The following is a 61,026-nucleotide window of genomic DNA, read 5'->3' on the forward strand; positions in this document are numbered from 1 at the left end:
TTAACTAAAGAGGTTAGGACTTTTCAGCTTGGAGAAGAGACGGCTGAGGGGGGATATGATAGAGATGTTTAAAATCATGAGAGGTCTAGAACGGGTAGATGTGAATCGGTTATTTACTCTTTCGAATAATAGAAAGACTAGGGGGCTCTCCATGAAGTTAGCATGGGGCACATTTAAAACTAATCGGAGAAAGTTCTTTTTTACTCAACGCACAATTAAACTCTGGAATGTGTTGCCAGAGGATGTGGTTAGTGCAGTTAGTGTAGCTGTGTTTAAAAAAGGATTGGATAAGTTCTTGGAGGAGAAGTCCATTACCTGCTATTAAGTTCACTTAGAGAATAGCCACTGCCATTAGCAATTGTAACATGGAATAGACTTAGTTTTTGGGTACTTGCCAGGTTCTTATGGCCTGGATTGGCCACTGTTGGAAACAGGATGCTGGGCTTGATGGACCCTTGGTCTGACCCAGTATGGCATTTTCTTATGTTCTTATGTTGGTTCACCAAAATCGCCGTTTACCTGGGTATTGCCATTGCCTGTGTTTTTTTTTTTTTGCTAGCCCTGTGTATTGCCATTAATAAGGCCATCTTTACTAGAATTTTGGCCATCTGGGTAGTGGTTAACATTCCCATTCTACTTCATTCCTGGCCCAACATGCCATAAAGTTATCTTGCTGCATATCATTCATTTCCAAGAGCTTAGGTAATAGTTGACATGAAGCCCCATTTATTAAAAATGAATGATTTGGCATTTGAATGTCAGAAAATGGCTGCAGGGGAGGAAGTAGCTCAAAAAGACTACTTTGCGTCCATTACCAGAGAACAATATGTGCACATAGTATTTAGGGCAGACAACCAGAGGTAGAGGTTTGCTCATTGTAAAATCTCCTCATTGATCCTTCCCCACCTTCTTATTTCTCAGAGGTCAATGATCAGCAATGCAGACTTCATTGTCTGAAGGCCCATTACAGAAACTGCCACTTAGATATGATCAGATCAGAGTTGCTTTTGGAGACACATTGTCGGAAAAGGTAATATTTTTCCATCAGAGCCTGAATGCCTCACTTCAGGGGGGAGTCTTTCAGTCTTTTGTTTTCTTGTTCTCTCTTCCCCTAGGATAAAGGTTTAAGGTTTATTGTCATTTATATACTGTTGTCTCTGCAAAGCCTTCACAGCAGTTAACATTTCAATAAAATAGATAAAAGCAATGAAATTACAATCTTATCATAAAAGGAGATTAATAGCTAAAATAATTAAAAGATCAGAAATTACGAAAAACACAATAGCTGTTAAAATAGAAATTGTTGAAACTAAAATATTTTAAAATGTGTTAAATAATTAAAAGTACTAAGAACAGATTTATCATTTCAAAAGAAATAACTACCTAAAAATAAAGTGCTGTAGATGTTAAATTAGCATGCATGCCTATTTCTCATTTTCAGTGTAAGCCGCATTGAACATCCATGTCTTAAGATCAGCTTTGAACTTCTTTTTATCCTGTTGCAACGTGATTGAGATGGTAACGTATTCCACAGTTTTGATCCTGCTATTGATAGGGCTCTGTCTCTTACTTGTAGGAATTGACAGGAGTCCTTTATTGGCCGATCTCAAATCTCTTTGCGGGATATGCAGCCGTAATGCTGCATTCAGCCATTCAGTTTTCTCTCCATAGATAATATTATGTACTATGCATGCTGCTTTATTATGAATTTGAGAGTTAATTGGAAGCCAGTGTAAAGAAATTAATGTAGGTGTAATGTGATCACATTTCTTTTTACCAGACAGGATCCAGGCCACAGCATTTTGGAATACTTGTAAAGGTCTAATGGTAGTCTGTAGTATGCCTAGTAACAGAGCATTACAATAGTCAATATTGGCGAAAAGTAAAGTTTGAAGCACAGATCTAAAGTCATGTGGTTCTAATAGTGGTTTCAATCTTCTCAGGGTTAATAACTAAAGTATCCGTCCTTTAACTTAGTAGTGATGTGCTTTTTCAGATTAAGCTCAGTGTCTACAATCAGCTTCCTACTACCAGGTCATGATCTTACCCTGAGGAAGGGAGATATGTGTTTGTGGGGTGGGGTGGGGGAACCGGTTTAAGATGCTTAAGCAGTTGGAAATTAAAGCTTAATTAAGGTTTTGGAAGTTGGTTTGTTGTATCAAACTAACAAATTAATGTATGCATAGGTATTTATTTATTTTAAAAAATTTTTATACCGGCATTAGTGGGTACATCATACCGGTTCACATACGAACCAAAGGTGGAAAATACATAAAACAGGGACAAGGGGTGGGACCGGAAAGAAAAGAGGAGGCCGAAAGAAAGCACACTTCAGATAAAAACATCTAAGTGGAAGTTTGTGGGAGTAGGAGGTGTCCAGAGACTAATGGCAGGTTAGGAGCTTAATGTTGCAATTGCTGAGTGCTGTGTTTTTTGTGCTGTTTCATCATTGATATTTCCCTTTTCTCTTGTCTGTTGTCAGTGATTGGAGCTTGGAAGTGCATTGCTTTGTTATTATATTGCTGTCTGTCTGTGTTTTCATCCTCTAGGCAAGAAAGAGTGGAGTGGGAGTTCGTGACTGCTCTGAGAATGCAATGGCTTACCAAAGGAGGGATGGGATGGGCAATGCCCACGGGTGCAGGGCCATAGTGGGTGCTGATGGCCAACATAGAGGCCTATGCAATTACGATCCTGCTCGCGGATCCCATCCCGTGAGCAGGTCTCTACTCACCACTAGCTGCTACCGCCCAGGATCGCTGCTTCGCGGCCTAGCTGCTATCGGGATCCCTCCTTCAAGCGGCAGGAAGCCACCACTGCCTCTATCTCTGCAGCCCTGGAGCTGCCGCAGGTACATCTTTTCGTGGCCTGTTGCCGCCCCAGGAAGCCTCCACCTTTGCAGCCCAGAGGCCGCCACCAGGGATCCTCTTCGCGGCCTGTGCCGCCATTGGACGCCTATCTGCTCTTGCCGTTGCTTCAGCGGCAGGGAGCCACTGCTGCTGATGCCATTCTGCAGCTCAGAGGCCACCCCTGACGCCTCTGCCTGCTCCTTCGTCTTCGTGGCAGGGATGCCACTGTCCTTGGACTTGCTCCCAGGCCCTCTAGGTGCGCGGCCGCACCTACTCTCCACATTTACAGGGCCAGCGGCGGGAAAAGCCTGTGGCCCCACCGGAAGCCAGCCTCAGTCAACTTCCTGCTTCAGCCCTATTTAAGCGCTCAATTCCTGTTCCTCGGGGCCTTCATATTGGAATCCATGGTTGTTCATGTTCTTCCTCACCAGTCAAGGTCCTCCGTGGTCTTTACTTGTCTAGATGGCTCTTCGTTCGGTGTTCTTGGTGTTCCTGGTCTCCTCGCCCTGATGTTCCTAGACTTGTCCTTTGCCAGAGCTCCTTCGTCACCTGTTCCATGTCCTGATGTTCCAGATGTCCTGATGCACCAGATGTCCTGATGTTTCATGTCCAGAGGTTCTGGTTCCTGATGTCCTGGTCCTGATGTCTGCATCTTCGCCTCTGCATCCAGTTCCCAGGTTCCTTGTGTCCACCTTTTCTTGCATGCCACCATCGTGGTCTGTGACCAGCCCATGGGGGTTGTGTAGGGTGCTAATGGCACAAGGCCCATCTTCTCGTTTGCAGCGGAAGCCTCCGAGAGACTCCTGTTTTTAATGCCTTGCTTCTGAGAATCCTGAGTCTTGAATCCTGAGTCTCGAATCCTGTCCAGGTCTTCGGAGTTCTTTGTGCCTGCTTCCGTCCATGCCCAAGACTCTGCCAGAACCTGCTCCACTTTAGCGTGGTCCGCGACCAGCCACAGGCGGCTGTGTAGGGCATGCCCCAGTGCAGGCCTCTACTGAATCTTCGACATGTTCCAGTCTCAAGTTCCACTTCCTCGCCTGGAGTCTGCTTCGCATTCAGCATGGTCCGCGACCAGCCATGGGCGGCTGTGTAGGGCACGCTGCGATGCAGTTCTTACCCTGTACTTTCGGCTGAGTCCTGAATCCTTGCCTGAGACCTTCAAGTTTCTTGAATCCTTGTCCGAGTCTTCTGAGTAACCCGAATCCTTGTCCGAGTTTTCTGAGTAACCTGAATCCTTGTCCGAGTCTTCTGAGTAACCTGAATCCTTGTCTGAGTCTTCTGAGTAACCTGAGTCTTCGTCTGAGTAATCTGAGTCTTCGTCTGAGTCTTTCGAATAACCTGAATCCTTGTCTGAGTCTTCCAAGTCTTCATCTGAGTCTTCCAAGTTCCTGTCTTGTTCCTGCCCTCAGCCTCCGCCTGGCCTCACACACTCGTTGTTCCCAAGCGGCGGGTCTGGAAGGGTTACTGAGTGGCCGGAGGGCTACTCTTGTGACCAACATTGTGCTGCTGGGTCACACTGGTGCGTGTAGGTCCAGCGGAGGGCTGACCCTGCCTTGTTCCTGCTCCTTAGTTGCCTTAGTTCCAGTCCTGCTTTGTTCCTGCTCCGCCCATGCTTGCATGCTCTCACCTCTCACGGTGTGCCTTGGGGCTCCTCCCTGCATCGTGCCATGGTTCAAAGGCTCATGCTCTCCCATGAGCTAGCGACTGCGCCTCCACACTCTCTACACCAGCTGAAGGACTCGCTCGTAACACATGAGCAGTGGCATACCAAGGGTCTCTGGTGCCTGGGAGCCAATGCATTTGTGTGTCTCTCCAGCGCCCCCCCCCCCCAATCCTTCTTGTACTAATGCTTAAGGCCACAGAAAATCAGAAGAGTTTGGGGGGAGAGGAGTCAAAATGACATTTCCTCATTACACCCACCTCCATAGCATGGCCCCCTGCTTTAAAACTGGCTATAAAATAATAAGAAAGTCCAAAGGGTATTCTGCATAATTTTAAAAAGCTGGCTAGTTTCACACTTCTAGTAAAACTACTATTAAAAGTATTTTATAGCTTCATTCAACTACTTCTATATGACTATTAGAGTGAAGTCTGGAATGTATACAAGAAGGAAAACAATGTCAATATAAATCCGTACCTCCAGTACTGTAACACACTGTGCATCCATAGAAATTCACCCAACAATGGAACTTGGATGTTTCCCTTACAGCTCATCATACAAAAAGATATTTTCAAATTCTGGTGTCACCTCACAGGAATATGAGTAAGGATAATTTTAGGCAAGCTAATTAGATATCCGCAAATAGACAGCTATTGATCAGACTCTGATGATTGATAAGTATAAATAAATATATTGCATATAATTTAAGTACAAAGATTGTACAAAGGTATGACACTATCACCATTTGTTCCCTCATTCCTGAGACTTCCTGGCAACAATGTGCTGATAAAGAGCAGGGATGGCCCCAAGGAACATCATTTTAAATAAATCTTTTAAAAAAGAACTAAAATCTTGGCTACTAAGCCAATCTCTTACTGACAGCTCGGACTTTTGATCTCATAACTATCAGTCTACCGATAGGACAATTTATCCCGCCCTCTAACTACAGATATATCCTATTATCTATGAACCCTGTTTTTTCAGTATACCTTACTTGTAATATATCCTGCTGTTTGTTAGACTAATTTTTATGTCTGTTTCTCAGTCTGATTAATGTAATCTGTCAAATTTAAATGTAACTGGTTTGTTATAATGTAAACCGGAGTGAAGGCAACTCTGCTATACCTCGGTATATAAAAAACGCAAAATAAAATAAATAAATAAATAAATAAACATCAAAGGTCCCTGGGAACATCAAAGGCTATGTATTAGTTATTTCTTTATCACCTGGCAAGATCAAATGCTAAAGACTAACACAAATACCAATGAGCTGATAATGACAATTGATGTCTTTTACCAAATGGGAGATCAAAGGAGTGGTACTGAAATGCCTTTGAAACATCTAACTTGCAGAGGGATTTATAAGACATAGCATTTGCTTATTTTAAGTTGGATGAGCTGAACAGACCAGAGGTGTCTTCTTCAGAATCCCGGGGCTCATAAAGTCCTCCAGATTTCCTATGAACACTGGCTTATATAGAGGAGGGCATATAATGGAGGTGTTCTTTTGTTCTTTATTATTCTTTGATTAATGTTCTATCTTTATTTTTGTCTGCCTCCTATTTATTTGTATTGATTTATGTACAGCTTACTGTGATATTGTATTCAATGTTAATATTACTTTGCTGATTTATTATCCATATATTTACAACATTTAGTAAATTAAGTTTTGTTTTTGCAATATTTGTTTCTGCGTGTTCTATAACATAATATACCTTTCTCGCCCACCGTGCACTGAATAGCAGCACAAACACCTTCCAGTGCCAAACACAAAAAAGGTACTCAAAATCTATACACATTACAGAGGCCTGAGAAGAGGAGGCCCAGCAGCAGAGCTGCCGTAGATCCCACGTCGTGGCGGCCTGAGAAGATCAGGGCTGCCGCAGAGCCCATCCCGCGGCAACTTATTTATTTATTTATTTTATTTAACAGTTTTTTATACCGACCTTCATAGTAAATAACCATATCGGATCGGTTTACATTTAACAAGGGTATAACTGAAGTAACAATTTAGGTAAACTATAAATAACAAAAGATAAGAATAAGTCAAAGTTACAATCAACAAGGAATAGAGAACTTGGAAGCTTAAAACAAAAGCTGGAAAGAAGGTAAAGGCGGTAATAATTATAAAGTGATACAATAGTGAATACTGGTTAAAAGCTTAAAGGTGCTTTAACCTGGAAATGCCCGAGTCCATTTTTCGTGAAGCTAATAGCCAAAGTCCGGGTAAGAGTGCAGGGCAACTAGTGATTGTCTGGTGTATCAGAAAAGGCTTGGTGAAAGAGCCACGTCTTGAGTTTTTTTCTGAAAGTTAAAAGGCAGGGTTCCAATCTGAGGTTTGATGGAATGTTATTCCAGATAGATGGGCCTGCTATCGAAAAAGCTCTGTCTTTGGTCGCAGAGAGGCGAGTGGCTTTAGTAGGGGGAAATTTCAGAGTGCCTTTGTGAATATCTCTAGTTGGTCTGTTGGAGGAGTGGAGTTTGAATGGGATTTCCATGTCTCTCACGTCTCTGAGCATCCAGAAGATGCTCAGAGACGTGAGAGAGGCTGAGGTCCTTTAGAGTGTGTGTGTGTGTATGAGAGTGAGTTGAGAGATTGTGTGTATGAGAATGAATTGAGAGATTGTGTGTGTATGTGTCTGTGTATGAGAGTGAGTTGAGAGATTGTGCGTATGTGAGAGTGAGTTAATAGACTGTGTATGGGAGTGAGAGCCTGAATGTTTGGAGAGCCAGCATGTGAAAGCTTCTGTATGTGTGAGAGAGACAGCATGTGACAGTGAGAGCCTGTGCTTGAGCAAGACAGCATGTGGGAGTGAGAGAGCCTGTGTATGCGAGAGTAAGACTGTGTACAAATGAATGTATGAGAGAGAGCATGTGAAAGTGAGCTGTGTATGCATGAGACAGCATATGAGTGTGAGAGCCTTTGTATGTGTGTGAATGTGTGAGAGAGACAGCATGTGAGAATGAGAGCCTGAGTGTGTGCTTGAGGGAAGAAGACAGATGGAGAGAAAAGACCTGTAAAAAGAATTGGCAAAAAAACATGAAAGGGAAGGTGGAAAAAAAATCCTGTGACCAACTGATTAGAAAACTAAAATCATACAGAAAAGGTAAAAAAATAATAATAATAATTTTTAGTGATTGGCATATGTTATTTTTGGGAATGTGTAAGAGTAGCACTTTCTCTATGCCGATCTTGCAATGTACGAGTTCAGCATGGGGAGGGAGCAGTGTGAGAATGAATGGGAGCCTGCCTGGGGGTCAGAGTGTGTGTGTGTGTGTGTGTGTGTGTGTGTGTGTGTGTGTGTGAATGTGTGAACCTGCCTGGGATCTGTGTTTGTAGCGGCGCAGGGAAAGAAGAGTCAAGCCAGACAGGAGTCTTAGGGAAGCAAGCATCCTCTGATGATTCTCTGATGATCCCAGACTGAGGATGTTGTTTTTATTATATCGAGTTACAGAATTCCACAGCAACTACTATACAGTATATGATTGGCTAATACATCCTACGTGCTAATACAACATGTTGCCTGCGTGCATGCCTACGTAGCTATGGCTACAATCTCTCATGCTGTGCCGGTTTCTATGTCAAGCGATCTGTGTAAAAGGTAAAAGGTTGTTTATGCTGAGCTTAAGAAATGCAGACTTTGTGTCTGTTCAGAACGAGATAGGCAAAATGCTGAGAATGTTTATGCAAACTCAGCGAACAGTGTTAAGGTAGGCCTTTCAGTGAGGAGTGCTGATGCAGGCCCTTCAGCCTCTGTGGTTTGCCAACAGAAGAGAAAATGTTTGCATAGCAACAGTGTTTGCTTGTGAGAATGACTGGGAGCTTGCCGGGGGGGGGGGGGGGGGGGGGTTTGTGTGTATGCGAGGGAACCAGTGAGAGTGAGAACATGTGTGTGTGTGTGTGTGTGTATATGAGAGAATCCAGTGGAGTAAGGGCTTGTGGGGGTGGGGGGGATGGAGGGGAGAGAGAGGTTCTTAGAGCCTGAGCGTGTGTCTGTGTCTGTGAGAGAGACAGAGGTTATGATGGGTATAAGAGCATGTATGTGTGTGTATGTGACAATGTATGTGTGAGAGAAAGAGGATAAAGTTTGTGTGCTCCTCTAACCTCCTATAGCCTTGGCAATCTCAGGGAGACTGGAAATCAAGAGTTCACAGGTATGGACAGCAGGAGCTTTTTAAAATCCTTATTAGTTTTAATTATTGGGTGTTATTTGATATATGTTCTGTTTTGAAATATTTTATTGGTGCTTGGGAAATTTTTTTTAAATGTATATGATTTTAATTAATATAAATTATTCTAATTATCAATAGTTTTAAAATATTCTTTTATTAGTATGGTTTTACTATTATAATTGATGCTTTATGTGTCTTGATTTTATTTGTTTTATGAGGAGCGGTGGTTCTATTTTTCCATTGTTACACACATAATCTAGCCTTTTGGGGTTTCCATTTCAGTTCTTGTCTAATTTGTGATCTTTTATTCTGTATTTGGTGAGGGTCTGTCTCTGCTCTGTGCATGTTACCATGATAAGAAATTCTGCTAGCATGTAGTTTCTATGTAGGGATTTAAAGCAATTGGGTTTGTTTTATTTCCTCAGTAGGTGGGTATTGGTATTTTAGGACCCAGTGTAATATTTACCTGTGCGTTTTCACAGGTCGGATTATTGTTGTTTGTGTCCTTGGTGTTACTACTGTTATGTTATGATAGTTTTGCTGTATAGATTTTGAGTGTCTTTTTTTGCGGGGTTTTGTGTTAATTTACAATGTGTCTGGCAGTGGAAGGTGTTTGTGCTACTATTCTGTGCATGGTGGGCATGAGAGGTATATTATGTCATAGAACATGCAGAAACAAATATTGCAAAAAACAAAACTTAATTTACTAAATATTGTAAATATATGTGTCAGAAAGAATGTACTAATGCAGTCAGGTATAGTTAAGGCATCATTGTACATGCTGTCAGCTACATGGGTGCGATCATATCTAATATGTTACACATGTCAGCATGTAGTGGTGAGCATCTAAGGCAGAATAGTAAGGGTTTAATCAGGTCATGGGTTGCCAGTGTGCACTATGATATGTTTCAGAAGTCAGCTCACAGAGATGGGTACAGATGGCAGGGAACTTTCAGGAAATTAAATCATATTTTGCTTTTGAAATTATCTAATTGTATTTTTTTTTTTTTGTTTTACAGGTGCCACTGGGTATGGATGCAGGTCATGGCTGCTGACACTATTGTAGTGTTTCGAACTGCAGCAGAAAGGAGGTATCAAGAGATACATGTTAAAACCAGGGTGGGGGTGATAAACTGCACACTGGAAGTGCTGAACAGTAGGTTCTGCTGCCTGGACCGCTCAGGAGGGACTGCAATATTCACCTGAAAAGATTGCCAATATCGTAGTAGCATGTTGTTTGCTCCACAATATAGCCCTCCAGCATGGAATCAAGCAGTCTTATCCCTTCTGTGGCTCCTAGAGTCATAAGGTTTTTGTGGCAATTGCTCGGCTTATTTTTTTTCTCTTTTATGCAGGTTTTAATAAACTTCTTTGTTCATCGCTGCTGTAAGTGGAGATGGTCAAAGCGTATCTGCCATGGTAGTTGAAATTCTAGCCTGAGATTCTGACCTTTGCCTTATGCTTATTGTGACCCTATGATCATCCATCACAAGTTTTAGACAGTCCAGCTGCTGTCCAGATGTCTCTTGGACTTTTTCCAAATCAGGCTCAATAGGGCATTTAGGGTTCATATGGTCAGAACTGCAAACAGGCCTAGGCAGCAGAGGATTCTGGGTCAATCACAGACTCCAGGCACACATATCATTAGCAACCAGCCTTCACCATATTTCCGTTCTGTGCCAATGCTGACAGCCAAGATGAACAAGTATGACTGCTTCCAGGGAATTTTGCCACAACATTGATTATCTTCATTTGTACATTGCACACCACTTGAATGTTGAGTGGTAATGTTTCAGATTCCAGTATGCCATCTCTCTGCCATGAGGAGGGGTGAGAGTCACATGGATGCAATCAATAGCGCTCATCATATTTGGCATACCAGCTATATCATAGAAAGCTCTCTTCATCTCTTGTCACTCCCGAAGCTGCTGTTGGTAAGCTGCCTGATCCTTTTCAGCATGGCCCTCAGTACCTGACTGAAGTGATGGGAGAACATTGATTGCTCCATGCCAGCCACCACAGCCATTGTGTTCTGGAATTAACTGGTGGCCAGAAAATGAAGGGTTCCGAGCAGCTTCACCAGGCGTGGGATGGCATGTGCACGATCGATGTCCTCTCTGATCTCGTTGTATAGACCCATGATAACCATGGAGCTCAGTCTTTAGGTCTGCAGTACATCTGACTGGCATCCCCAGCAGAGTGGTCCTGAGGTGAAATATCCACTGCTTCCGAGCCCTTGTGTGGCCTGTTTCAGCCGGGTCAACCTGCTCCTCTTAATCCCTCCTTTCTGCCTGTTCCATCCTGATCCTCTCTCTCCTGCCACAACCTCTGACACCTGCCACAATTTCTACTGTCGTAATCCTTTGGTGAACCCACAGGATATACCACAGCATCAGGAACAACTGGACGCAATTCAAGATCTCCTTAATCACACCAGAACTGCACAGACATACAATCACATTACACTGATGCAAGCAATGGAATAAAATGACCTTCCAAGTCAGTGCTGTCACTTAACTCATGCTCTGACTGTGGTGCTAAAATTCCTGCATTTAAAAAAACACACTAGCATTTCTCCCTGCTACTGCAGCTCCCTGCATTGCACGTGAATAGATAATCACCTCCTTTGCAAGCTATTAGCATGCATTTGCGCAGAAAAAGCCACGGGTCTGTAAGCAGGTTTATACGTACATATTTTCCGCACACAAAACCCTTATTACTTACCCATATAGGGCTTTGCGTGGAAAAACGTACGTACATGCATACACAAACCCGCAACAGTTTCAGCACAGCTTACTACACCAGCCCCAAGACGTTTTTAGATAGGAGGATGGCAATAAAATGAAATTGATCAAACACTTTGGAACTGACACAAAAAGACTTAACAGAGAAATGTATTGTTTAACTCACTATCAGAAATAATTCTACTGCCTCTCTTTTGCCATCTTATTACTCTAAATAATCCCAAGCCCTTGCTCCTTCCCCATCAAACTAATATTGTAAAGTATTTTATGATTCATTTGTATTTGCAGGCAATGTCATCACCTGCTCATTCTGTTTGGATTTGAGGAAGAGAGTGTTAATTCCAGAAAGCTAGTTCAAGGAATGTATTTAGTCCAATAGAATGGTTACCACCATATATTATAATTATTATATATTATAATTATTATTGTTTGTTAACCTTTATTTTCATGCATTTAAGTGCACTAAAACAGAAATCACACTGTTGTATCCAAGGAGGGAAGATGAGAAATCAGGATAGAAGAAAGCAAGGTTTCTTTGATCTTTCCTTACAGTTGTTACAGAAGCCTGGGACTGGAATAATGAAACACAGGATAATAACAATAAATCTTTATTGCTATATCTTACATACAGAATAATATGTGAAACCTAAGGCCCAGCCCTATTACCCACATACACACGTCTCTGTGTGCCTGACGTGCAAAAAAATAAGGAACCTTGTCTCACAAGCAGGCTGGTCCTTAAACTGCCCTGCCTGAAGCAGGAAGAAAAGAATGTCTGGTTCAGGAAACTCAAACTGATCTGCAGAGGAACTCTGCTTCTCCTTCTGATGAGTGCTGCTGCTTTTCTTTGTTATTGCTTGTTTTTGTTTTTTTTTTTTATTTCCAGCTTTGTTCGTTTCTTTATAATCCTTGCAACACAGACAGACAGAATTCTGTTTATGGTCTCTGAAGGCGCTGATCATGAGTTTTTCCTTTTGCAATTATTTTTGCAATTATTATCAGAAGAAATCCTTTGTTCTAGTAGCTGGCTGTCCTTCAGACTATGGGGGCTGCCCATCTTTGCCTGAGACATACTTTGGCCTTGGGCTAATCATGTTGGACGGTCAGCTTGTTATTTCCATGCTAATTAGGAGTTTCTGCCAATGGTGGATAGATCTCCATACGTTATAGTTTCTTGCTAGATGTCCTTGAAGTAAAAACACTGTTGCTGAGCATAATTTCTTCAAGAGGAAACTGGCTGTCTTCATGATGTAATCAGTTGACCAACTTTCAAGAACAGGGCTTTGTGGTGGTCTGTTTTATCCTAACCTGACTTAGGTCTAGTTATTCTTGCTGTGCTTACTCCTGGGGGAATTCTCTGCAAAAAAAATTACAAATGCTGTGCACAATGGGCCTGATTTTAATAGCTATGCGCGGGCATAGATTTGTGCACGCAACCTGGCGTGCACAAATTTATGCCCAATTTTATAACATGCGCGCTCCGCCCTGCCCCTGGACCGCCCATGCCCCGCCCCACCCCCTTTTCGAGCCCCGGGACATACGCACGTCCCGGGGCTTTACGCATGCCACGGGCCTTTTGAAAATAGGTCAGGCGCGCGTAACCCCCCCTACATGCGTAGGCTTTGAAAATCTACCATGATATTTTAAAATTCTGCAGACTTTTTTGTTCAAATAAAACAATATAATCACTGTCTTTGAATAATAATTTAGAATGTAATTCAGAAAAAAGTTATTACTTAAAGATGCAGAATTTGTTATCTGCATTGAACAATGATGTTGGAAATTGCAGAAAATAAGAACAAATAAATGAATACATTTTTTACTTTTTGTACAGAATTTTCCGATCATGAGGCCTGGCTCCTCCAGATTGCTCTCCTCCTCCCCAGCTCTCTCTCTCCCTTATGGCTTGAATCCCTTCCCTGTGCTTGGTTTCTCTTTTCTCTCAGATCAACCCTCAGGTCACTTACTACCTCCACCTCCCCCCAGGGTTGACTTCTCTCCCATCACTTTTATCTCTATGCCCCCTAGGCTCAAACCCTCCCATCCCATTCTCTCTCTCCCACCCTACCAGAAAGTTTCTCTGCTCACTTTGTGCCCACCTTCCAAGGCTCAGACCCCTTCCCCAAATCTCTCTCTTCCTAATGAAACCCCCAGCATTATCTTTGCTTCCTCTAGCAAGACCCTGAGATTTCTCTCTCTCTGGCCTGGATTTATCAAAATGTGGTAAATATCACATGTGATGGGAAAAGGGGTGTGTTTTATGGTAATAGAGAGTTTATTGCAATTTGTGCTAATACCTATGTGAAGAGCTAAGTTACCACAAATTGTGATCACTTTTTGATAAGTGCCAGAAAATGTATTTCCTACATACAACCAGTGGGGTGGGGGGACCATGTTTACTGAGTGAGAGAGAGAGAGAGAGAGAGAGAGAGAGAGAGAGAGAGAGAGAACACCTAGCTATAATGCCCTGACCCTAGATAGGTATTTATATCTCTATGGGAGGCCCACCTAGTATCTCGAGGTGAGGTTTAGGTATTAGTATAGGGGGTTAGGGGCCACTTTGAAATTTAATGTGAGAAGTACGAACAGAACAGTGCTCTCTTTTAAACATTTGATGACCCTCGGAGTGAGGAAACTCACCCAAAGATTTGTGCAATGTTCTCTCAACCTAGCTTGATGGTCTCTCCAGCTGGGTAACATAAAGCTAGGTTGAGAGAACATTGCACAAATCTCATCTTTGGGTGAGTTTCCTCACTCCGAGGGTCATCAAATGTTCAAAAGAGAGCACTGTTCTGTTCGTACGTCTCACATTGAATGTCAAAGTGGTCCATAACCCCTACACTAATAACTAAACCTCACCTCAAGTTACTAGGTGGGCTTCCCATAGAGATATAAATACCTATCTAGGGTCAGGCTATTATGGCTAGGTTCTCTCTCTCTTTCTCTCTCACATATAGCTAGGTGGGAGCTTCAAACTACCAAAACCAGCATCCACAAAAAACATCACAACTACCACACAGCTTAACACTCCTGACAAAGTTGTAGCTAAAATCAGTGTTAAAACCATGCAATAGGGTTTCACAAAACAGTAAACCCAGCCCACTCTTCTTTTTCAGATTTGCATCACACCAGGCAATATGGTGCTATTGCATGCGTTAATGGCGCTTTTCGCATGCAATAAGCCCTTAACACATGCAAAAATACCTTAGCGCATTTTGATAAATGAGGGGGTCTGCCCCTTACAAACCTTTAACCCCTCTCCAATTCTCTCTCTCTCTACTTCCCCCAGTTTTATCCCCTCACCCGATCAAGATCCTATAGCTTTCTGTCTGTCTGGCACCCCCTCTTAAGCAAGACCCCTAGCTTTCTCCTACCTACCCCAAGCTTGCTGTCTACCTCTCTTGTTCAGGATCCACCAAATTCTCTCTGCTTCCTTCTTTGTTCAGGTCACACAGGTCAAGGCTGACACTGCAGGCCCGTGTGAGCCAACACTGACTCTCCTAACACTTCTGGTCCATGTAGGCCAGCCCACCACTGCTCCTTTCTCGCTTCCAGCTGAAACCAATGCTATTGCTTTCATCCTTCTGGCCTGCGCAGGCCTCCACTGCCACTAGTGCTACTATCTGGATCAAGTAACACTGATGTCCTCCTAATTCTGTGGGGCAAATGCAGGATTCTGCACTGGAGGGGAATTCTGCACAAATTCTGCACAATACAGAATTCCTGCAGGAGTATATGCTTAAATACAGTATTCGCCTCAAGCACTAGCCAATATACTAGCACTTATACAGTATACAGGTTTATAAATCTAGCAGGGATGGCCGACTTACCTAGGGCTTAATCTACTATTTTGTATACTTTTTGAGGGCTGCATCTGATTTGTGGATCTATGGCAGTGACACGAAACAAATTTATCCAAATACATTAAATAAAGAGAAGGTACAACAACACAAAAGTATTAAAACTAAAATATACAAATAATATTTTATAGGCATTTATTTCTACTCATGGCTACTGTAGTTGCCATGTTATTCCACTTAAATATATAGAAATAAGTATCCACAAATAATTTGAAGGGGGCACCTTTTTACTGGACTAAATACATCTAATCCAGTAAAAGGGTATTGCTTACAACTTGTTTGTCAACCCTTACTTTTACATATTTTATTGCAGCATTTTCTTCCATTATTTCTGCATGTCTTATCTATATTTCCATCTTTGTCTTCTCCTTCTGCCTTTTCAGCTCACCTTTTAAATTGTTTTGTTATTCTTTTAAAGATACAAATTTGCACAGACAAATTTTGGTCACAGATACACACAGCTTCCTCACTGACTCAAGTTCATGAAAGCACAGCTTCACACATACACATGCACCAGGGTTGCCAGCTGCTTTTAAAAACAGCAGAAAAATTATTTACAGGCAGTTGGCAACCTTGGCTATTTATTTATTTAAAATCTTTTCTATACTGTCATTAAGTTATATACCATCACAACGGTTTACAATAAGGCACAAATATTAATGTTAAAAAAATTGAAAGTGCTTAATACTTTATACAAAAGTGCCAACAGGGTTCGGGTTACAGAAAATTCCAATATAAAGACTATTTGATGAATGACATATGTCTTGTCCTTTTAATACATGTATCATAATTTATTTACATGTAATTCACTCTTGTTTTTATCTAAGGTTAACAGTGTGTCTTAAAAAAAACCCGAAAACAAATTAGCACATAGGATCTAAGTGCTGAGTGCTGATGTTATGCTGCCAGCTTTATATACTTTCCTTTTCTCCGTTCTCTTTACGAAAAGCCTGTTTGAACAGCCAGGTTTTTAAACTTCCTTTGAATAGTTTGAAATTTCTCTGTAATCTTATCTCAAGAGGCATTGTGTTCCATAGAATGGGATCTGCTAGTGATAGTACTGGCTCTCTTACTTGGGTAAGTCTTGCTGTCTTAACAGAAGGAACAGTTAGAAGTGCTTTGTTAGCTAATCTCAGATTTCTATGTGGCACATGTACACACAGTGCTGTGTTAAGCCACTCCGCTTTTTCATCATGAATTAATTTATGTATTGTGCATAGTGCTTTATATTATACTCTTTGTTCTATGGTTAGCCAGTGTAATTCAGCTAGTGTTTCAGTAATGTGATCCCTTTTCCTTTTGCCTGAAAGTATTCTTGAGGCAGAATTTTGTAGGATTTGGAGTGGTCTCATGGTTGTGTATGGTAGTCCCAAAAACAGAGCGTTGCAGTAATAGGTGCTTGCAAATATTAGTGCTTGTAGAACGGTTCGAAAATTTAGTGTTAATAAAGGTTTTAACTTCCTTAGAACCATGTTTAGCGAATCCTTCTTTTACTTTCAGTGATACATAGAAACATAGAAACATAGAAACATAGAAATGACGGCAGAAGAAGACCGAATGGCCCATCCAGTCTGCCCAGCAAGCCTCACACATTTTTTCTCTCATTCTTATCTGTTACTCTTAGCTCCTTGTTCTATTCCCCTTCCACCCCCACCATTAATGTAGAGAGCAGTGATGGAGCTGCATGCAAGTGAAATATCTAGCTTGATTAGTTAGGGGTAGTAGGGGCAGTAACCGCCGCGATAAGCAAGCTACACCCATGCTTATTTGTTTTACCTAGACTATGTTGTACAGCTCTTGTTGGTTTTTTTTTTTTTTGTTTTTTTTTTTTTTTTCTTCTCCCCTGCTGTAGAAGCAGAGAGCCATGCTGGATATGCATTGAAAGTGAAGTATCAGGCACATTTGGTTGGGGTAGTAACCGCCGTAACAAGCCAGCTACTCCTCGCTTTGTGATTGCGAATCCTTTTTTTTTTTTTCTTCACCCCTGTCGTTGAAGCTATGCAGGATATGCGTGAAGCATCAGTTTTTTGTTTTTTTTTTTTTTTTTTTTTCCCCCTGCCCTTGAAGCAGAGAGCTATGCTGGAAATGCGTGATGTATCAGTCTTTCTCCCATGCCGATGCAGGAGAGAACCATGCTGGATATGCATGGAAAGTGAAGTATCAGGCACATTTGGTGCCTGATACTTCACTGATACTTCACTTTACGTGTTGTTTAAGGCTAAGTTCCTGTTATGTCCTGCTGTAGCGGCAAGCCGTGACCGGGGCCCGTCCCTTACCGGCGCGGCAGACCACCGCGTTTCTGAGGTTGGTTCCGGTCTCGGGGGTCTCGGGTCCGCAGGTGTGCGCCGCGCAACATGGCCGCGGCGTCATCTTCCTCCCGGGTCTTGGCTCCGCCCCTTCCCCGGGGTTTTCGCGGCTGCACAGGATTCGTGCAGGGGTTCCTCCTGCTCTGGGATTGGCTCTTCACTCTGAGTGTCAGAGGGCGGGAACTATTTAAAGGCAAGGCCTGCACCTCAAACCTTGCCTTGACTTCCTCTCGGCTCCTGGCTTGTTCCTGTATTTGGTTCCTGTTCCTGACCTTCGGTGTTTGACTCCTGACTGGCTGCGGTGTTTGCTTCTGGCTCCTGATTCCTGACTGGCTTCGGTGTATTCTCTGGCTTTCGACCCCTGGACCGGCTGCAGTGCTCTCCCTGGCTCTCGACCCCTGGACCGGCTGTGGTGTATTCTCCTCGGGGGACCTATGCTTCTTTCCAGATGCCTAACCAGTATCCAGGTACTAGCTCCTTGAGGGCCTGAGTTGTCTATCATTGTGCCTGCTACTATTACTTCTACCTGCTGGGAACTCCACCATTAAAGCTACAAGAATGTGAGTAATCTAACATCTACCAGTCTGCCTCACCTACAGCTCCTCATTGGAAACCTGCATCGGAGCTCCCTATACCACCATTGTGGGATGGGTCTCCTCAGCCGAGGACCCAAGACTGCTGCTGCAGGAATCTACTCACTATTGCCACCTCTTGTGAACTCTACAAGCTGTACAATAAAAACTCTCTCTGTATTTGTGCATCTGAGTCTAGCCCGGTACTGCAGTTCCCCGTGGGGCTCCTCCCCATGGGTGTGGCCATCACTGCAGCACCTAAGAATCCACCAAACACCTCAAAACCATAACAGATTGCTAACTCCATGGATTCGGCTCAGCTCACCCCATTGCAGACCATTCCAGGCGTGGCCCAGCAAATCTCTGAACAACAGAACTCGCTGAATAGCTTGACTGTGGCCTTTAATCTACTGCATTCACAAATGAATGCTTCTACTACCCCAGGTAAAGACGAAACACCACCAGAAGTGACGGTTAAGACTGTTGTACCCCTCTTCGCTCCTACACGCTTCTCAGGGGAAGCTTGGAGATGTAGAGGATTCATCAACCAATGCTGCATGCATTTTGCCCTGCAACCTAACCATTTTCCTACAGCGTATGCCAAGCCACATATATCCTGTCTTATCTGGATGGAAGAGCACTGGCTTGGGCTCCTCCACTGTGGGAGTGCGATGACCCCATTCTGAAGGATCTTACCGGGTTTTTGGAACTGTTCAAATTGATATTTGATGACCCTGCCCGGTACACTACAACATGATCTACATTGGTTCATCTGAAGCAAGGTAATAAACCTTTACCAGACTTCGCCATAGAATTCAAGACTTTGGCTTCAGAGTTAAATTGGGACTCGAGATGCTTGAAGACACTCTTCTTTGAAGGCCTGAACTCCCGGCTAAAAGATGAACTGGCAGCTCGAGAAATGCCTGAGACCTTGGAGGACTTGATGAAGTTGGCCACAAGGATTGATCACCAACTTCGGGATAAGGTTCAAGAGGTCAAGAGTTCCAGGAGACCTAGCCAGGGAGAAATCTGAGTCAAGACCATATCTAAGCCTACTCAGTCTAATCCTGTTGCTGGCGAGGAAGAACCAATGCAACTAGGCCACAGTCACTTGACTTCTAAAGAGAGAAGAAAACGAAAAAGATTGGGCCTCTGCATGTATTGTGGACAAGCTGGCCATGCTGTACAAACATGCCCAATCTGTCCGGGAAACTAGCAGACCTAAGTCCTGTGGGAGGACTCTTCTTAGGTCTAACTGCACCCTCTCCTCCACTCTCTCTTCCAGTCTCCTTGATATGCGGACCGCTTGAATATCAGACTTTTGCCCTAGTAGACTCCGGGGCAGGAGGAAACTTTATACTAAAACATCTAATGGAACATCTGCGGATCCCCACCACTACCATGATGTCTCTGCTACTATTATCCTCTATCCATGGAGAGCCTTTACCGGGTGAAGTAACCCTACTTACTGAACCAGTAAGTTTAAGGACAGGCGCTCTCCATACAGAGACTATTTCCTTCTTTGTGCTAGAGAAGGCTATGCACCCCCTAGTACTTGGGTTACCATGGCTGCAAAAGAACATGCCTCAATTCAACTGGGCTACTCTGGAGCTTTCACGTTGGGGTCCAGATTGTCATGGCAAGTGCCTGAAGGAAGTCTCTCCTATACCCTGCATGCCAACGACCCCGTTGTTGTCTGGGCTGCTGCCTCAATACGCATCTTTTCAAGATGTATTTTCTAAAGAAGATGCTGATGTACTACCTCTACACAGATCCTACAACTGTGCCTCAACTTGAAACCGAATACTGAACCACCCAAGGGAAGGGTCTACACTCTCTCTGTGGTAGAAAATAAAGCGATGTCTGAATACATCCAAGAAAATCTTCAAAAGGGTTTCATAAGGCCATCCAAGTCTCCTGCTGGGTCAGGTTTCTTCTTTGTGAGGAAGAAGGATGGAACCTTACGTCCATGCATTGATTATCGTGGTCTAAACGAGATCACAGTCAAAGACCGCTATCCCTTACCACTCATCTCAGAGCTATTTGACAGACTACAGGGAGCCTAGATCTTCTCCAAGCTTGATCCTAAAGGAGCATATAACCTTATTCGTATTCGTTCAGGCGACGAATGGAAGACAGAGTTTCATACCAGGGATGGACACTTTGAGTACTTAGTGATGCCCTTCGGCTTGTGCAATGTCCCAGCTGTCTTCCAAAACATGATGAGCAAAATCCTGCGTGACCTACTCTATCAATGTGTCGTTGTATACCTAGACAACATCCTGATATTCTCTCAAGACCTGAATACCCACAAGGAGGATGTCAAGAAGGTTTTACAGAGACTGAGGGAGAATTGTCTATACGCAAAACTGTCCAAATGCGAATTCCACAAGGAATCTGTACCTTTCTTAGGGTACATAATGTCTAACAAAGGGTTCCAGATGGATCCTCAAAAGCTTGAGAGCATTCAGACATGGACTCAACCCACTGGTCTAAAAGCTCTTAGACGATTTCTGGGATTCACTAATTATTACAGAACCTTCATAAAGAATTACTCCTCACTAACTGTGCCATTAACAGCTCTGACAAAGGAAGGTGCCAATGTTGCCAATTGGTCTATTGAGGCAGTCACTGCATTTCAAAAGCTGAAGGACGCTTTCTCTACTAAGCCATGTCTCCATCATCTGGATCCTGCACGCCCCTTCATCGTGGAGGTTGACGCCTCAGATGCTGGCGTTGGTGCTGTGCTAAGTCAGACCAGTGACTCCAAGATTCTACGTCCATGTTCCTTTTCTCCAGACGCTTCATGCCGGCTGAAATTTGGCATTGGAGATAAAGAGCTACTGGCAATAAAGATGGCATTCAAGGAGTGGCGTCCCTGGCTTGAATGCGCTCAACATCAAATCACGGTTTTTACAGACCATAAAAACCTAGAATACCTTCGCCATGCCCAGTGCCTCAACCATAGACAGGCGAGATGGTCCCTGTTCTTTAACAGGTTTGATTTCATCTTGAAATACCGACCTGCATAAGACTGGCCTGAGAGTGCGTGCCTGCGCTAAGGTGTCCTGAGGGTAAGATGGTGGTCGGCAGCATCCACACTGTCCAGGGGGGCCCGGGAATAGAGGGAGGTAGTCAGGCGATAGCTGGCGGAGGCTGCGAAACCACCCATGGAAGATGGAGCAGAGGTGAGCAACAGCGACTGACGGGCATAACAATGCCAGGACTGGTGCAAAGGCATAAGGCACTTTAGGCGAACCTTTTGCCTTGCACCCTCCCCCCCCCCCAAGTCCTGGCCCTGACCTCTTTTACTGAGACGCCATTCATGGCCCAAGTGTTTGCTTTGCTTGGCTGCGAGGTAGGATGGGTACTGTTCACAGCCAGCCAATTCTGTGCTTCTCTGGAACGGGAGCAGGATAGGCTCTGCATGCAGTCCCACATGACTGGTCTTCACTGCCCCCTAATAGTTGGCGCCCTAGACTGCCTAGTTCACCTAATGGGATGCACCAGCCATGCCTCTTGCACATGAAAGAGAGAAGGCTCTTGATTCTCAGGACTGCAAAAGGGCCTTAATTTATTATTTGAAGAGAACTCATTGGGCTTCTCAACTCTTCATCTCTTATGATCCTCACAGACTGGGAATAGTAGTTGCCAAGGGTATACTGTCCAATTGGCAACTGGACTGTACCACATATTGCTATGCTTTGGTTGGCCTCACGATCACAGAATTTGTAAAGGTTCATCAAATAAGAACCATGTCTCATCTGAGAGCTCTGCCTATTGAAGATATTTGCAAATCTGCAGTTTGATCATAAGTTTACACCTTCATGTTCTACTACTATCTGGACAATCTATCAAGAAGTAACTAACTTTGGACAAGTAGTTTTGCACAACCTGTTTACTGAGTAGTCCACTAGGGATGTGAATTCATTTGAAACAAATGGGTAAAATACAACAAATGAGTCAATTTTTGTTTCATTCATGGTGCCGCAAAACAAATGAAAGGGTTTCACAAATGTAAACAAAATTTTCATCTCATTTGTTTATGTTTCACATTCAAATCTAAGGCTGGGTTGTATGTAAACAAACAGGCACAGGTAACTTAGCAACCAACTCTTGCCTGTGAGACAACACAGTTTCCTGGGAGTTGAGGCAGGTCAAGTTGGCAAGGAGACCAGATGGAAGATAAATAAGGGTGAAACATTTTTTAACTAGCCTATACCTGCTATTTGGATCAAGTGATATTGATGTCTCTATTTCCTCTCTAGCAGTTGATAGAGAAGGCCTCTTGAGAGAAGCTTTCTCAAAGGTAAAAAAAAAAAAAAAAATGTTTTTAAGTTATCTTTGGCACTGGTTAAGGGGCTTTTTAAAATCTCTTCTGCAATGTATCTACAAGATAGCATTACATGGTATGTCACTAACTGGAATTTACACTCTAAGAATGATGCTTTATGCAAGTTCCTCCAAGGAAGGAGATATGAACAATGGTGTGCCAGAAAAGATATTTATTTATGTATTTATTTAAACCTTTTTTATACCGACATTCATGATGGGTATCATATCATATCGGTTTACATTGAACGAGGGTAAAAGAGAACTTTAACATTAATCGTAGCTAGTAGGCTACTGGAGCAGGTGGGAGAAGAGAAAAAGAGAAAAGTTACATTGAATGCGGGTTACTTGAACTTGGAGGTGGAAGAGAAGAGGGGGGGAGGGGGAGCAGTTGCATAATAATAATAAATATAAGAGAACACTTGCTAATATATATGAGATAATATGTATAGGATAACCATGGTAAGAGGAACAGTTGAATAAATATGAAAAATAATAATGTAATAATAGTACTATGACAAATAGCAAATGACAAAAGTATCATTACAGATTATACAATAATAGTACTATGACAAATAACAAATTATATAATAATAGTATTATGATAGATAACAAATGGCAAATTTAACATTACAAATTATATAGCACATCTACTATAGCGTAAGAGGAGACAGATAGTAAAATAATTTGTATATCGTATATACATGAGAGTTAGGGGCGGGGGGGGGGGGATGTTAAGGAAAGGCTTTTTTGAAAGCCAGGTCTTTAGTTTTTTTTTAAAGGTCAGGGGGCAGTGTTCCTGGAGTAAATCTGGGGGCAAGGTGTTCCAAAGAGATGGCCCCGCTGTGGAGAAGGCACGTTCCCTAGTAGATGTGTGGAGAGTGAGTTTGGGGGAGGGAGCGTGGAGAGTTCCTTTATAAGCAGCTCTGATTGATCTTTCTGAGGTGTGTAGGCATAGTGGGTTTATTAACTCGAGAGAGTGCTGATTGTGGATGGTTTTATGAATGATAGAGGGTCTTTTGAAGGATTCTGAAGCTGATCAGGAGCCAATGGAGATTCTTGAGGATGGGCGTGATGTGGTCTTTTCGGCTGGAGTTGGTAAGGATTCTGGCAGCCACATTTTGGAGCATCTGTAAGGGTTTGGTGGTAGTTGCGGGGAGGCCTAAAAGAAGGGAATTACAGTAGTCAGTTTTTGAGAAAAGGGTAGCTTGGAGGACAGTGTGAAAATCATGGAAGTGGAGGAGAGGTCTAAGTTTTTTTAGAATTTGGAGTTTGTAGAAGCAGTCTTTTGTTGTGTTGTTAACAAATTTTTTTAAGTTTAGTCGGTTGTCTAGAACAACGCCCAGATCTCTCTCTTGTGCGGCTGTGGTGGATGAGGGGTTGGGTAGGGAAAGGTTGTTGTGGTCCAGCGAGATGAGAAGAAGTTCGGTTTTGGCTGTGTTGAGGACGAGGTGAAGACTGGTGAGGAGGAGGTTGATGGAGTGGAGGCATTTGTCCCAGAATTCAAGGGATTTGGGGAGAGATTCTGTTATGGGGATAAGTATCTGAACATCGTTGGCGTATATAAAATGGGTTAGTTTTAGGTTTGCGAGGAGGTGGCAAAGGGGTAAGAGATAGATGTTGAAGAGGGAAGACCCCTGGGGGACTCCAAAGGTTGAGCTGATGGGGGATTCTTTATTGTTTACTCTGACCTTATAGTATCTGTTGCTCAGGAAGGACTCAAACCATCTGAGGACAGTTCCTGAGATGCCTATGTCTGAGAGGCGGTTTAGGAGGATGGAGTGTTTAACTCTGTCAAACGCAGATGAGATATTGAGGAGTGCCAGTAAGAATGATTGTCCTTTGTCTAATCCCAAGAGGAGGATGTCCGTGAGAGAAATTAGAAGGGATTCAGTGTTACGGGATTTACGGAAACCAAATTGAGCGGGGTAGAGGATTTTGTGTTTGTCAAGATAATCTGAGATTTGGGAGTTAACTAGTCTCTCCATAAATTTGGAAATAAATGGCAAGTTAGAAATGGGACGGAAGTTAGAGGGATTCCCTGGATCAAGGCTTGGTTTCTTCAGTAAGGGTTTAAGGGAGGCTAGTTTCAGTGTGTCAGGGACTATTCCAAGAGTGCTGTAATAGGGCCAGAGCTATGGAATATTTGCTGTAATAGGGCCAGAGCTATGGAATGCAGCTCCCCATGAAATGAGATTGGAATCAAATTATTTGCATTTTAGAAAAAGAGTAAAAGCTTGGCTGTTTGCATTATAGTTCGTGAGGCTGGGTACTTCTATATAGGAATGACTAGGAGTGTTGTTACTATTAGTCGTATTTGACTAAAGTTGATTGTTCTGCTGGGATTGTGTTCTATTTTATTGTATTCTAGTTTTAGTAATTGTTTTTTTATCATGTTTTTCATTATGTACACTGCTTACCTGCTTTAGCGGTTTATAAGAATCCATAAATAGATACATTAAAAAAAATGCATAAAGCACACTTAAAAACATGATTTGCGCACATAAACCATGTTTTCTGCTCAGAAATCATTATTTTTGAGCAGAAAACATGGTTTATGTGAAAAAATGCTTTGTGCACATAAAATCCTTTCTGTTTGCAAAGCATTTTTCAAGCACCTCAGTTGTATTTTATGCACAGAAAACATGAATTATGACCACAAAAAATGTTTTCAGCATAGAAAGCATTTGCTGTGTGCATAAAATTTGGTCCCACTATCAGAACTCTAGCTTCCACCCATAGATTAATATTAATTCTGGAAAATGTGATTTCACTCTGATTAGGAGTTAACTTTCCAGTGCTAAGAAAACAAGAGGTAAACCACATCTCTCAGCATTGGGATTGCATGATAGGATGCTAACCTGTATGCACATTGGGCCGGATTTTCAAAAGGTTACGCACGCCAGGCCTATTTTCAAAAGGCCCGGGGCCGCGTGTAAGTCCCGGGGCTTTACTAAAGGGACAGGGCGTGGATGGTCCGGGGGCGGGGTCAGAGGCTCCAGGCCCAGCGGCCATTTGCTGCTGTGCCCGGGATTGCGTGCCGGCAGTTGGCCGGTGCGCGCAACTTACTTCAGCCCCAGGGCTGAAGTAAGTTTTACAATAACAAAAAGAAGTCATCAAAGGAAGGGGGGAAAGGATGGGGGAGGTAGGGGAAGGGAAGGGAAGGTGGGGTGGGGGAGGGAATGTGGGAAGGCAGCGCGGCTCAGAGCGGGCTCGGCACATGCAAGGTGCACAAATGTGCACCCCCTTGCGCGCGCCAACCCCAGATTTTATAACATGCGCGCGCCTGTGTGTGCATGTTATAAAATCGGGCATACATTTGTGCGCGCCAGGTAGCACGTGCGCATGTATGCCCGCACGCTCCTTTTTAAAATATACTCCATTGTTGTGCACAAAACTCCTTACTGCAATGATAATAATGTTTGCATATAGAAAATGTGTACACAATTGTAGGTTAAACTATGCACTCTGCCGAGCACACATTACATTGGCACTATAAACGGTCAGTTACCAATGGAAATGGAAAGCTGGAGCTGCATGGGCACTCAGTATTGAGATAGTCGAATGGAGGTTTCAGGCAAGTTGACAAAGTCATTTCACAGTTCTGGGGCCCAGTTTTCTATCAGCACACATCTTGGCACTAACACCATGATATATTATACCCCATATTACCTCCAGTGTCAGAAACCAAAAAGCTTCCTGAATAGTTTGAAATGTGTTAACATGAATCAATGTATTGCTTTTTTTCCCACAGTCCAACAAAGCAAATTTTTAAGGGGCTGATAAGGATCTTATAATAATAAGACCATATCTAGCTCTTGCCTTGGTACTTGGTACCGCAGGCACAAATCTGCCACAGTTGACATTGATGTCCTCCAGCCACACTTACACCATCTGTTTGTAGAAAGCTGAGACGCCCACAATGCCTTGCCTGGGTTCTATTTCAGTTGATCTAGGTTTTGGGTTTTTTTTCCCCTAGGTTTTCCTTATCTCATGCACACAGACATACCCCGGAACTTCTGTGTTTTGCTCTCCCTGACATTAACAACTGTATAGGGTCTCTCTCCCTTCTTTTTGCTTAAGCTGGCTTGAGTGGCTAGCATTGCATACATATGACATATGTAAAACCAGATTAGTTCAGTGAGTTTTGTGTCTTATGACTCAAGAGGAGGGGGAAGAATAACATAGACTTCAGACAGTTTGGAGGGGCAGAGGTTATAGACAGTTAGGCAAGAGAACAGTGACAGGTTTAAGGGATACTGGAAAGAGTGCCTGTGACTGCAGGGAGTGTAAAGAAGAGCAGTAGTGCAGTTGAGTGTGGGGGACAGAATGGCAATAACTGCAGAGATTGGAGGAAGAACGTCAGGGGCTACAGGGGATGGGAAAAAGAGTGGGACCCTCATCTTAGAAGACCTTCTCTCCTCAAAAGCCCTCCCATCCCACCCCCAAGAATTGTCACCAACAAAATCCCATAGAACCTTTGTCTTCCACATTCTTCCCCTGCCCCTCGGACTTTTATCTTCTCTGCAGCCAGGGTTGCCATAAGGAAAAGGTCCAGTGTTGGTTTTAATCTATTGCATGCAGGGACTTCTGGTTCTGAGAGGCAGTGTGCATATCATGCTTCTGCTGCAGTTATTAAAAGCCTTTCATTTTCATATTTTTTTTTATTTACTTAGCTTTATAATTTTTATATATTTCAATTAAGTTTATCCTGAGGAACTAATCCTCAATTTTAGTTACAGTTTATTTAATTTATTTAGACCAGAGTTTCCCCAACTTGGGATCCATGAGACCGTCCCAGAGGGTCCTCCAGAAGGGATGCAAGAAAGTTTAGCTGAGGAGAAAATGAGAAAGCTCCTGCAGCCTGAGATTAGTAGAGCTGCTGCTGCCACAGGCCAGGAGAGTAAGATTGGGGCCTATTATAGCCCCCAAAACATCACCCCACATTGCTACAGACCAGGAGAAGGGGGGACATAGAGGGGCCATTTGCATCCATTAGGAGCCTCAAACTGCACTGCAGTGTTTATTAGAAGTGGGAAAAAGAGGGGACAATTGCAGCCCTTGAGAATCATAAACCCCACTGCTGCACTTTGGGGCCAATGCAATACAGTGCACTCAGCCGAGCACAGTCGGACATGGGTTGACTAGGTGCTAATGAATCCCCTAATGCAATAAGGGGATTAGCGCCTATTCAAAACCTTTCATATCCCTGTGGAGCCTCAGTTAACGACCACTTACCAGCCAAAGAATGCACAGTACAGGATGCCTCCTTCGACAGCCCCATAGATATATTGCATAGATGTGGGAGGGAAGCTCTCATGGCGAAAACCGACATTGAATCAGCTTTCTGGCTTCTCCCGGTGCACCCCAGCAGTTTCCCATTGCTTGGATTTTGTTTCAAAGGAGAATATTACTTTGACAAATGTATGCCTATGGGGTGCACAGTGTCATGCGTTTCTTTCGAGGCATTCAGTTCATTCCTCCATTGGGTTACAGTGCAATAAACAGGAACAAACAACATTGTGCATTATCTCGACCATTTTCTTTTCATCGGACCCAAAAACACTACTGCCTGCTCGAGACTGCTAAGAACATTCCATACAATTGCATCCGACTTTGGAGTCCCAATAGCACATGACAAGACTGAAGGGCTCACCACTTCAATCAAATTTCTCGGAATAGAACTAGACTCTAACAAGATGGAGTCCAGATTACCCCAAGAAAAACTCTGAGACATTCACAACAAGATGAAGCAAGCGATGACAGCCAAAAAGATGACATTGGTCGAAATGCAGTCTCTAATAGGCAGCTTAAATTTCGCATGCCGCGTTATACCAATGGCGAGAGTTTTCCTGAGGAGGTTAATCGTAAGCACGATCGGAGTTTCATGCTCAAACATCACATCAGAGTCACTCAGGCAAAAAAGGATGATTTGTACTTATGGTCATCCTTCCTCAACAAGTTCAACAGAACATCCATTTTTATAGGGCTAGGCAGGAAATTAGTCCATAGGTGGGGCCAGCACACTTCCTGTGTCTGGCCCTTTAAATTCAGGAGAGAGGCGCGGCCGCGCACCTAGAGAAAGGAAGCTGGCTGTGCAGGACCGTGGACAGCGGCCTGCACAGCGTCGACATCGCGAAGAAGCAGGGCTGGCCTGAGAAGCAGGCCCCGATGACGGCAGCGGCACCAGCCGCTGCAGGAGGCCCCGGGGGTGGCTCCAGCCACCAATCGACCCCGGGCATGCGGCCTCCTGGCCGCGAAGATAAAATTGATGCTGGTGGTGGCTCTAGCCGCGAAAATGGACATGAAGCGCGGCTTCCGGGCCGCGGTGAAGGGCAGGCACGAGGGGCGGCCTCCGGGTCACAGGAGCAGGCAAGTCCGCAGCTCCAGCCGCGAAGGAGGGCCCGACTCTGGCAGCGTCTGTGCCAGTCGGGCAAGCAGCGTGAGATGAGGTGAGCAGTGCCTGCTCGCAGGGGAGCCCGTGGGCAGGGTTCTTAACAACTGGAGCTCTGGGAAGGGGACTAACTCAGGCAGGTCACAAGCTCTGAAGCCCGGCTGAGGTAATCCAACACCAGCAGCCCTTCCTAGTGTAGCCATGGATGCCAAGCACATCTTTTTAAGGGATTTTCATTTTTTTAAATTTTTTACTACTCACTCTCCTAAACATCCCGTGTTTAAATTTTTACGGAACAGTTGTATTTTCACTTAGGTTTTTGTATATATTTAATTTATTGTGGCATATTTAATAGAAAAAAAAAATAAAAATAATATTCATACTTAAAGGGACCCCTCACTTCCTTTCTATAAGAGACTCTGTCAACTCCATTCCCCACTGCCTATCTCAAAAGAAAGAACAGCCTGGGCAACGGGGAAGAAGCAGCCTTAAGCAGGCTCTACCAATGACAGGGGAAACACAAGAAAGAAGTGTGGAATTAAAATGGAAAAGACCCTCTGGTCAGGGTGTCTTGGGGTTTCCATTTGTAGGCCAGTTCTGCAAAGTGTAATGCTATGGAACAGGAAAGCAGAGCTAAGCATTTTGTTTTTGCATGTGTCTAAAGTCTTATGATCTGATTAAGAAATGAATAATTAAGTCATAACTGTAAGAAATAAAAAAATATTTTAAGGCTGCACCTGGAGTATTAGATCATAAATGAAACAGTAATTGTTCCCCTTTTTGTAGGAGATAAACATATTTTCCAGTTGATGCTCCATCTAAGATAAAGGACTAAAGGACATCTTGTCCTTTGATCTAAAATGGTGGATAAAATTTAAGATGGAGGAAAAGGGGCATATTATAACTTATATTATACTAATTTCTAATCAGTGATTCTTTGGATGAAAGAATAAATCCTATCCATGATTGGCTCCATGAGGTGATGTTGTCATGAGAATATGATGCAAGGAAATGGGTAATCAAAGATTAATGTATTGATTGGCTATGTATGTGTGTATATAATGAGTGCCTGTGTATGATGTGCGCAGAGCAACTTGAGTTGTCAATTTTGCTATTAGATCTGTGCTATTTGCAATAACACATAAAAGAGGACGTATTGGTTTCATGTCAGATTTCCTTGGTCAAGTCACTCTATTACTTTAAAAGTTGCTCCTGGAGACAGACCAGGGACCTGCTTGGCAGCTCTTAAACTGACCAGCTTCTTTTTGGAATTCTGGAAAAATAACCACAGGAGCCAGCTGGAAGTCTATGAGAAAAATCGAACATCAGTCAATTTCTGGCTGGCACCCCTAAAGCTGAAGCAACAACACCAGCTGCCCCTTCCCCTGATACCAAGTAACTTCTGTATCCCTCAAGTGTGCAGCCTCAACTCCAGCAGCAGCACCTAATAAAATCATCCCTGACACTGCTGGGTACAATGCTGATGTAAGGGGGGATACCCAAAATAAATAAATATATAAATAAATATTACCTGAGACTGAGGTTTGAAAGGTAGAATCCGGAGGAGCTCGGAAGTGACGAGGCCTAAAGCAACTGAGCCTGAGGCAATGACAGCAGGAATACAGGGGCCAGTGACAGCTCCCTGCATGACTACAAAAGACTGCCAGAGGCTAGAGGCCCAATGGAGTGCATCAGCAGCAGCAGCAGTGAAGATAGTAGGGAGCCACAATGAGGGAAAATAAAAGGAAGAGCAGCTAGAAGAGGAGGGGGACCCATTGAGCTGTGCAATGTCAGATCACTGCCACTGTCAGACCCTCTTGCTACTCACTCTGCTGCTGCTGTTCTCTACTGTTCTTTCTCTGCAGATGTTATGAGCCTCCCTCCGAGAGAGGGTAGGCATGGTCTGGTATGCATCCAAAGCTAATTCCGTACCTCCCACCTCCAGACCCTGCAGAGGCTCCTTTATGCAGACCCACCTCTGTAGTGGTGCACACTAGCTTGTTACTATCTTCGCCAGCTTCACAACCTAAGATATATCCATCTGAGGAATTTTGGCAGAGACCTCTCAACACTGCTAGTCTATTACCAAGATCTGATTAGAGCCTGGAACTTCATTGCCATGTCAAGAGAAGCCCTGGCAACCATAAATGGAGAATACTATCCAAGCCTCTGCTCTACAACCCTTACTTGGCTGTGAGCATGCTTGGATGCCCTGTGGTTTACCATAGACTCATCTCGGCGAGGATCACAGTCATTGGGGATCTCCTGGACTATACTAGACATGTGTGGGTGACCCCAGAGACCCTAGCTCATCTCATGGGTCCTGCAACCCCTCATGTCACCTGTCGCTTGCTCCAGAAATCAGAAACATCATGCCACCCGAACAGCGATCCTTCCTTGAAGGAATTCTGCAGCGTGGACAGCCCCACCCAACTGAGAGCCCCATGCATCCAGAATTGCTAATCAGCTCCAAGCCCCATGAACCCAAGCCCCATGAACCCCCTCATGAACCCCCCATGAACCCCCTCATGAATTCAGGCATCAAGATTGCCTGAATTCCCTTTCATCACATTTCTGCACTGTATCAAGGCATAAGATCTACTCTCTTTTGCTGCACACCATGCACTTCCTTGCCCTCATCTCTCATCCATTCACCATCTGTCGGGAAGCTCTACTGCCATCTGAGGGCAAGGATCCCTGATGTGCATCCTTCTATTCCTAGCTTTACCCAAGGCCCACTGCGTACCTGAACTGGAGAATCCTGTATGGTGCTTTCAGCATGAGCAAGCTTTTAGTCCACTTCATGGACTCCTAACTTTCGTATCCCTTTTGCGGGAGAATGTAGTCCATATTTCATGCCTTTTTTTTTGTTCCAGGTTGTATCCCCTTTTTAATTTGCTTAAAAACCTGCTCCTGCAGTTCTGGTTGCATTTCTCCCCACACATTTACTTTTGGGCATGCCATGTCCAGGGCCTTGGAATACAAGGCTAGGGACCTCCTTGTCAGTCTCTTGCCAAAATGTTCATCTACAAAACTGGCAGGGAGACAACTTTGGATTGTGGGGTCCTGTTCTGGACGATTGTGCGCTCCTGCCTCCAAGCAGACCACCACGTTACAGTGTCTACTGGCTCAGTGGACACCTTCGCTAATGAATGGGCACTGAATAGTGTGCTCTGTTTATCATTTTTTATTCACAGGCATGTTATATCAGTTTTCTTTGAATCTTAGTTTAGATTGGTTCTTTTCTGTTGGTTCCCCTTAAAGAAAACCAAATTCTCTGTATTTAATGTTTGTAAATAAACAACTCTGACCAAGTCTTAAATCACACAATAATATATTTATTATACTGAGTATAAGCAAAGGTATACTTAGGAAGCAAAGGTATACTTACAACATGTACATAGCACATCGAGGTCTGGAACTTTTGCTTGCTTTTTTCTTTTTGCAAGCTCTTTTTATATACATTTTCTGTAAGCTAATTGATAACTACTATTTGTTCCAAACCACAAGATTTCAGTTAACCTTGCTGCTAAATGCAGCTACTCTTTGTTCCCGTTTGATCTTATCTTACTTCATATGCACAAACTTTCTTCACAGATACCCTTTCTCAGATCTGTTATCTTCACAGATACCCTTTCTCAGATCTGTTATCTTGTTATCTCATGCTCATCCTGTGACTCACTTGTTGACGTTTCACCTGGATTCTGCTAATGTGTGTGTTGCTTTGCAAAACTAGGCCATAGTTCATATGTTGCTTTGCAAAACTAGGCCATAGTTCACCATAGCTTCTTCTTCTTTCTTCAGAGCCTTAATTCATTTTGAGGCCTCTGGTATTTTTTCCATCAGCATGTTCTACAATCCTCCCTTGAGCCAGATTGACTCTGGCTCACATTAGGTGTCTTCATTCTTCACACAGGGGAACAGCATAGAGACTAGGGTTTTCTTCTTTGTATCTGTGGACACCTCCCTAGGACCTCCCTTTTAACTGCTCTCACTTTCCGTTTCCCAGCTATCATCTGTACTGATTGTGGTTTGGATCATTCTAGTAGTCTTCAAGTTTATATTGCTATACGCTATCATATTGGTTACTGGTTTTGGTGTTGGCATCTTTGGTCGACAATATTGTAATACTGAACAAATACATGGAATACAAAAACATAATATTATGCCTAAAACTAGTAATCCGAACAAAACTCCTACTATCCCCTTCAAATGACTAGATAAGTTAGCAAACCAGGAAGTTATGGAATCCCACCAAGTTACTGAGATTCCTCCCTTAAAATCGCTAACTTGAAGTCTAGCCAGTTCTTGTATCTTTTGCATTGCGTTGTAAACTATATGAGAGCGATTGACCACTACTGTACAACATTCAGAGCTATTAAGTACTGTACACAATCCGCCTTGGGCAGCCAATATATAGTCCAGACCGTGTCGATTATATGTAGAAACCGTAGTTAATTCATCTACCGTGTCTTGAAGGGCTTTAAGGGCGATCTCTAATTCATGCGTGACTACATGGAGGACAGATTGTAGTCGCCGAATGGCCATTCCCAATTCAGCTGCAACTGCAGGTTGGGCAAATGGTAACCATGAGGTATAACTTAATGCATCTAATCTAGTTTTAGTTAAAGGGTAGGTGGAGTTAATATAATCCAACGAGAGTTGGATTGCTTGATCTTCAGGGACAGCTGAGGGAACACTCCTTCGGGAGCGGGTATGCATAGGGTGATTTAATGGAATAATTCGAGAAAAATAGTTAAATGTAACTAACACACAAAATTCATAGTATGCAGGGAGTTTGAGGAAGACTATTCCATCACACAACCAATAATGTCCAACATAAAGATTTGCAAAGTTTTGTATTACGGTATCATTGCTATTGTCATAAGGGCCATAAACAAAAGGAGATTTATATTTTCCTAATACACTACAAGGAACCACAGATAAGTCATTTTCAGATGAACAGTTTTTGTCTGCTATGTTGAAGAGGTCACACAGACGTGGACAGACAGTGTATGTGGAATTGAAAGTGCGTATGTATTGGGTGTCGGTGGCTACATGTACAATCTTGGACAGATTTGCTATACATGGGAGGCAACCTGGTGGAGGAGATGCAGTAATATGTGAAAATGTGCAATTACAGCTTATTACAATGTCAGTGAAAGGGGTGCTGGGTAAGATGGTTCCCTTACGAATAATCCATGGTGTATTGTATGTGGAGTAAGTATAGTTGCAAGGAATAGGGTTCGGGGAAGTAACATTACTAAGGCAAAGAAAACCATTTTTTGGTAAATCGGCTGTAAGTGGGGGAGGTTTGGCATTACCCAAATATTGTGTCCATGTTTGTCCTGCTAATGGATCTATGGTCATATTGTGTTGTCCATTATCTTTAAATCCTAAAATATGGTGTAATGGAACTGGAAAGGAAATGGCTGGGACATGTGAATGGGCTTTTTGATGTGGAGTGCAGACGATACAATCCGTAATATCTGCTGGAAGAGCCTTTACTAATTCATGTATTGTCTGTACCCACAAATTTGTTAATCCTGAAACAGGGGCCTGTTGGAGAGGGAAAGAAGTAACAAGTGGCCATGTATACGTTAGTACATATAAACAGGTTAGTAAACATAACTTTTTCATTTCCTGCAGTCGTCAGTCTACTTCAGAGAGAAAAGATAATGCAACAGTCCAATTATAGTATCGGATTAAATGTCCGTATATCCGACAAATGTACCCAAGTGGAATGTTCAGATAGTTTAGCAGCAGTATGGCTGAGGTCTGTGATAGTGAAAGGTCCAACGTATATCGGATCCTTCCAAGTCTTGTGGGTGTAATTCTTTCGTAGTACTTGATCACCTACTGAAAAGGAAGCGCAAAAAGATTGTTTAGGAACCTTTTTCGATTCAGTCTGTATTAGATCTGCTGCCATGGCTACTAGGGGCTGAACTTTTTTCCAATACTCTACTTGAGTATCAGTTTGTCTTATTCTCACCGGATTCATAATCCGTCCTGTCTGTAATTGAAATGGAGTAATCTCATGGATTGTACCTGGCGTATTCCGTATATTCATTAAGGCCAACGGTAATACATCCAACCAGGTATATAATTTGTTTGTTTTGTTTTTATTTAATGCTGCTAGCAATACCCTCAATTTTGTTTTCAATATTCCGTTATATCGTTCTACCAAACCATTCGAGGTTGGCTTATAGACTGACACACGTCGATGGATAATATTACAGATCTCTTGTAATTCATTCATAATTTGATTATTAAAGTGTGTCCCATTATCAGATACAATTTTGATCGGACATCCATGGGCTGGTAAAATTCTATGTAAAAAGGTATCAATAACTACATGAGCTGTTTCTTTTGTACATGGGAAAGCTTCTATCCAATGTGAAAAGCTATCCACCCATACCAATACATACCGTTTTCCTTTAACTGCTTCAATCATATCAGTGTAATCAATGTGCCATTCCAAACCTGGTCCCTGGGGGATAGGCAAGTTACCAGGACTCACAGCTGGGCCTCGACGAGCTATATGAGTAGAACAGACTAAACAGTTATGAATTATCTGTACAGCTAAAGCATAAAGATTTTGGTTCCAATGATTACTTTGTATGCCTGCTAATAGTGCAGTGGCAGACAGATGCATGGTTGCATGCCATGCAAAGAAGTATCGCAACACTTCTGATGTTGTCAAACATTTTTTTCCATTAGGGTGGAGCCATTCTTTCCCTTTTTGATAACATCCAATTGTCACCCATTTCTGTAATTCCTCACCACTAGGTTGTTCATGGAATATGTCAAGTGGCATGGGATATGGAGTATGCATTAATTCTGAGCTAAACCGTGTTTGCATAGTCATTAGTTTCACGGTAAGCACTTCTGCAGCAGCTATATCTGCTAGGTCATTTCCCTGTGCCTCAAAGCTCATGTGTCCAGTATGTGCTGGCGTCCATACTATAGCAGTTTTAGAACCAACCCCTTCCCTTTTTGATAATAAGTTCAGTATTTGTTTCCAGTTGTTGATATGTTGTAAGGGCTGACCCGTTGCAGTAATCATTCCCCTTCTTTTCCATTTCAATAAATGGTATTGTAGAGAACTAACTACATATGAACTATCAGTATAGATTGTGCAGTGCTCTTTCATTCCTGAAGATTTCAAAGCTGCTATTACAGCAAGGAGTTCAGCTTCTTGTGCTGTTACACCTTTCCCTGTTTGATACTGTATTTTGGTAATATCTAAACTGGGTGTAACACTTAATGCTGCAAACGCCGCTTGCTGGTCTTTCTGTGCCCCATCTGTAAACCATATTAGTCCCTTGTCAAGGGGATCAAACTGGGTCAGTAAAAGGTCCGGGATGTCTTTTCTTTCAATTTGTCTCTGTACATTACTAGGAAAAAAACAATCTAATAACTTATTCTGAGCTTTCGTGAGAGGTGCTGTTACTATATCTTGGCCAGTCAATATTGTTTGATATTTTCCAAATCTGGTTGCTGTCAATGCAGCCTGACTAGTCGTTAGCAAATGGTGTATTGAATGAACGCAATGTAAAATTAACGAGCTATATGGCATCATAGCTCGCCATTTACCAATAGCGGCGACAATAGCAGTTAATAACTTTGGAATTTCAGGTAGAGCCATTTCCACTGGACTATAGGATCCAGATAGAAATGCCACTGCTTGTTTCGGTGTATCTTCTTGATTTACAAAAGCAGCCCATGTGTTTCCCATGTCTCGGACCCATATATGCACTTTCAGCCTGGGGTCTACAGTACCTAAGGGTTCAGCCTGTAGTAAAGTCTGTAATACATCTTGTATTACCATTTCGTCATCTTCAGTCAATTTTATTTGCGCATTAGAACCAGTACCAGCCGGTACCTGTAAGTGCCTCAGTAGAGGAGAAATGCGCGCTGAATAACTTGGTATCCATTGTCGACAGTAATTAAAAGTTCCCAATAAACCTCGTAATTGCTTTAAATTCTGGGGAAACTCCTGTTTCTGTAGTTCTAACAATAGGTCCTTTGTTATGTGTTTAGTAGCTGAGGATATTATTTGACCTAGAAAATTTACTTGAGTCTTAGCTAATACACATTTCTGTTGATTACATTTATATCCTGCCTCACCAAGCCTTTGTAATAATTTAAATGTCCATTCACAACATTCTATTTTAGTTTCAGCAGAAAGCAATATGTCATCAACATATGTAAATAAAGATACTGATTTAGGTAAAATACTTCTGAACTGCTCTAGATCCTTGTTCAATTGTTTTGAAAATACAGTCGGGCTATCTGTAAAACCTTGGGGCATGCGTGCCCACCGATAAGCTTTTGTGCCTAATACAAAAGATGTTAGATCACGAGAAGCAGTATGTAGAGGAATTGCAAAGAATGCATTAGATAAATCAATGACAGAGTTGAACTTATATATGGGCTGTGTTTGTAATAATGTCAGAGGATTAGCACAAACTGGATATTGTGGAATCACTATATCATTCAATGCACGTAAATCATGAACAATTCTGACATCATTTTCTCCTTTTGGCACAGGGAACAAAGGAGTATTATAGGGTGACTGTGATTCTTCAATAATACCATGTTTTAACAATCTAGCAATATGTTTCATAGTAGGTTCCATTAATTTTTCTTTTACTGGATAAGGGCTCACATTTGGTCCCAGCTCATATGGTACTGTTTTAATTCGATAAGCCGGAGCTGTTTTTGCTCTACCATAAGGAGCCTCTTCTGTGCTCCATAAATCTAAAGGTAGTTGATCCCATTTCCATTCATCCGGGATTTCATTCTCCTCCTCACCTCCTATTGAAGTGAGTAATGAAAGGAGGCTTTTAGATGCTGGGATTTTAAAGGTGAGAGTTAATCCAAATTGAGTAAGTAAGTCTCGTCCTAGTAAATTTACAGGGCAATGTTCAGCAATTAAGAATTTAACTGAAGCTTCTCTTTTACCTTGTGTAGTGTCAATTACTACTGGGGTTAATTCAGTTAAATGTTTTTTACTGGGCTTGCCATCAAAGCCAATAGTGATGTTTGTTTCAATGGATCTTTTTACAGCGCTTGGTTTAACACAAATAACAGATGATGTAGCGCCTGTATCAATCAAAAATTGCATTGGAACCTGCTGAGGACCTACTAATAATTGCACAAACGGCTCTGAATTCTGTAAAAACACAGTATCTCCCTGCATTATTCCTTCATTCCCCGCAGGCTGTCAATAGTTACCTTGGCCCCACACAGGGAATTGTGAGGGCTGTTGGCCAGCCTGTAACTGATCTGGTGCAGATAACGGCGGCGGTGTCTGCAATGTTTGGTTAAGCGGCGGCGGTGTCTGTAAAAATGTTTGTTGTGTGTGATCAGGGACTCCTGATCGCCTGCATTCAGTTGCATAGTGTCCAAATGACTGGCAATTCCAACACTGCACATGAGCTCTTCTATCAGGGGACGGTCTATTCATTATCCCTTGTGCAAAACCTCTTCCTCCCCTTCCCCTTCGCATCCCTCGACCTCGGGGGATATAGGAGGGATATGCTCCCTGATATATTCCTGCATACGGGGTACGCGGTGGACCCTGTATTACATAACAATCCTGTATATCACTGCCTTGTAGGTTTACTGTAGCCTGATTTCTTTGTGTTTTCATATTCTTTTTCTCCTCTAAGTCCGCTATCTGTAATGTCATTAATTTGCTAGCCATTTTCTGTTGCTCTTTATTAGAAGTTCTTATCATTTTGCAATGCACTGAGGCGAAATGCATTAAAGTGTTTCTCACCTCTGGCCATGTTTTTGTTGAAAGTGCCACAACATTATTCAAATTAGTCTGCATATTTGCAGGCAAAGTAGCATAGAATAAATGTAAAAATACAGGGATGTTTGGCTGTATATCAGCATCCTGCCCGGTTTGTGCCTTATACATGTCCATACATTTTGTCAAGTGCATTGCAAAATCAGTTAAGCCATCCCACTTGGCTGCGGTGATGGCTGTAAAATCTATGCTGGTAGGATACAGGACATTTAAAGCATTTACCAAATCTATCCTGTCCTGTCCCTGAAAAGGAAGTCCATCAGCAATATGAGTTATAAGTCGTGGACGTGCGCTTACTGCTGATAGTTGCGGTAAACTAATGCCGCAAGCTGCACATAGCGCCTTAAAATCCCCTATGGCTAAATGTGTTCCGGCCGTATTAGTATCTATTGCCTCGAGCCAGAGCCTTGCTCCTTTATGTATACTAGGCAATTTTTGTATAATCGTACTAATATCTACTGGTGTATATGGTTTATAAGCTGCAGTGGGTGGCTGTTGCCCATTATCTCTTAGGAAGATAGGAAATTCCAAATTATCTTTCTTGTTTCTTATTCCCTTAAAGGGTGGCGAGTTTAAATCTTGTATACATTTTAACCATATGTCTAGACCTTTCTGAATATATTCCAAATCTTCTGACTCCTTACAATATTTGCTGATTAATTCCCTTATTTCTGCAAGCTGTGCTTCATTTACTGGCCCTTCTGGGTGGCAAGGAATGTTTATATTTGCATTGCTTAATCCTGTCTTAACAGTGGTCCACCATGGAGCCCCATATGAACCTTCCTCAATCATTTTAATCCTTTCTTTAATTATCTCTGGTGACAAGGATGACCCTTCCTCTTTTTCGAGCCATTTCTGATAAAGAACTCTGGGGGGCACCTGATAACACATCAGCCCGTAATTGCTGACAGTCCTTGCCATTGGCGGGTGTCAGGTGTACTAATCCCTTAATTTTAAAATTATCTGTCCCAGGGAAAAACTCAGCAGTTTCCCGTTCAAATTTAGCTGCTTGTTCCAAATCCGGATATAAGGGTTTAGGCTTTTGTACAGGCCCTTTCAACGGACCATAGCCTGCTGGTATGGGCAATAAAATTTCGTGATTACTGTCTTCCAGCAGGGGACATGTAGTCACATATGGGGGCGGATTTAGGGATTTTGATCCTATTTCACCTATAACCTTATTTTTCTTTTTTATTTCTTTATCAGCTGTATATAAGTCACCTGTCACTGAAAATAAATTCCACACATGCAGATGTTTCTCTAGACTATTTTTCTTTTTATTATCTTGTAGGAATGTTAACAATGGCAATAGATGACTAAGTTTCAAAGATCCTTCCATGGGCCAGGAAAGAAAGGAATCTTTAGCAGAGTATTGACCCCATTTGTCATTTGTTTTCTTAATAAGGTCTTTATCAAATGGAAATAAATTAATTACATGCTGGACAGCCGTACATGTATCATCACTGTTAACATATAATGTATGTAACGTGTTAGGCTGTCCTAATTGTCCTTCTGGGACCCTTTTAGGGGTTGGGTGTGTGTTAACCATTTTAAACTGTCGTTTACTTAGGCTACGCACATATAACTGTATATAGTAACCGAGACAAAATAAGAACACAAAATATATACACGCTAATATCAACCCACACAGTAAATACAAGAAAAACAACAATTGCTGCAGTGTTAAAACCTCAGGCGCCTTTTCTCAAAACTATCACCACGATTCACACAGGACTTTTAGCTTTAATTACCGATTACTCCTGGGCTGCAGTTGATCAATCTGAGCCCTAGAAGCTAATTGATAACTACTATTTGTTCCAAACCACAAGATTTCAGTTAACCTTGCTGCTAAATGCAGCTACTCTTTGTTCCCGTTTGATCTTATCTTACTTCATATGCACAAACTTTCTTCACAGATACCCTTTCTCAGATCTGTTATCTTCACAGATACCCTTTCTCAGATCTGTTATCTTGTTATCTCATGCTCATCCTGTGACTCACTTGTTGACGTTTCACCTGGATTCTGCTAATGTGTGTGTTGCTTTGCAAAACTAGGCCATAGTTCATATGTTGCTTTGCAAAACTAGGCCATAGTTCACCATAGCTTCTTCTTCTTTCTTCAGAGCCTTAATTCATTTTGAGGCCTCTGGTATTTTTTCCATCAGCATGTTCTACATTAACTAGCACCACTACCAAGGGGCACTAGAACAAGACCAATCTAAAATAGATATGATTGTTCCATTGATTTACCTGGGACAAACATAACTACAAGTCCCTGCATGCAACAGAGTAGATTAGCCTGTTACTTATGACAGAGAGCCATACTGCAACCCTATCCATAACACCTTCCCCAACTATAACTCCTCCACAACTCCTACAGACTATCCTACAAAAACTCCCCTCCCACACAGACCTTATCTTCTCCATACTACACTTCTACACACTGCACACTCTCCACTCCTCTCCTCTCCACTTCTTCTCTCCTCCACACACCACCTAAATCTTTTTTTTTCTCCAGTCTCTCTTCCCCTACACATGCAGACCTCTCCCCCACACACCCCAATGGGCCATCTCTCTTCCTCATTATTCCCCACACTACAGACTTATCTTTTACCTAGTCTCCTCCAGAAACTTTCTGTCAACCACAACCCCCTATGGATCTTCTCTCCTCCATGATCTTTCTCCCCAGCCATGGATCTTTCCCTCTACTACCCCCATTAATGTGGAACTTTGCTTCCCCACAGCACCTCCCCTGTGAACTTTTATTTATGAAGCAGGGAGTCATTCCAAGGCCTGAATATGATGGTGTTGATGATGGCAGCAGCAGATTATGAAAATACACAAGCCAGGAAGTGAGTCAGCATATGCTCCCTTGCCAGACCCATTGTGGCTCTGCCCCCTCATAGCTCCATAGAGGAGGTGGGGCCTGGGAGCAGAGCATGTGCTGGCTCAGTTTCCAGCTGTGTGCTTTGTTGTTGCCAGAGTCAGGCTTCAGAACAACCTGTTGCGATGCTGCTTGTGGCTATGCCCACAAGCAGCCTCTTACCTTGCAGCATGGCCTGGAGGCTGCTGCTGCTGGCGCTGACCGCTGCCTTCTCCCCGCGGCCTGGAGGCCGCTGCGATCACTACTGCCTCCTGCGGCCCGAGCGCTGTCCCATCCGCTCTTCATGGCCTGAAGGCCGCTGCCGAACCAGCCACTCTCGCTGCGGCCCGGAGGCCACCGCTGATGCTTCTCCCTGTATGGCCTGGAGGCCGCTGCCAGCACCATTCCTTTCACAGCCAGGAGGCCGCTGCCGCTGCTCCTCTTCTGCAGCCCAGAGGCCACTGCCGACCAGGTCCTCTTCCATGGCCTGGAGGTCAACCCGGAGCTCCTCTTCCTGCAGCAGGAGGCCACCATCCCTTTCCTTCTTCACGGCAGGGAGCCGCCTACGTCAGGGCCTTCCCTCATGGCACAGACACTGTCGCCACGGGATGTGAATCGTGTCCTCGATCGTCTTAACGATCGATTTCGGCTGGGAGGGGGAGGGAATCGTATTGTTGCCGTTTGGGGGGGTAAAATATCGTGAAAAATCGTTAAAAATCGAAAATCGGCACATTAAAACCCCCTAAAACCCACCCCCAACCCTTTAAATTAAATCCCCCACCCTCCCGAACCCCCCCCCCAAATAACTTAAATAACCTGCGGGTCCAGCGGCGGTCCGGAACGGGCTCCTGCTCCTGAATCTTGTCGTCTTCAGCCGGCGCCATTTTCCAAAATGGCGCCGAAAAATGGCGGCGGCCATAGACGAAAAAGATTGGACGGCAGGAGGTCCTTCCGGACCCCCGCTGGACTTTTGGCAAGTCTCGTGGGGGTCAGGAGGCCCCCCACAAGCTGGCCAAAAGTTCCTGGAGGTCCAGCGGGGGTCAGGGAGCAATTTCCCGCCGCGAATCGTTTTCGTACGGAAAATGGCGCCGGCAGGAGATCGACTGCAGGAGGTCGTTCAGCGAGGCGCCGGAACCCTCGCTGAACGACCTCCTGCAGTCGATCTCCTGCCGGCGCCATTTTCCGTACGGAAAATGGCGCCGGCCATACGCGTATGGCCAGCGCCATTTTCCGTACGAAAACGATTCGCGGCGGGAAATCGCTCCCTGACCCCCGCTGGACCTCCAGGAACTTTTGGCCAGCTTGTGGGGGGCCTCCTGACCCCCACGAGACTTGCCAAAAGTCCAGCGGGGGTCCGGAAGGACCTCCTGCCGTCCAATCTTTTTCGTCTATGGCCGCCGCCATTTTTCGGCGCCATTTTGGAAAATGGCGCCGGCTGAAGACGACAAGGAGCAGGAGCCCGTTCCGGACCGCTGCCGTTCCGGACCGCCGCTGGACCCGCAGGTTATTTAAGTTATTGGGTGGGGGATTTAATTTAAAGGGTCGGGGGTGGGTTTTAGGGGGTTTTAGTGTGCCGGCTCACGATTCTAACGATTTATAACGATAAATCGTTAGAATCTGTATTGTATTGTGTTCCATAACGGTTTAAGACGATATTAAAATTATCGGACGATAATTTTAATCATCCTAAAACGATTCACATCCCTACTCTCCATGGTCCTGCCTTCCTCCTAGGCATGTGGCTGTGCCTGTCTTCATTATTTAAAGGCCCACGGTGGGTAGTCCTCCACGGTCCCTCCTGATGACATTTCCAAGGTGTCTCCACTTCAGCCCTATAAAGAGGGCCTTCTGTCAGTCTGTCATTGTCTTCACAAGGAGCTAATCAGCTCCTGGATTCTCCATTCTAGCTCTTCGATCCAGGAGACCTCCGTGAACCTTCCTCGCTTCTTCAAGGCATTCTGTCATTCGTTGGAATTCCCTTGTCTTCATCTGTGGTTCCTGATCCTTCGTCTCCATCTTCATTTGTACTTCCTGGTCTCTCATTGGATCCTGTGTCCTTGTCTTCAGATGTTCCTGATGTCCTCATCTTCAGAGATCCCTATTGTCCTCATCTCCAGAGGTCCCTGATGTCCAGATGTCCTAGATGTCCAGATGCCCTGATGTGCCCGATGTTCTATGTTCCAGACTTGATCCTGATGTATCCGAATTCTGAGTTCCAAGTTCCAAGTTCTGCGTCTTGAATCCTGATGTCCTATGTTCCAGTCCTGATCCTGATATCCTTCTCATCAGTAGCGCTAGCCTCTGGAAGACCCTTGCTTTTAATGTTCTGAGTTCCAAATTCCGAATTCCAAGTTCCGAGTTTTGAATCCTGAGTCTTGTATCTTCTTCCCGGTCTTCAGAGTACCTCGTGCCTGCTTCTGTCCTTGACCTAGATCCTGAGCCTTTATCTTCATCTCAGTATCCAGAGTCCTTATCCTCATCTGAGTATCTTGAGTCCATATCCTCATCCGAGTATCCTGAGTCATCGTCTGACTATCCTGAGTCTACATCTGAGCATCCTGTATCTCCATCCACGTCTGAGCATCCTGTATCTCCTCATCTCGTCCAAGTCTCCAAGTGTCCTCATCTCATCCAAGTTCCAAGTATCCTCGTCTTGTTCAAGTCGTGTCCAAATCTCCAAGTGATCATAATATGTGGCAATAGTGATCATAATATGATCAAATTTGATTTAATGACTGGAAAAGGAACAGTGTGCAAATCCAAGGCTCTTGTGCTAAACTTTCAAAAGGGAAACTTTGATAAAATGAGAAAAATTGTTAGAAAAAAACTGAAAGGAGCAGCTACAAAAGTAAAAAATGTCCAAGAGGCGTGGTCATTGTTAAAAAATACCATTCTAGAAGCACAGTCCAGGTGTATTCCACACATTAAGAAAGGTGGAAAGAAGGCAAAACGATTACCGGCATGGTTAAAAGGGGAGGTGAAAGAAGCTATTTTAACCAAAAGATCTTCATTCAAAAATTGGAAGAAGGATCCAACAGAAGAAAATAGGATAAAGCATAAACATTGGCAAGTTAAATGTAAGACATTGATAAGACAGGCTAAGAGAGAATTTGAAAAGAAGTTGGCTGTAGAGTCAAAAACTCACAGTAAAAACTTTTTTAAATATATCCGAAGCAGAAAGCCTGTGAGGGAGTTGGACCGTTAAATGATCGAGGTGTTAAAGGGGCACTTAGAGAAGATAAGGCCATAGCGGAAAGATTAAATGATTTCTTTGCTTCGGTGTTTACTGAAGAGGATGTTGGGGAGGTACCCGTAATGGAGAAGGTTTTCATGGGTAATGATTCAGATGGACTGAATCAAATCACGGTGAACCTAGAAGATGTGGTAGGCCTGATTGACAAACTGAAGAGTAGTAAATCACCTGGACCGGATGGTATACACCCCAGAGTTCTGAAGGAACTAAAAAATGAAATTTCAGACCAATTAGTAAAAATTTGTAACTTATCATTAAAATCATCCATTGTACCTGAAGACTGGAGGATAGCAAATGTAACCCCAATATTTAAAAAGGGCTCCAGGGGCGATCCGGGAAACTACAGACCGGTTAGCCTGACTTCAATGCCAGGAAAAATAGTGGAAAGTGTTCTAAACATCAAAATCACAGAACATATAGAAAGACATGGTTTAATGGAACAAAGTCAGCATGGCTTTACCCAGGGCAAGTCTTGCCTCACAAATCTGCTTCACTTTTTTGAAGGAGTTAACAAACATGTGGATAAAGGTGAACTGGTAGATATAGTATACTTGGATTTTCAGAAGGCGTTTGACAAAGTTCCTCATGAGAGGCTTCTAGGAAAAGTAAAAAGTCATGGGATAGGTGGCGATGTCCTTTCGTGGATTGCAAACTGGCTAAAAGACAGGAAACAGAGTAGGATTAAATGGACAATTTTCTCAGTGGAAGGGAGTGGACAGTGGAGTGCCTCAGGGATCTGTATTGGGACCCTTACTTTTCAATATATTTATAAATGATCTGGAAAGAAATATGACGAGTGAGATAATCAAATTTGCAGATGACACAAAATTGTTCAGAGTAGTTAAATCACAAGCAGATTGTGATAAATTGCAGGAAGACCTTGTGAGGCTGGAAAATTGGGCATCCAAATGGCAGATGAAATTTAATGTGGATAAGTGCAAGGTGATGCATATAGGGAAAAATAACCTATGCTATAATTACACAATGTTGGGTTCCTTATTAGGTGCTACAACCCAAGAAAGAGATCTAGGTGTCATAGTGGATAACACATTGAAATTGTCGGTACAGTGTGCTGTGGCAGTCAAAAAAGCAAACAGAATGTTGGGAATTATTAGAAAGGGAATGGTGAATAAAACGGAAAATGTCATAATGCCTCTGTATCGCTCCATGGTGAAACCGCACCTTGAATATTGTGTACAATTCTGGTCGCCGCATCTCAAAAAAGATATAATTGCGATGGAGAAGGTACAGAGAAGGGCTACCAAAATAAGTGGAATGAAACAACTCCCCTATGAGGAAAGACTAAAGAGGTTAGGACTTTTCAGCTTGGAGAAGAGACGACTGAGGGGGGAAATGATAGAGGTGTTTAAAATCATGAGAGGTCTAGAACGGGTAGATGTGAATCAGTTATTTACTTTTTGGATAGTAGAAAGACTAGGAGGCACTCCATGAAGTTAGCATGGGGCACATTTAAAACTAATCGGAGAAAGTTCTTTTTTACTCAACGCACAATTAAACTCTGGAATTTGTTGCCAGAGGATGTGGTTAGTGCAATTAGTATAGCTGTGTTTAAAAAAGGATTGGATAAGTTCTTGGAGGAGAAGTCCATTACCTGCTATTAAGTTCACTTAGAGAATAGCCACTGCCATTACCAATGGTAACATGGAATAGACTTAATTTTTGGGTACTTCCCAGGTTCTTATGGCCTGGATTGGCCACTGTTGGAAACAGGATGCTGGGCTTGATGGACCCTTGGTCTGACCCAGTATGGCATTTTCTTATGTTCTTATGTTCCTATGTCTTGTTCCAAGCTCCAGTACCATCGCCTATCATCGACCTCTGTCCGTCCTGTCGCATCTGCCGTTCCCACACGGCAGGTCCAAAAGGGCTATCGAGTGGCTTGAGGGCAACCCAGAGACCAACGTTGCTGGGTATCTCTCGATGTGCTCAGCTTCGGCAGAGATCAAGGCTCTTGGTGGTCAGCCTGTCCACCCATGCTAGGATATGTCTTGCCTGCCTCAGTGCTTCCACGGAGCACCTCTGCAGTCATACCGTGATCCAAGGGCACACCAATTTCACTGGAATCGGGACCGCTCCATAGTGCTCCCGCAGCACAACCCCCTGCTTTATAAGTGAAGGTCTGCTGTGGAGGGGACAGCAGCAATGGTGGCAGTAAGGATAAGCACTCTAGGAAGGGGAAGAGGGTTTGCTGGGTTGGAAGCCAGCACAAAATACCAGCAATTATATCTCTCTGCATATCCTTCTTGGAACACAATTTGGGTCTGCCAATAGTTTCATGTTAAGAGTTACCCACTTTAAAATGTTCTCTAATTCACTAGGGATGTGAATCGTTTTTCAACGATTAAAATTATCGTCCGATAATGTTTATATCGTCTTAAATCGTTATAGAACACGATACAATAGAAATTCTAACGATTTATCGTTAAAAATCGTTAAATCGTGTTAGTGCGCACTAACTCGAGTTAGTGCGCACTAACTCCCCATTAGTGCGCACTAACTCGATTTAGTGCACACTAACTGAAAATGATACAAATAAACACTTTCCAGGTCACTGAAGGTCAGTTAGGAATGAATATGTGTTCCTATTGGCTGGCTGCCCTCTTATCTATTGATATTACCAAGGTTACCACTGAGGTGATGGTTGGGGGGATGGGAAATGGAACTGGAAACTAACGAACACCAACAGAAAATGAAACAAAGTGTTCACACTTCCCAGGTCAGTAAAGGTCACTTAGGAATGAATATGTATGTATGTATTCCTATTGGCTGGCTGTGCTCTTATTTATTGATGTTACCAATATGGTTGGGGGGATGTGAAATGGAAACAGTTGGAAGCTTGACAAAAAAAGTAATGTAATGATCAGCACTCACGTGACTAGAACTTGTTTGTTTATTATTTTTGTTAGCAGGCACCTGAAATGCTAGTGCATGTTGAATTTGCCAATCACTGTGCATTTTAGAAAGGTGGTCCTGGCTGGAACTGTACACAGTTCAAATATATGTAATTGATTGTTGGTAAGTGTATTTTTTAAGTAGCCACACTGGCACCAGTATGTTTACTTTTCCTCCTACTTAACTCACTAGCTCAGCTTTGTAAGAAGGGCTTCTCTGCTTGTGTGTTGTTTTTGTTTGGTGTGAGGAGAGCAGAAACATCAGATCTTTATTCAATCTACTACAGTCATCTCTTACAGTGCCCTATCCCTATTAATACCAGGAGTGTTGTGATCTTCCTGCACACAGTGCCCTAACCCTGATACCAGTCTGAGACAGCTCCCTCCCTGCATTACTAGTGAGAGGCTGGCTTCACAGACAGGGGGGAGCTGCCTGACCCTCACTCCTGACTTCCCCCATGTCCCAGCTAGTGAATGGTGTGTGGGTGAGGGGGGGGGGGAGGATGGTGAAGTCTGAGACAGCTCCCTCCCTGCATTACTAGTGAGAGGCTGGCTTCACAGACAGGGGGGAGCTGCCTGACCCTCACTCCTGACTTCCCCCATGTCCCAGCTAGTGAATGGTGTGTGGGTGAGGGGGGGGGGGGGGAGGATGGTGAAGTCTGAGACAGCTCCCTCCCTGCATTACTAGTGAGAGGCTGGCTTCGCAGACAGGGGGGAGCTGCCTGACCCTCACTCCTGACTTCCCCCATGTCCCAGCTAGTGAATGGTGTGTGGGTGAGGGGGGGGGAGGATGGTGAAGTCTGAGACAGCTCCCTCCCTGCATTACTAGTGAGAGGCTGGCTTCACAGACAGGGGGGAGCTGCCTGACCCTCACTCCTGACTTCCCCCATGTCCCAGCTAGTGAATGGTGTGTGGGTGAGGGGGGGGGGGAGGATGGTGAAGTCTGAGACAGCTCCCTCCCTGCATTACTAGTGAGAGGCTGGCTTCACAGACAGGGGGGAGCTGCCTGACCCTCACTCCTGACTTCCCCCATGTCCCAGCTAGTGAATGGTGTGTGGGTGAGGGGGGGGGGGGGAGGATGGTGAAGTCTGAGACAGCTCCCTCCCTGCATTACTAGTGAGAGGCTGGCTTCACAGACAGGGGGGAGCTGCCTGACCCTCACTCCTGACTTCCCCCATGTCCCAGCTAGTGAATGGTGTGTGGGTGAGGGGGGGGGGGAGGATGGTGAAGTCTGAGACAGCTCCCTCCCTGCATTACTAGTGAGAGGCTGGCTTCGCAGACAGGGGGGAGCTGCCTGACCCTCACTCCTGACTTCCCCCATGTCCCAGCTAGTGAATGGTGTGTGGGTGAGGGGGGGGGGGGAGGATGGTGAAGTCTGAGACAGCTCCCTCCCTGCATTACTAGTGAGAGGCTGGCTTCACAGACAGGGGGGAGCTGCCTGACCCTCACTCCTGACTTCCCCCATGTCCCAGCTAGTGAATGGTGTGTGGGTGAGGGGGGGGGGGAGGATGGTGAAGTCTGAGACAGCTCCCTCCCTGCATTACTAGTGAGAGGCTGGCTTCGCAGACAGGGGGGAGCTGCCTGACCCTCACTCCTGACTTCCCCCATGTCCCAGCTAGTGAATGGTGTGTGGGTGAGGGGGGGGGGGGGAGGATGGTGAAGTCTGAGACAGCTCCCTCCCTGCATTACTAGTGAGAGGCTGGCTTCACAGACAGGGGGGAGCTGCCTGACCCTCACTCCTGACTTCCCCCATGTCCCAGCTAGTGAATGGTGTGTGGGTGAGGGGGGGGGGGGGAGGATGGTGAAGTCTGAGACAGCTCCCTCCCTGCATTACTAGTGAGAGGCTGGCTTCACAGACAGGGGGGAGCTGCCTGTCCCTCACTCCTGACTTCCCCCATGTCCCAGCTAGTGAATGGTGTGTGGGTGAGGGGGGGGGGGGAGGATGGTGAAGTCTGAGACAGCTCCCTCCCTGCATTACTAGTGAGAGGCTGGCTTCACAGACAGGGGGGAGCTGCCTGTCCCTCACTCCTGACTTCCCCCATGTCCCAGCTAGTGAATGGTGTGTGGGTGAGGGGGGGGGGGGTGGATGGTGAAGTCTGAGACAGCTCCCTCCCTGCATTACTAGTGAGAGGCTGGCTTCACAGACAGGGGGGAGCTGCCTGACCCTCACTCCTGACTTCCCCCATGTCCCAGCTAGTGAATGGTGTGTGGGTAAGGGGGGGGGGGGGGGGGAGGATGGTGAAGTCTGAGACAGCTCCCTCCCTGCATTACTAGTGAGAGGCTGGCTTCACAGACAGGGGGGAGCTGCCTGACCCTCACTCCTCCGGGGTATTGTGATCTTCCTGCACACAGTGCCCTATCCCTGATACCAGGGGTGTTGTGATCTTCCTGCATGCAGTGCTCTATCCCTATTAATACCAGGAGTGTTGTGATCTTCCTGCATGCAGTGCCCTATCCCTATTAATACCAGGAGTGTTGTGATCTTCCTGCATGCAGTGCCCTATCCCTGATATCGGGATGTGTGCAAGAAGATCACAACACCCCCGGTATCAGGAATAGGGCACTGTGTGCAGGAAGATCACAACACCCCCAGTATCAGGAATAGGGCACTGTGTGCAGGAAGATCACAACACCCCTGGTATTAGGGATAGGGCACTGTGTGCAGGAAGATCACAACACTCCTGGTATTAATAGGGATAGGGCACTGTGTGCAGGAAGATCACAATACCCCTGGTATCAGGGTTAGGGCACAAGTTCTAGTCACATTGACTGATCACATTACTTGTTTTGTCAAGCTACCAACTGTTTCCATTTCCCATCCCCCATATACTGTCAGTAGGAAACTTGGTAACATGAATAAATAAGAGGGCAGCCAATAGGAATACATATTCATTCCTAAACTGACCTTAACTGACCTGAAAAGTGTCAAATTGTATCATTTTCAGTTAGTGCGCACTAACTCCCAGTTAGTGCGCACTAACTCCCGTTAGTGCGCACTAACTCGAGTTAGTGCGCACTAATCGGAAAAAACGATTTTTAACGATTTTTTAACTAAAAAATCGTGCCTAAGACGATTTTCTTGCCCTGCCACACGATTTCTATCGTTAAGACGATATGGAAAACGATTCACATCCCTATAATTCACTGCTTTTAAATGTTGTCTTAATAATAGGTGATTTGTGTGTAGAATGTAACTTATTTAAATTTGCAAAGTAATACTATTTCCCCTTAGAAGTGCATTTTTGTCTTTATCATGTTAACTATGGATCCCAGTTTTCTGAGAAATTTGCTGCAGAACTGGTTCACTGACACAAGTCCTGCGATTTTAAATTTAATGGTGCAGTCGGCCACGTGAGCGACAGGCTCTGACCACGGGAGCCTGGGGAATTCCCGGCGGCTGCAAAGATAGGCAGTGCTGGGTAGCTGCAGGAGCCTGGGGAGCTCCCTGTGCCTTAAGGAAGGTTCAAATGCTGCGGAAATTTTTTTTTTAAAATAAAACAAAAGCCGCTGAATGTAGCTGGGCTCGGAGTGCAGCGGCAGCACTAGGGACGCTGCCACTGCAAGGTTGAGGAGGCAGACAGCATCAGGGCTATAAGCAAAAGCAAAGCCCTGGCGTGTTGTGAGTGCAGGCTCAGGGTTCCTCGCTGATGTCGGGAATAACATCAGTGATAGGCTATCCCAGGAGAGTTCCTAAAGGAAAATTAAAGTTTTAAAAATTAAATAAAAAGTAAACTATTTATTTATTTATTTATTTAACTATTTTATATACCGATATTCGTTTATACATCACATCGGTTTACATTATAACAATTGAACTAAGGAAGGAAGTTACATTATAACACTTCGGGTAACTAAGAGATAACATATTATAACATTTCGGGTAACTAGGAGATAACAAAAGTGGGATGCTCTGGGGTCAGAGAGGGAGGAGGGGATGCAGGCACAGAATAGTACAAAGCCATCGAGGAAAACATTAACTATAACTATTGACATTGTGCTGGCTCAATAGAAAACATCCAAGTTCCCTTCATCCAGGCAGCTAACTTTCCTTCCCAATCAGTCTTCAGACAAAGATCCTTTAAATTTTAAATTATTTATTGTACAGATAATTTTTCATTACTTACAATTGTTGCTTCCAAACGTATAGCCTCAGGCAAAGACCTTTGTAGCTGGAGATAGGCAGGAGAAGGGAGTATGGAGTTTCTTGGGATGCAGGGTAAGAAGACAAAGGGGTTCTGAAGCTGATTTAATCTTTAGAATTAAAGCGATAGGAAGAAATGTAAAAAAGCTGATCGTATCACAGAGGTTGCAGGCACTTCTAGTTTTGAGGCAGCATGGCTGAGACTAGCTAACAGTCTTTGAGAGTGATTACAGGAAACGTCCCCACAAGCTGGGGCTAGAGGGCGAGATCCAATGGTAGCTAGCTTAGGATCCATGTGACACGGGGGGGGGGGGGGGGGTGGGGGGGACATGAAGGGCAGTCCCTTGAGCCAATAAGGCACTTAAGAAGACTCAAGTTAGATTGAGAGGGCATACAGACCCTTCCCAAGTGAGAAAAAGCATAGGATGAAGGGAACTTCTCTTAAGGGCAAGCTCCCTTAAAGGCAAGGCTCACAGGTTTCTATCGTGGGTTACAAAAAAGGTGTTTCAACACTATATACAGACACAAACATGTACCCACTGCTGGGACAGAACAGACTTTGTTGAGGAAACATGTGGTTAACATGTTGAATGGGGAGATATAATTCAATCATTAATAGTACTAGAGAGGTTGGCTGGGGACGAGGGGGGGATGAGTGTAAAGGTTATAAAAGATGGTGATTTTGGTGGGGAGCATTTAGAGAGGCTCCCATCTTAGTTACAGGCCCCAGGAAGCACCCTGGTGAGCCTGGCCCAAATAAATGTAATAAACTGCTTCATATTAATAAAAATGAATTTTTTGACAATGTTGTTTAGGGGTTACCTGGCCACATCTAGAGTTTGGGGTCAGAAGTGAATATAAATAGAGTTATCCCGCCTGTTTTTCCCTAGGGGTTCCTGTGATTAAAAAGTGATAAAACAAGTCATTAACTGGGGTTTGATGATGGTGGTTGCCAGATGGGAACATAAAAACATGGTTTTGACCCTTGGATTGGGGAAAAAATGTTTAACATATAAGTTAAAATTATAATTAGCTTTAAAAGTGTTAAAATAACTATTATGATCATAAAAATACACAGGACATTACCTTTATTGAGAAGCTAACCTGAAAATTTGGTGTGGTTTGAAACTGTTAGAATTTAACCGCCTTCCCAGACTCCTTAGGTTCAGTCATTCACTGCATGGCAGGGAGCCACCACTGCATGCTCTAATGTGCATATTACTAGGACCAGGTGAAGAGAAACATAGGGCATGTATGCGCATTTGTGTGCACCATTCTGCACACACTGGCGAGAGAGTTGGGTACACCAGACCATGAGATATGCCATACTAGATCAGACCAAGGGTCCATCAAGCCCATCATCTTGTGTTCAAGGGTCCAAGTCACAAGTACCTGGCAAGTATCCAAACATTAAATAGATCCCAAGCTACTAATCCTTATTGATTAATAGCAGTTTAGGGCCTTCTCCTCCATGAACTTATCAAAACTTTTTTTAAACCCAGTTACATTAACTGCTGTAATCACATCCCCTGGCAATGAATTCCAGAAGTTAACTATGCATTGAATGAAAAAGAATTTTCTCCAAATAAGAAAATAAGATTCCACTTCGGGTAGTCACTCTGATGAAGATATCACACGCTCAAGACTACTTAGCCTGCCTGGACCTGGACTCCTTGCCTTGGCAATAGGTTCCTTGGCTTGTTCTTGGTTCCTGCCTTGTTTGCTGTGTGCCTGGTTCCAGACACTGCTCCTACCTGATTGCTGCCTGTCTTGACCTTGGACTGTTCTGGATTCTGCTTGCTTGCTGCCTGTCTTGACCTTGGATCATTCTGGATTCTGCCTGCTTGCTGCTCAAAATGACCTTGGACCATTCTGGATTCTGCTTGCCCGCTGCCTGCCTTGACCCGGGACTGCTTCCTGGCTTCTACCTGTCCCAGATTGTACCTCAGGATCTGCCTAAGTCCTGCTGATTGTCTGCACCAAGGGCTCAACATGAAGGAACAATGGTTAGTATAGGTGAAGCCTCCCCAGGTCCCTCTTTGGCACTTTCACCTGTGGTCAGGCTCATTTATGTTGCTTCTTGCTGTCTCACCATACAGGGGTCCACATCACCCCCTGTAGTCAGAAAGGGTTTATGGAGTGGCTAGAAGGCTAACCCCTGACACCAGCAAGGGCTGCCCTCCTAACAGAAACTATGTGAGTGGAGTTTTTGTTTGGTTTCACTTAACAAATTTTCCCTATTCATTTCAATGGGCAATGTTAAAAGTGATCAAAAATGAGATCCATCCAGCTCTCAGACAGGGGGAAAAAAACCTTCTTAAGCCTTCCCATATACAATGCCTTGGCAACACCATAGCAATGCCAGACCACCTGTGTCTATGCAAGCAGTTGAGTGATCAGGTCTGCATAGCAATATTAAATTCAGGCAAAGCACATGACGATTTAAGAAGCAAATTACAAAAAATTAATCTAAGAAGCAAGTTTACTAAAAATTATTTTGAAAACTGTTTTCCTTAACCAAGAGGTTTTTAAGTGGTTTCTTAGGAGAATAAGTGGATTTCCTAAAGCAGATAAGTACTATTTTCTAAAAATGACATCAGAGGAGTAGGGATCTCTACTGAGGATTTTCAGTGCGCATTATGCGAGATTGCAAGCAGGGCTCAGCTGGAGTCTGAAAGGGAGAGACCAGGTCATAGGCTCCTGTCACAGAGGCCTAGACTGATTGGAAGAACACCCAAACACCTTAGAAAATACTAGTTTTGTGTGTGACAGTGTGTAAAAGTGGTGTTTATTGTAATTAATATCTTTTCTGAGGTAAGGAATTAGTTAAAATTAAGGTTAATTCTCTATAGCTGACCCACAGTCTTTTGTCAGCTTTGATAATCAGTTGAATGTGAGAAAAGTGGATGACTGATGGTCTGATTCTGATTTAACTAAAATACATTCTACCTCATAGGAAAATATTTAATAAAGTCCCACAGACTTCAAATTGTAGACACTCCACCTGTGGGTAATGGTGTTGCAGTGTTGATTCCAGGACCTGTAGATAAAGGTTCTTCTGTGATGTTTCCTTAGAGGAAAAAAATCTTTGAAATGATTTGTAATACAAAACTCCTAGGGGTGTACATTGATTTTTTTCAGGTTGTTTTTGTCTCGGATTGTTATCTATTTGATTTAATTTTCAAAATGGTTTTCAGGGGGTTATTTCGGGTTTCCCTAATTTCAGAGTTAGTGCGCACTATTGGGACTTAGAGCACGCTAACTGGATGTTACTAACTGAAAATGTTACCAATAAGTTAAAAAATGTCAATTGGAGAGCTGTTCATTAGCTAGAGATATGGTTCTGCAATCCTACTGGCTGTCCTTAGTTACTTGTTTGTGCTCCCAAGATTGCAACGTAGTGTTTGTGGGGGGTTGGCCAGTACCTAGTAACAAGCAAAAACAAAGAAGTGATGTAATAATAGCATCAAGTTCTCGTCAGCAAAAGCAGAAGCATGTAATGCAAATGCATATACTGAATTCGCCAATTCCTTTGTATTTTCGGAAAGGGGCCCTGGCATTTTAGAATACTCATACTTTGAATTCCCCTGGTGTATGTCTCTGTGTTGGGTGGGTTGGTGACTGGTGAAAGGGGAGGTGACTGAGGTAACAGATGGGAGATAGGCTGGTTGGGGTGGTGACTGGTGAAAGAAAGGCAGCTTGTGTGTGTGTAGGTGACCTGTCACCCCAGTCACCCCCCCAGACACACAACAGGCTGCCTCATTCTCCCCAGTCACAACCCCAACCAGTCTCTCTCCCACCTATCACCCCAGTCACTCCCACTCTCACCAGGCACCCCCCACATGCCAGGCTGCCTCTCTTATCAGTCACCACCCTAACTAGTCTCTCTCCCAACTGTCACCCTATAAGTTACCCTAGTCACTTCCCTTCTCACCAGTCACACCCGTACCTATCAGGGAAATTAAAAGTATGCATATCCCAAAATGCCAGAACTCCTTTCCTAAAATACAAAGGGATGGAAAATTCAAAATATGCATTTGCATTACATATTTTTGCTTTTGCTGACTAGAACTTGATAGTATTATTATATCACTTGTTTGTTTACATGTGATACCAGGTAATGGCCATCCCCCCACAAACACCACTTTGAAAACTTGGCAACACAAACACTACCTAAGTAGACAGCCAATGGGAATGCAAAACTATACCTCTACCTAACAAACTGCTCCCCTTATTGGTAACATTTTCAGTTAGTGAGCACTAACATCCAGTTATTGCAGACTGAAATGCCAATTTTAAAACAAGTGCATGTGCGCTCACATGCGCGCTTATGTAAGTGCATGTGGGCAAAGCCCACATGCACTTACATAAGCGCAAAGCCCACTTACATAAGCGCAAAGCCCACATTGTGAAATGCGTGTAGTAATGCTCACATTTATGTGTTCGTATTCTGCATGCAAAGGCACGTGCACAACATATGTTGCACGCACATTTGTGTGTGCAGGTGGCATGCTTCCTTGAGCACCACTCCACTTCCGGATCTAGAGGAGTGTACAAGAGAAAATGCCTCATCTTGCCCAACAGCCCAATTTTACTACCAGGGACATCCAACGCCTGGCATCTCTGGTGGTGGCCAACAAGGCCAACTTGTATTATGTAGCAGGAGAGTGCAGGGACCTGTGGCGCAGGAAACTGGCCTGGATGCAGCTCCACATCTCCTTTAATTATGGTGCATCCTACTCATGTGGGGTAAGTAGAATGTGGCTAATGATGTGGTGAGGGTCAGGCCATACATGAGGGACTATTAGGGGTGGTATTTAGTGTAGTACAGCTACTCACATCTCAATGTGCAGGAATCATTATTAACATACCAGTATGGCACTCACATTGACAACAATCATGCACTAATAATGTATATCATATTTTGATATCCTATAGATAGAGGATTTGAAGAAGAAGGCCAGGGAGCTGCACCTGAAGGGGAGGCATTGACTAGTCTGCCTGCACGCTCGGCAGGATGGGGCTGGAGGTAAGATATTCCTCATGCCAGCTTGGATTGGTTAACAAGCTCCATCTATGTCCTCTCCAAGTCAAGTACCACATTAGTCACGCCCTCCTTTGCCACACTTGGTGTCAGCCTTCACCTTACACTAATCCTTCTTCACATATCTCTGTGTCATAGGCTGCATTCTCCTGAAAGTGTTTAGGAAAGACACCCTGCTAGCTGGTATGTTTTTGGATCTTTACTCTCACGCCAACATGGATTCCCCTGTAACCAACATGGCTCAGGTCCAGTACAACAATGTGTAGCATCACAACTCTATATGTCTTGCTACGTAGACCTCTACTGATGATTTGAACTCCTGTTGCCAGTCTTTCCTGGCTGAGGAAGGCCAGGATACCCCTCTGCCACCTCTGCCATAATCCACACCCCTATTTGGAGCGTACGTATTTTGTTTGAATGGATAGATGCTTTATCTACGAGACAGCATGTTAATGCTTTGCTTTTTTCATTGTATAGAGTTCAAAAGAAATAATTATTGTCTCTGTCGAAGTACTAAAGAATATTGCCCCTGACGAAGCAAAAAAGAAACACGAGCCGTGTCAGGCAGAAGTACCGCTCCGGGCAGGACAGGAGCACTGCTCCAGGTAGAAATATCGCTCCTTCAGCGTGCGTTTGCTCAACAAAAAATGATGTGTCATTTGATTTGTCCAAAAAAAAGCTTTAAATACCATCTCAAAAAAATCTCTAAATATTTGTGAAAAAGAGACCAATGATTATAAGCAAGCAAACACAGTAAAAGTCTGTGCAGCTCAATTAGAAGTAGTGTAATTTTAAAAAACCCCACAATTTTGAGAGAGAGAGCCATACAAGAAAAACTCTCTTGTATTATATATGAGGTCTCCTTTCACAAGAATAAAAAATTGATGGGTAACAAAAAAAACTGATGTGGAAAAAATTGTTGTGAAAATTAATGTTGAAGTTTCCATCATTTATATGATGTTCTAATAACTTAATAATCCACACCCCAGCGGCCAGAAACAGGGCTCTTCAACAACGGGAGGACCCACTCCTGGGGAAGAGTCTCTTTCTAGGCAGCAATTTGAAGCCATGGGGCAGGTGATGGCAGAGGAGGATGCAGGCATCCCTTGGGAGTCTGCTTAGGATGGTGTGCTGCCATGGTCATGCTCTATAGAGGCTGGGCAGCAGCTGACAGCCATCCTAAGCAGACTTCTAAATCTGACTTTGCAGCTGTCCCTAACTCCCTGGGTTTGTGTGTGTGTGTGTATGTGTGTGTGAAAGAGTTTCCTCCCTAGTTATCCCTTCCCCTTCCAATTTTGGAGTATGTATTAAGAAAAAATGTTTCAACAAGTTAATAAAACATTTGTTACTGTAAAAAAATCTTTGTCAGAATTAACCTGTGCTGATAGTTTCCATGAGGTGATTAATCCAAAGTCAACAATTACATGGTTAATTTGTGAATTATCCCTCTAAATGACTTTGAATATTTAACTCAATAGCTTTTTTGCTCTGCGAATAGCCTTGATGGCAGTTCACATACTCATTCCATACTTCAGAGGTAGAGCAAAAAGGGTGTTCTTCAAGTACGTCCCTCAGGTTCCCCCTCTCCACAGTCTCTCATTCTGCATAGCTGGGCCCTGAAGTGAAATGTGATTCTAGAGTGCTTCAAATGATAAAGGACAGATGATAGACACCAAGGGATAGCTTTCACCTTACTGAGCAACTTTGGAGGAGGTTAATACATGTCAACATCACAGCTTCAGCTAATCCTGGGCATGGGGCCTACATATTTTTGTAGCTTAAATACCAGGCCCTGTCCCCAGTGTTGCTGGTGACCATGAGGTTGAGAGTGATAAAAGAAAGATAGTATATCTGTAGAAGGGGGATGTAGAAAACAGATATGACATCACAGGTAAATGTGAGTATTGCAGAGGTGGATCCCTGGCCTGAGGTAGTGTTGGCACCACCCGTGGGGGAAGCCCCCACAGGTCCCCACCGTTGGGAGGCGAGGCCAAGCAGGAAGCGGAGGCTGACTGGAGCTTCGCCAATACCAGCCCTCGTTCCCCACAGGTTGAGCCCTTGGGTACCGGGGCCGGCTGGTCTTAGGTGGGCCTCCACGTGGTTGATCCAGGAGAAGATATCCAGAGGCAGAGTGCCGGGTGGCAGCGAAGATGGAGAGTTCCAATAGGATGAAGTGAGAACCTAGGTTGGGTCCAGACAGAGGATTGAGGCTGGCGGCTAAAGGTGAGGTCAAGTCCAAGCAAAGGGTCAAAGCCAAGGATGTCTGTCAGAAGGTAAGCAGGAACAGAAACAGGAACTGGAACAGGCACAGGTACTGGAGCAGGAACTGGAACAGGAGTAGCAACAAAGCACATGACAGAGAAGCGTGGAGACCTGTTGCCAAGGCAGGCTCTGAATGTCTGAGCCTGTCTTAAATAGTGGAACTGGTTGACGTCATCACCTGGGGCTGCGGGAGGCTTTCCTGCCGCGGCCCCTTTAAAACCCAGAAAGGCGCACGCGCGCTTAAGGCCAACAAGTCTGACAGAAGGAAGTGGCGGCATCCCACTGTGCCGCACATGGGGAAGCCCGGGAGGCCCTGGAGGAGCTCACAGCAGCACAGGAGGGTCCCAGGAACACGGAGGGAGCACGGGCACGGAGGCAACTGCCAACCGCCGCCAAAGAGCCACGGCCGGGGAGCGCAACAGTGAGGAAGAATACCAGGTAGGGTTATGTCTATGCTTTAGGTTATGGGACTGATGAGAAGGAACCAGACTGAGTGTGATAGTAGTGTTGAAGCAGACATATTAGGTAAATAAGGAAAAGTATGGGCCAACAATCCAGGAATGTGAATCACACTTAGGGGCCATAGATCAACTAGAGAGAAGTCTGGATAAGTGGATGCATAATTCAGAGGTACTTAGAGTAGGAGGAGTGGCAGAAGACATCCAGCAACTTTCTGCTTATTGTCTGTCTCCCCAATAATCTACACATTCATCAATCCCATGCACCAGCAATGTTGCCTGTATAAGGGTCTTAGTAAAGGTGTATAAAGTTCAGGCAATGTGCCCTGAGTGACATATTTAAAGAGCAAGCCATGCAACCGTTTGCGTTCCAATCATTAGCTAGGCCTAGTGGCCATAAAGAAACAGTATGGATGAAATAGGGGGCAAGATGGCGCCCTGAGTCGAGTTGTGTGAGTGAGTTGCTGAGCAGTTTCATTTTGTACGGCATTCTATACTCCTTGGAACTCTGTTACTTTGAGAAATAAATAATCTAAACAATGCCAGCAAAACGCAAAGGGAAAATAAGGGGTTTTCCCTCGATTTCAACACAGCTATCTGAACAGAGGCTTAAGAACATAAGAAATTGCCATGCTGGGTCAGACCAAGGGTCCATCAAGCCCAGCATCCTGTTTCCAACAGAGGCCAAAAACAGGCCACAAGAACCTGGCAATTACCCAAACACTAAGAAGATCCCATGCTACTGATGCAATTAATAGCAGTGGCTATTCCCTAAGTATAATTGATTAATAGCCATTAATGGACTTCTCCTCCAAGAACTTATCCAAACCTTTTTTGAACCCAGCTACACTAACTGCACTAACCACATCCTCTGGCTGCAAATTCCAGAACTTTATTGTGCGTTGAGTAGGCTTACAACTACCTCACAACTCTGGGAGCAGTGATGACCGTGGGGGGGGGGGGGGGGGGAGGAGCCTTGCTGCAGTGCTGAAGGGAGGAAATTCGACACCGCCAGAGGCAGAGGTTTCCCTCAGCCCCCCCCCCTCGAGATCTGGCCACCAGCTGAGAGGGGAGTGTCATCGGAGACCCTGCTAGAGACGCTGAATGATGAAGTCAGCGTCCCAGGACTGCAGGGAGAAGGAAGCGAGGCCGCCGCCCAGCCAGAGCCGACGAGGAATCCTCTAGGGGGAATCTCGGAGACGTTTGACCAAGGGGCAACCAGTGCACCAGCCACCGGAACACCAGTTTCATCAGGTGAGCACATAGAAACCCTTATAAGACCAGCAGTGGTAACTATGGAGACATTATGGGAACTTTCTGCTAATCTCACAGTTGTTGTAAGAGCTAGCATCCAGAGAATGGAACAAATAGCCTCTTCTCTAAACA

At 44.0% G+C, this 61,026-nt stretch overlaps 1 long non-coding RNA gene across 2 annotated transcripts; it reads left to right on the forward strand.

Annotated features, from left to right (window-relative positions):
* Positions 1-649: 649 nt before the first annotated feature.
* LOC115090646 lies at positions 650-58,606 on the forward strand. 2 transcript variants are annotated; one of them, XR_003856440.1, is made up of 5 exons: positions 650-1,030; positions 1,442-1,518; positions 9,699-9,770; positions 56,815-56,905; positions 57,398-58,606. It is a non-coding gene; the product is annotated as an uncharacterized LOC115090646 (long non-coding RNA). The 2 variants fall into 2 exon arrangements; XR_003856439.1 differs by lacking the exons at positions 56,815-56,905; positions 57,398-58,606 and having other exon boundaries at positions 671-1,030; positions 9,699-10,094.
* The last annotated feature ends 2,420 nt before the right edge of the window (positions 58,607-61,026 follow it).

The sequence above is a fragment of the Rhinatrema bivittatum genome, chromosome 4 (genome assembly GCF_901001135.1).
Source record: "Rhinatrema bivittatum chromosome 4, aRhiBiv1.1, whole genome shotgun sequence".
Classification (NCBI taxonomy): Eukaryota; Metazoa; Chordata; class Amphibia; order Gymnophiona; family Rhinatrematidae; genus Rhinatrema; species Rhinatrema bivittatum.